The sequence below is a fragment of the Vulpes vulpes genome, chromosome 11 (assembly GCF_048418805.1).
Source record: "Vulpes vulpes isolate BD-2025 chromosome 11, VulVul3, whole genome shotgun sequence".
NCBI classification, from domain to species: domain Eukaryota; kingdom Metazoa; phylum Chordata; class Mammalia; order Carnivora; family Canidae; genus Vulpes; species Vulpes vulpes.
This window is the reverse complement of record NC_132790.1, coordinates 56,262,774-56,334,862: the sequence shown is the minus strand read 5'-3', so window position 1 is coordinate 56,334,862 and position 72,089 is coordinate 56,262,774.

Sequence of the window (72,089 nt, the reverse complement as noted above, 5' to 3'; positions counted from 1 at the left end):
GTATACTCCCTGCCCGCACCCTGTCTAGGTAGGAAGATGTTGGGGAATGTGAGATTTACCCTTTTTCATCAAAATTCCTCTGCAGGTGGCTAAAATTTCCTTTTCTAACTTTCTGGCAGCATGCCACTCTGTGTCATTGGGTTGCCTGTGTTATGCAGGAAGGCTTTTCCCCGTCAGCCCTGGGGACAAGGAAAAGTGTCAATTCTGCTATCAGTCTTAGTTTCCTTGTCCTGTTTGCCACGGTTTGAAGCAAGGCCCTTCATACCTGCTTTCTGTACCATCAAAAGAATCTGTCCAACAGGGCTCCTTCTCAGGATTGTTTAAAAAAAATAGAAAACTAAAAAAACCAAAAAGACAAAAAAAGCCTCTCCATCTGTCACTCACTTTTGTCTTTCTTTCTTTCTGCTCTTCTTAAGTTTTTTATTTTCTACCTCAGCATTCTACCTTTGAGAAAGGTATGCTCTATAATGCAGCTTGACTTAAATTATGACCCTGCTGCACTATTTCTTTGAGCTGCTATTTTCCCTGCCTGTTCCAGCTGCTGAGCACAATTGCTACAGCTCAATTATTAAAGAGATGCTAAAAATAGCCCAGTGCAAGGCTGTCGACAAAGAAAAATCATTCAAACACAGCAAGAGACGCAACCTGGGCAGCGAGCTCTCACTGTTATTAGATCCTTAATTCTCCCCACCCTCCCCCCTTTATGCTTTTCTTTTCTTTCTTTCAGCAATAATAAAGTAATAGGCAGCTTAAAAGGTCCCCTTTTTTTGTGCCCATAGGAATTTGCATAAGCTGATGACTGCTTTGCCACTGCAAAGTCTTCTTAATAAAAAAGGAACAGGCTGGTTTTAGGAACCAGGTTGCATAGCTGCATGCAGAGGAATTTACAAACAATTCTCTTGGTTGCAAGTATGTGTTTGTGGGTCCCATCCACAGGGGCCAGGCAGTCCTTCACAGTGCCCCTCCTGAGATGCATTCCTGTGAACTGTGGAAATCAAGACTTTGTCTTCTGTGGCTCATTTTTGAAAACTATTTTTAAATATTAGAAATTAGAAAAACTAGAAGTATTAGAAAAGATAGCCCCATATTTTATAGTTATAGTATTTAGTATTTTCCCCCTGGCAATGTATTATGTGACAGTGCTTAACACAAATTGTGTAGTCCCTTGAGCTTCACCTTTCCAATAGATATATTTTCCCCATATATATATATATATAAATATTTAAATATAAATATATATTTAATTTTTAAAAAAGATTTTATTTATTTATTTGAGAGGGAGAGCGCACAAGCATGTGGGGGGCAGGCAGAGGGAGAGGGAGAAGCAGGCTCCCCACTGAGCAGAGAGCCCAATGTGGGGCTAGATCCTAGGATCTGGGATCATGAGTCTGAGCTCAAGGCAGACTCTTCTTAACTGACTGAGCCACCCAGGTGCCCTCCCATAGATGTATTTTTAAAAGCACATTAACTGAATATATTCCTTTTCTCAAAGAAAAGAGAGAAGCACTGTAGTCTGATCAGCCTGGGAGAGTTGTAAAATCTTCTGTGCTTTAGTTCACCAATCTGTAAGTGGGGTATGATACCCACTTTTGAGGTCATTGTGAGCATGTAACAAAAGAAAAGAAGATAGAAAAAAATAAATATTCAAATAAATAATACCAGATGTTTCTGAGAATAAAGAAAATGTGTTTGTTAGTAGAAATTGCTGAAATTCAGGTAAAATGAAGGAAAAGAGACTAACACGGTAACAATTGAAAAGCTGTAATTGTTTTTGTCCACAAGTCTAGATAGGAACACACACACTCATACTTGATTATTGCCCTACAGTGAAAAAAATATTGTTGGCAACAGTTTTATGCAACACTAAGTACTAGTTTAAAAAATGGATAAATTCTTATCAATTTTGAGGAAAAAATAATTGCGTGTACAAATAAGTTACTGTATTTATGAACAAGAAAATAATCATTACAGTTATCTAGTTCAGATAATTTATCATTCTTGTTCTTTTCTTGAAAGTGTTACCTGAGGAAATAGAGTGGCCAATAAGACTAAATAAAATAAAGATATTACAAATGGGGAAGAAATAGCATTGAGGATAAAAAGGACCATGAACAACAAAAACTATAAAAGTAGAATTCCTGTTTTATTATTTGTTAATCATGTATGATACAATATAAATATCAGAAATAATTTCTTAAAGAAAACATATAAAAGACAAAAAAAGGAGAAAATATTCTTCTGTGAAGTCTTGTTTTCTTAGAATTAATGTGAGAAATTGGCATCAGAAAGTATAATGTGAACCATTACAATTTTAATTACTCTTGATATTTGTAGAAATGCATAGGTATATAGGTTTTGGTTTTTATATTACACATACTGTTACTAAAATAAAAATCATATTAATAATTTATAAATTAATGGAAAAAAGAACATATGTATCTTGAGCAATAGGAAACATGTAAGAATTTTACAAACCAAAGAGGCATGAATGAGAATATAAACATTTAAGATAAGGAGAATAAGATCATGTCCATTGGCTATCACAGTATTTGGGCTTGAGGTAGAGGGAAGGAGAAAATAAATGTCCTCTACCTTTCTAAATTCTTGGCTGAGACCCCTGTAACAAAAGACAAATTTATGAAAGAAAAGGAATCATGATTTATTAACATGTATACCTCATGTATACATGGGAGGTATACAGGGAAAAGTGAGTGTCTCTTCAAGGTGACTTAGGGTTCAGGTTTAACTATCAGCTTAATAGGAAAAGGCCAGGGATGTGTGCTCTTCCTAGGAGAGAGTAAATGATTTGTAGGAAAGATGAATGGGCCCTCAGAAGAACAGTTGGGAGGTGTCATAGTTTGTGACCAAGTGTGTCCAGGTGTGATGGCACTTCTAGTCCCCTCTACTGTGGCAAGTGTAATGTTCTCCAGTTGTTGAAACTCCTGGGGTGAGGGGAAGGGAAGGAGAAATCTATGACATCTGAGCTTCTTTTGGAGGCTCTGTCTTGAAGCAGTTAGGGAGAGTTCAGAGAAAGCCTCCACTATATTTGCTATTTCTGAAGGGCCTACAGCTCAAAATAATCAATATCTCAAAAAGGCACAAATTAGGTGCCATGTTCTAGACTCCTCTAGTCATCTTTTTTAAGTGACATATTCTGGCATCTATCAGAGCATAATTTCCAGATTAGAAACAAAGACTTTCAGATCTGTAAAATAAATAAATAAATAAATAAATAAATAAATAAATAAATACAAATAAGCAAGCTTTCAGTATCTAAGAAATATACCTAAAATAAGGTGATATAGAAGGGTTAAAAATCAAAGAATAAAAAAAACACAGATTGTAAAAATGATAGAATTTTTAAAAAACATTTTATTTATTTATTCATGAGAGACACAGAGAGAGGCAGAGACATAGGCAGAGGGAGAAGCAGGCTCCATGCAGGAAGCCTGATACGGGACTCGATCCTGGGATCCCAGGATCACACCCTGGGCTGAAGGCAGACATCCAACCACTGAGCCACCCAGGCATCCCCCTAAAATTTTATTTCCTCTGAACTATCCTTAGAACAATAAGAGAAATGGAGATTTGCCAAGTTAAGACTTAATATGTGCCCACTATCTGATCAGTGGAGAAGTTAGAACAATAATGCAGATGAGAATTGTTGGAGCAATACTGCACCAGAATAACTGAATTCATGACCCATAAATGATTGGGCTTCTGCTTTGGATAATGAAGTAGTAGTAGTAGTAGTAGTAGTAGTTTGTAGCTGACCATTGCCTTTTTGAAAGTACTGGAGAGCTGCTGAGGCAACCAGGACAGGAAGAGATGGAATCTCAGAATGAAATAAGACTAACTTTCTGCATACCACATTTCTCCTCAGGGAATGTGCCCATTCGTGGTTTATGGAGAGAGGCTGAGAAGTTGAGGAGAGGCAAACTACTAAGGGTCACAGAAGTCAGAGGACTACTAGCAATCCCAAATGACTGGGAAACAAAAGTTGTATTTGTGGTCTACCAACACATCCAGAACTTGAGAGGTCAATATCCTAGACAGAAGGGAAGTGAGAAGTAAGTTCAATATTTTTGGACTTTCTTCTCCAGAGAGTGACTTATATGTAAGTTTTCTGGGGTGAGAACCTTAAAGCTGTTGAGATGATGGCCAAAAAGAAAAACAAACAAACAAAAGCAAAACAAATCAAAACAAACAAACAAACAAAAAACCCAGCAAGACTTTCAGTAATCTCATTGTGTTGATAGCAAAGATGGAGTTCAGGTCTTGCCAAGGAGAAGGGGCCCTAATAAATTCCCTGGTTCTCAGTTGGAGTCCCTGGTGGATTCTGTGTGGTTAAATCAAAGTAGGTTGAGCCTTACCAGAATGGAACTATAGCCTAATATAGGTGATTTTCTCTTATTCTAGCTGCCTTCCAGTGGGCTGAAACTATCATTTAGAAGTTCTACAATTTTTCGTTTGATGCATTTTAATCCATAAATCTATTCTTACAGTTGACCTATCTCAGATTATAACCCCAAAATGCTCAGGTCAGGGATCTGGCAATCATTCTCCCTTCTCTCCTTTTTTCTTTCTACCCATCATCCAAATCCATCAGTAAATCCTGTAGATTGGGCCTATCAATTTCTGTCATCTCTTCACTTTTCTTTTTTCTTAAATTTCTTCTACCCTACTATTTTCTATCACTAGCCTAAGACAAACCTCATTTCTAGTTTAGATTGATGTTATCCAAACAAAATATAATATGAATGACATATGCAATGTTAAGTTTTCTGGTAGCCAATGTTGGGCTAAAAATAATATGTAATCCAATTTATAAAAGTACATTAATTTCAGAATATAATCAACATTTAAAAGCATTTATGAAATATTTTACATTTTTGTACTAACTCTAAAATTCCATGTATTTTAGCACACCTCAATTTGATTGTTAAATCTTCATCAAAAGTATATGATCTGTATTTACAATTTATAAAATCTATAGTTGAAAAAGTAGATGGGACACCTGGGTGGCTCAGTTGGGTAAGCAACTGACTCTTACTTTTGGCTCAGGTCATGATCTCAGGATCATAAGATTGAGGCCCGATTGGGCTCCATGCTCAACAGGGAATCTGCTTGAGTCTCTCTCTCTCTCTCTCTCTCTCTCTCTCTCTCTCTCTCCTCCTTCTTTTCCTCCTTTGCCTATTTTTTTAAAGTAGTTTTTCAAATCCAAGTTATTCCAAATATACTCAAATGTTTTGCAAAATCTGAATTAGTATCAAAAAATCCTTTTCAAAAAAAAAAAACAAAAAACAACAAAAAAAAATCCTTTTCCTCTAATATTGCAACCTTCTTAACAAAATACATTTATTGTTTTTAGAGTATTCAATTTGATTTAAAAGTAAGAATATCGGGCAGCCCTGATGGTGCAGCGGTTTAGCACCGCCTGCAGCCCAGGGCATGATCCTGGAGACCCTGTATCGAGTCCCATGTTGGGCTCTCTGCATGGAGCCTGCTACTCCCTCTGCCTGTGTCTCTGCCCCTCTCTCTCTCTCTCTCTGCATCTCTATGAATAAATAAATAAAATATTTTTTTAAAAAAGTAAGAATATCAGTTTTAACACTGTCCAATTCAAGTAAATTTTTAGTTTATATAGAAGCTCAGTTTTGTCAACATCAAATTAAAGACATATTCTATACAGGGAAAAGTAACTATAAAATTATCAATATCAATTATCAATATTTTTCAATGCCTCAATGTTTCTTATAGCTTTTTAGTCAATTACATGACAACTATAACTGAAATCTTCTGCATTTTTATTCATGTTACAAAATGTATAAAGCTATTATTATGAAAAAAGCTTCAATTTCAATACAAATTCACAAACTTGTATAGTTAAGTCATAAGTAATTTCTTTACTTAGAGCTCAAATTTAAGTCATTTATATGCAATGTAATTTAAGTGAGAAAACATAAATTACACTGCCACTTTCATTTCTGATTCCTTTTTGAATATGTAAACTCTACAACTATTCAATTTCTCAAATAATTAAAAGTTGAATGAACAAGCATCTCTTTGTTCCAAAAACTAGCATATTGGATTCAGTGGTAATACAAATCTCCAAATCTCTTCCACAACTCAACCAACAAGCATTGGCAGAGAATTGAAGGCCATGTCTTCTATTTCTATGAACATTTCCATAAAATATTGATTTCATGTCATTTGAGTTTTATATTGATAGATTTTAGTAACTATATCCATGATATTTTTCATAGAGTCAGCTGTACAAAACAGAGCACAAATGTTTTAATATGTACCATATTGTGCAATAAGGGAGACTTCCAGTTTCTGATCCAGCATGTAAGAAACTTAGAAGTTACCACTTTATCTTAGCCATAAGTAAATAGCTGAATGATCTGAAGAATCAACAACTCTTCTTAGATCAGGCAGAGAAGTAAGTCATGGGGAAAATGCTGTCTCTCAAATAGAGACACGTGACAAGTGTTTTAAGAAGGAAGACTAATTAACCAGAGCAGAAACCTCTGGTGGAACCAGGGTTGGGTAGTGAAGCTTGAACTGTAATTGACAAAGTGCTAGAGGCTCAGTGTGGACAACCCTGAGAATTAAAAACTATAAAAGGATCTTTTCACTGGAGACCCCACTTCTTCCTGAGTTTTACCACCTGGATCTCTAGAAGGTTCTCAAAGTAAACATCAGAAAAAATTATCCAGAGCTTCCAGCATGGGGTAGGGAAAAGGCATCATTTATAAAGACACCAGATTCATTTCTTCTTAACAAGGTCTATTCTCTTGAGAAACTACTCAACCAGACCATACCCTGCTGGGGTTTTATAAGACCCTAACTGGATAAAGGGAAATACTCAACTCCACCCCGCTCTAGGTACCCTGTCCAACCAAAGGATAAGATGAGGAGGGGAAGACCGAGAAGTTTGTGAAAAGGCCACAGTCCAGAGTCACAAGTTCACTAAAATACTGAGACTTAATCAAGAACTGTAGGATGTTTTCAAACCCTTCAGTTTCTCAGCAATTACTCAAAGCCTATTTACAGAAGATCTCTTTATTTATCATACATGGCTATTAAGAAACAATTATAAGCCATACCCAAAGTTATCAGAATCAGATTCAGATATGATAACAATGTTAGAATTATCAGAACAGGAATTTGAAACAATTATGGTTAATTTACTAACTCCAATGGATAGAGCTGACAGCACACAGGAGTAAGAAAGCAATGGTCAAATAAAGTGCTTCAGGAAAAATTTAATTTGAAACAAATGAAAACAAAAATACTACCTATCAAGATTTTGAGATGCAGTGAAAGCACTGCTTAGAGGAAAATGCATAGTATTGAGTTTATCAATTAAAAAAAGGAAGAAAGATCTATAATCAATAACCTAAGTTTTCAACTTATGAAAATAGAAGAAGAGCAATCTAAGCCTAAAGCAAGCAGAAGAAAGTAAATAATAAAAACTAGGGCAGGAATTGATGAAGCTGTAATCAGAAAAACAATAGAAAAATATCCATGAAACCAAAAGCTGGTTTTTTTGAAAAGGCCAAAGGTATCAATAAACTTCTGAATAGGCTACTAGAAAGGGGAGAAAGAAAACAAATTATGGATATTAGAAAAGCAATAGGGATTATTACTGCTGATTACATGGATATTAAGGGGATAATAAAGTTATGCTATAAATAACTTATGGCCCCATATATGATAAATCAAGTAAAATGGACTAATTATTTGAGAGACACAAACTATCAAAACTTATGCCAATAAATAGGTAGTCTGAATATGCCTATAGTTAATAAAGAAATCGATGTTATAATTTAAAAAACCCATCATGTCCAGATGGTAATTCATTGGTAGATTCTTCTTTATATTTAAGAAAGAAAATATAGTTACTTTCCACAATTTCTTCCAAAACAATAGAAGCAGAGGAAATAGTTACTAAACATTCTAGGAGATCAGTATTATTTTAATTCTAAATCCAGATAAAACTATTATTAGATAAGTTACAACTCAATATATTTCATTAACATAGGAGCAGAAATCCTCAACAAAATATTAACAAATACAATTCAAAAATGTATAAAAAATATATATCATGACTACTTGAGATTTATTCTAAGGTATATGAGTTTTGCCCAATAATTTAAAGACCAACTGATGTAATGCACCATATCAATAGGCTAAAGAAGAAAAATTATATGACCATGTAGATGAATGCAGAAAAAGTATTTGACAAAATCTAATACCTATTCATGATAAACGTGCTCAGTAAATTAGGAAATACTCATGAAAAACACTATTACTATCCCCTTAAAATTGGTAACAGATAGGCAAAGATAACCTCTCTTACCATTCCTATTTGACATCATACTCAAAGTCCTGGATAGTACAATAAGATTAAAAAAAATGAGACAAAAGGTAAACAGATGAGGAAGAGAGAAATAAAACTGTTTTTACGTGCAGATAACCTAACCGATTATGTAAAAAATTCTAAAGCATCAGACAAACTCCAGGAAATAAGGAGTGAGATTAGTAAAGTCACAGGAGAAAACCTCATATAAAAAGGCTGATTGTTTCTCAGTATATCGGCAATGTGAAGTTAAAAATCAATAACACATAGCAACCCCCCAAATTAAATACTTAGATATTAATCTAACAATATATGTGCAGATTCCAATTCCAGGCACTGATAATTATACAACTCTGATGAAATGAATCAGAGAAGACCTAAACATATGTAGATTGGAGTAGTTAATAATGTTAAGATGTCAATTCTCTCCAGTTCTGGTATATAGATTCAATACAAACTCTATCAAAACACCAACAGATTATTTTTACATCATGACAAATTGACATTAAAGTTTATTTGGAAAAGTAAAAGACTTGGAATAGAAAACATAATACTGAAATAGAAGAACAAATTTCAAAGGATCACAGTATCTAACTTTAAGATTTACCTTAAAGCTACAGTAGTCAAGAAAATATAGTATTGGTGAAAGAATGAATATATAAATCAATGAAACAGAATAAAGAGCTCAGAAATAGACATTCATAAATATGGTCAACTAGTCTTTGACAAAGGAACAAAAGTTATTCATGGGAGAAAACACTCTTTTCAATAAAGGGTACATCAACAATTGGATGTACATAAAGGAAAAATAAAAATGAATCTGGACACAAAGATTTTCACAAAAAAGTGAAACACAAAGCTATACATTTTTTTAGAAGAAAATATAGTAGGATCTAAGTAGCCTTCGATTTGGAGATCATTTTTAGCTACAGCATCAAAAGCATGATGAAAGAAAGAAAACAACTAATAAGGTGAACATTTTAAAAATGAGTATTTCTGCTCTGAGAAAGATAGTATTAAGAGAATGAAAAGATAAGCCACAGATAACCTGCAAAACATATATGTGATAAAGAATTTTGTCAATAATATTCAAAGAACTTTTAAAATCTAATAATAGAAAGCAATCTAATCAAAAAATGGGCAAAGAACTCAACAAACACAACAAAAGAGATACATGGATGGTAAATACTCACATCCATTGATACTCAAAACCATTTGGCATTAGAAAATAGCAAATGATAATGACCATCAGGGACCAATACAGACCCATTAGAAGACTCAAAATCCCAAAGTGGCAATCTCAATTGCTGGCAAGGAACAACAGGAACTCTCATTCTTTGCAGGTGGGAATGCAGAATGGTACAGCCACTTTGGAAGACAGTTTGGCAATTTCTTCTGTAGCTAAACTTAGTCTTTACCATATGATCCAGCAATCACACTTTTAGATACTTATCCAACTGATATGAAAACTTATGTGTGCACAAAATTTCCTATAATGTTTATGGAAGCTTTATTCATCATCCCCAAAACTGGAAGCAGCAAAGATGTCCTTCAATACATGAAAGGGTAAACAAACTCTGACATATCCATACAATGGGATATTATTCTGCATTGAAAATAGATGAGCCATCAAACAATGAAAAGCCATTAATGAGCCTTAAGAACATATTGCTAAATGAAGTAGTCAATCTGAAAAGGCTAAATAATTTCAAGATTCCAATTTTATGGCAATCTGGAAAAAATAAAACTATATAGGTGGTAAATAGAGCAGTGGTTGCCAGTGGATTAGGAAGAGGTGGGTAAAATTTAATAGATAAATCACAGGGTATATTTTAGGGTGTTGAAATTATTCTGTATGATATGATAATGCTCCATGTATTATACTATGTATTTGTTAAAACTCACAGAATTTTATAGCACCAAGAATGAATCTTAACTAAATTAATTTAAAATTTAAAATTTTAATTTAATTAAAAAAGTGATTTAGGATATTGGGAGAATCCCAGTATGGAGTACAGAATATGATGAAACAATCAACCAGTATTATAAATGTATAAAACAATCTCACTGAAAGGGATGGAGGAGAAATGTGTGAACCGACATGACTTTGGAAATGTCTAAAGTCTGTAAGACTAAAGGCAAAAGGAAATAATTCATAATCACTACACTGTAGTTGATAAAGTTGATTCTCATAGGTATATGAGTTAATTTTGACACTGATATATATATATATATATATATATATATATATATATATATATATATACTGGAATTGAACAATTAATTAAATGGATGGCAGATGATAGGAGCCAGGTTTCTCTCACTGTTGGAGTAGGAGTTTACAGATAAGCAAGAGGGAATAGATGTGGATAATCCTTGTGGTAATAGAGTTGGAGACATCAATATAAACTCAAATTTGGCTAAAATAGATATGGATGGTTACATATAGAAATACTTAGGTACGTGTAATACACAGGTTACTATATATACATATATTTCTTTGCTCTGTTTGCTGGGGAGGCCTTGAAGCAAAGGTATCCAGTAGCAATGAATACACCCAGCACTCAGGGTTGGTTTCTGATATCTTCATAATTAATTAAAAGGAACCATGGGGGCAGCCCCGATGGCTCAGCGGTTTAGCGCCGCCTTCAGCCCAGGGCCTGATCCTGGAGTCCTGGGATCGAGGCCCATGTCAGGCTCCCAGCATGGAGCCTGCCTCTTCCTCTGCCTGTGTCTCTGCCTCTCTCTCTCTCTCTCTCTCTCTCTGTGTGTGTGTGTCTCTCATGAATAAATAAATAAAATCTTAAAAAAAAAAGGGAACCATGACCCCTTGAAGAAATGTCTTATTCTAGGATTGGTGTAGGCAAAGTAAGTGTAAAAATAAGTCCATGGGTGTAACAAAATGGAAACAGAAACTAACTAAATGAACTTACAATAGCCAAAGCTAGAAAAATCTGAGCAACAAAATTAGGTAGTGCAGGATTACAATGCAAAGTACAAAACATACGTTCATGAGTACATACCGATATAAAAATAAATATGGAGAATAGACAAATCTCCCATGAAGAGGAATTTCAAACAAATTAGGTAGACACTTGACACTGAACAGGAGCTAAGGTATCATTCCTTAAGTGTCAGCTACCCTAAGTGACTTACCTGCAGAGAGTACACATAGTGTGGAAAAGGGAAGGAAAAGAACTTTATAATGAAGAGAACTGCCAGGTAATGAAAGTTAACATAAACTGTGATAAGTATGTACCCTTGATATGATGTGATATAATAGCATTTTTCTGCTGTTGTTTTTTTCCCCCAAACCTATCACTGCACTCTAATTATATTGACAGCATCACACAAATCCTACTTTAAGTAGGACATGCTACACAATATCTTCTAACCTATCAAGGTCATCAAAAATAAAGATCTAAGAAACTGCTACAGTCCATAAACACCTATGGAGACATGAAGACTGAATTTAATGTGGTAACCTGGACTAGATTCTGAAAACAGACAGTAGGGAAATACTAAGGCAGTCTGAAAAAGCGTGGACTTTAGTTCAAATAAAGCAACTAATCCACATATATGAAGAAATTACAAAATATTTTTCTAGGTAGAAATATAATATGATATATAGGAAATGTTTAAGAATAAAGTTAAGAAACTTGATTACAGATATATCAAATTTTCTGTTTTTGAAGGAATTCACATACTTTTTGAATGTTCATGGGATATTTAACAAAATTAATTGTATCCAAGTTCTTAAAGAAAAACTCAACACACTTTAACTTCACAGTCTATTTTCCAGACACAACTCAGCAAGTTGCAAAATTAATAACCAGGGATAAATAAATTAATTAAATGATTGGAAAATAAACATACATATAGTGACACAGAACTGTGATGTGGTTATCACTCCATTTCTCTTTCCTGGACATGAGGAAGACTACATTTCCCAGCCTCTCATGTTGTGAGGTTGGGACCACGTGGCTCAATTCCTGTCAATGGGATTGTGGAGAGAAGAAACATATTTCTTTATATTATGGGAATTTATAATGGTCTCAATTTCTACCCCTTTGAAGCTGGGAAGGAGGGACACTATGATAATAGATTTGCAGAATGGGGGGCACCTGGATGGCTCAGTTGGTTAGGTATCTGCCTTTAGCAGGTCATGATCCCAGGGTCCTGAGATTTAGCCTAAAATCTGGCTCTTTGCTCAGTGGGGAGTCTACTTCTCCCTCTCTTGCTATCTCCTGCTTGTGATCTCTCTCTCAAATAAATAAAAAAATGTAAGAACAAAAGAAAATTGTAGAATGGAAGTAGACCAGATGCCTGCACCACCTAACCTGAATTGAACGGTGATATGTCGGAGAAATAAGTAAGCCTTTGTCATTTGAATAAATTGAAGTATTGAGCCTTCTTAGTTACTGCAGCACTAAGTAGTCTATCATGAAATACCCCCTACACATCCACAGATTCACAAATTTCTAAGAAATTAAATTAAATTGAAAAGATAGCTTCAATACAGATTACTTAAATAGAAAAAGTTAATCATAAAACTGCACATCAAAACAAGTGCTTAAACAAATATTATTCTTCCCTAGAATTTCATATCTTTATTGATTTATTATTCAAGATAAATGAATATATGTCTATCAAGTATTTACTCCAATAAGCAAGAATAATATAATAATTCTGAGAAACAAGTAAAAGAGAATGAATAAAGATGAAAATAGTAATTTAAAAACAGAATAGTAAAGTTGGTAACAAAACAACGTTTATTCTTAAGAAAAACTAATAGAGCACCTAAGCTTTTAGCTAAGTTATCAAGTAAAATCAGGAGAAATAAGTAAACTATACCAATTAGAAAGATGGTATAACTGCAGGTGTGAGTGAATACTAAACATATATGAAACCCTAAATTACCAATTAGACTAAAACAAATATATATACACCTAAACAGAGCAATAATAATTAAATAAACTTAAAATGTTGTCCAAAATTACTAATCTAACTTCCTACATGATCCTATTCATATAATTTTATGAGTGAAATATGTCATATAATTTGTTAGATTATATGCTTTAAAACAAAATGATGTAATGTTTTCCAATTAATTTTGGTGAAAGTAAAATTTCTTGGTTAAATCCCATTACCAAGTAATATTTTTGGAGTAATAATTTTGTTTTTCTTTTCTTTTTTTTAAAGATTTATTTATTTATATTTTGAAAGAGAGAGTGAGCGAGAACACGTGTAGGTTGGGGAGTGGTAGAGGGAGAGAGAGGGAGACAGAATCTCAAGCAGACTTTCTGGGGAACCTGATGTGGACTTGATGCCCCAATCCTGAGCTGAAATCAAGAACTGATTGCTCAACAGACTAAGCCCACCCAGGTGCCCCTTGTTTGTCTTTTCTAATGTAATTTAGGTATACAATACCTTGTATACATTTACTGAAGGAAAATTTATTCAAACAGAATTCTTTAACCAAGGAATTAATATGACTTCTTAAATACTATATTATTTTAAGAAAAAAAGACTATCATAGTGTTTCTATTTAATTTCATTTTTAAAACTTTTAAAAAATATATTTTATTTATTTATTCATGAGAAACACAGAGAGAGAGAGGCAGAGACCTAGGGAGAAGGAAAAGCAGGCTCCATGCAGGGAGTCGGATGTGGGACTCGATTCCAGGACTCTAGGTTCATGCCCTGAGCTAAAGGCAGATGTTTAAGCACTGAGCCACCCAGGTGTCCATATCATAGTGTTTTTAAACTATGGTATAACCTCATTATACTGATATAGTAATAGGGTTACAATATATTGATATATCGCAATGAAAAATGCAATCTTTATGATAGATACTACTAAAAATGTTAAAATGCATTTGATAGTACTTACTATATGTATTTTATAATGAAAAATTTTTATAATAAGAGAAATCACATATTACTTGTGCATTCTATCTCAAACTAATAGTTGATTTTAACTTAGAAGTAAAATAATTGATGCATTTCCAATGAAGTCAGAGATAAAGATAGAACACTAGAACTGTGACTTGACATTGATCTAGCTCTTATTGGCTAGAATACTGCAATCAGACAAGATTATATAACAAATCATTTAAATTGTCATGTGATGTCATTAAACAAGTGCCAAATATTTAGTGTAAAACCTGGTATATAATATATGCATAATAAATAATAGTTATCAGCAGTAGTGTTTAAATTAAAAAGTAAAGATAATAAATTGCAAAGGTATTTTAACTAATAATATAATTCTTCAAGATGAAGTTTACATACAAACATGAAGAGCTTGTAAGAATATTAGATGTGGTTGGGATGGAGAAAGGTCCCATTATGGAAACAAAAACCAAAATGCTTAATGTAACAATAATTGTACCAGGCCTTTTTGGAAACAAGAGTTCATTATTTGATCAATGGAAATTTTCACATAAAAATACATGCTTCTCATGTCCTTGGATGCATAAATTCCATCCATCCATATTTAAGAAGAAATGGATTCTTCTTAAAATTTTATTTGGATTATATTAGAAACTTGACAAAATTATTCTATACTTCATTTTCAGAAAAATAAACCAATAAAAGAACAAATTGAAAACTTTGTGAATAATAAAAGAAGAACAAGGGCAGAATTTGGTACAGAAAAAGACAAACAGAGCAGTGAAAATGACTATGCAGTTGAAAAATAGGCCCAAGAACTTATTATAACAACTTATTACATAATACAATTGGAATTCCAACCAATGGTTAAAATAATTAATTCAATAAATTGTGTTTGGACAAGAGAGGAGGTATGTTAGAATTCTTTCTAACATCAAATTAAGTGTAGATGTATTAATATACACTTGCAATAAAATACATTTATAAAAATATGAAAGCAGAGATATAATTTTGGGTTGCTGAAGGTATTTCATATTATGACAGTAGGCTCTGAAGCTGTAATATAAAATACTGATGGATTTTATTACCTAAAAACTACCATATTTCTCTTAATATAAAATAGCTGTGAACAAAATTAAAAAGCAAGTGACAAAGAAGAGTCAATGTCAGAGTGAGATTATATTATATATATACACATATATAAACATATATACAATATATACATTTATTTGAAAAAAATGGAACTCTAGTGGAAAAAAATGGTGAAAGGATTTACAGGAGTATTCAATGAAAAATCATTGTAAATCACTATTAAACAGAGTGATATTTTCTCATTTACAGTAATTCAAAAAGTAAGACTTCAGGGAACAAAATTATCTCATTCAGTTTTTGACTTTTGGCTAAGTTATAACTATTGATTAACCATTAGTGCCTGGGACAGTGCAAGGTAATGCACAGCCTCACATAAATTACAGTTACAAGCCGGTGTAAATTTAGTAGAAAGTGGTTGTTGAAATGTAACAGAAGCTTTGAAAATTCATATTCTTTTAATCTGAAAATTCCTCTTCTGTGTTTACTTCATTAAATGCTGAATTGAAATATTCATTGAAAGATAGTATAAAACAACAAATAAGGGGGAAATCCCTAAGGTAGAAGTAAATACCAGATAAGGCAAATGTGTCGAAGAATGTAATGAACTATAAGGAGCTTTAAAACAAGTGCTCCATGATCTGAACCATGATTTAAAACCTTAAAGCTGGGAACCCTGGGTGGCGCAGCGGTTTAGCGCCTGCCTTTGGCCCAGGGCGTGATCCTGGAGACCCGGGATCGAATCCCATGTCAGGCTCCCGGTGCATGGAGACTGCTTCTCCCTCTGCCCGTGTCTCTGCCTCTCTCTCTCTCTCTCTGTGTGACTATCATAATTAAAAAAAATAAAATAATACCTTAAAGCTGCTAAAAATGCATTATTACATTTTTGTAAAAAAGCTGTATGATACTATAGAAAAAAATCTGTTATTCTCTATATAGTTACATGGAAAAAGAAAACAAAAGTAAAATTACATTTTCTCATGTGTATGTTCATATAAAATATGAAAGAATATATGTGCCAAATGAATGTGTTGATGCATGACACTGGGATTGTGCTGGACATATCTGTTCCCAAACTGTTGTTTTTGCTTATAGATTTTTTTTCAAATTTTTACCCCAGAGGTTAATTATAATATACAATGAATAGAAACAAAATTTACAGTAGCAAAGCATCACTTCAGAGAGATGAGAAATATGATCTGAACAAGCCCTCCATGTTAATAACTGTGCTATCATGTTTCATGTTTTTACTAAATAGCGCAAGTACACTTAAGCTGGCAATCATCTTGCAGTGACATCCTGACATTTGATTTAACTAACTGAAATGGCATACAAGAACAGTTAATGGTTAACGGTTAACTTTCAAAATCTTCAGTCGCCAATATTTAGTAGACTGAGGATTCTACTGTATGTGATGAGTGCCAGAGCAGCAAGCATAAGAGCTAAAATAACTCCAAACATAACATCACTGTGATAGCCAGTATCCATATTCATCTAGGAAGATACATTTTCACTATAGCATCCACACATTTCATGCTGGTATCCGGTGTGACGATTTTTAAGAATTTCACTTCGCCAGCTTACAGCTATAGTCTTCTGTGTGGATGCTCAGTCCCATCCTACCTTTATAATATATTGTGAAATCAATATAAATCAAGCAGAACATCATTCTCAGGAAGCAAACATATCAGTCACAGCTACAAATTTGAAGTTTTCTGACTTTTCTGTCTCTACAGTTTCCAATTGAAAATTCCCTCTGCTATAACTTTTCTTTATTCTCTGAGTCTGTGATTTAATCCTACTGGTCACCAAGGACAGGATGAATGCAAGAGTAGAGAATGGCAGATAATTGGAAGAGAAAGAAAAATAAACTGAAGACACATCATCTTTTTATGTATAATTCAGCCTCCTGGTTATGGGACAGTGACTGAAATACTTCCAGGTGAAGGATGAAGGGGACAAAGAAAATAGCCAGATCATAACACAAACTTCTGGTTGGGATTCCTCATGAGCCTCACAAACCATCCAGGCAGCATAACCCCAGAGGAAATGTGCCTTCAGAACAGGGCATGTGGGATCTGATGAGTGTTGGGCACAAATAGAATCTAGCTAGGTTCAGCCCTTCCTAGCTCATACCTTTCTTACATTCCCCACAATCCTTTCTAGCATGTAGCTAAACACCCTATTCAATATTTATAATTATCAATATGGTATTGGCTGAAGACCTGGTCATAGACATTGACATTGACAGAAATCAGAAGGAGAAAAAGAGGATGAACAAAATAAAAGAGAAAGCATCCCCCGGGAGAATTCTTACTCCAGGAGATGAAAGAGTCCAAATAGTTTTCCATAGTGCCAGGAAAGAGTAATGAAAATATGTTTTCTCTGAAATGGAGATCAGAGATGTTGATGAGTTAAAACAGGATGACAAAAACCACAGGTGATCAAAATGAACTCAACAAGATTGGGAAAGAAATGGAAGTGAAAAGTAAAGCCACTGGGGAGATGAAAGCCACGTGGGAAGAAAGGTAAGTGGGAAAGCAAACTGTCACATGTCACATACATGTTAGGAAACTTTTAAGTCACACAAAGTAAAAAAAAAAAAAAAAAAAAAAAAAAGAGGGAAAGGGAGAAGGGAGGCCGTGAGGGAGAGATAATGAACAGTTGAGAATAATAAGGCGAGAGACAAAGAAGAAGGAAAACAAGCATACATGACATTATTCCTGGAAATAAAAATCAAAGAAATGGAAACAAGAACGGAAACATTAAAATTAAAAAGACAGTACTTTCATGGTAAAGATCTACATCCACGCATCAAAGAGGAACACAGTTTCCTAACAATAACTAGCATCAAAACACAAAGTGCAACACAAGAGTTTTGTAAGGAGACAAGTCATGCTTCCATTTTGGCAATGATCTGACAAGGTCAAATACGGAGGATTGGGGAATATGCTCCTGGTGAGCCTTTCTTGAATAATAATGAAAAAAAAAACTGTAAAATGAGGTCGATACAATTGGAAGATGAATAAACATCAGGAATTCAAAAATGTCAAAGTCATGGTAAAACAATGAGCAGTGTGCAATAATCCATTTAAATACTAAACCAAAGCTAACTTACTCTGTGAATTTGGGTAGAAACCAAGTGGAAATTCTACAGATCGTGATACTGTTAAAGTGGTAATATCCCTAACCAAAACTGATAGGGACAGAGAGGATAGCAAGGGGCAAGGTAGGAGTGTTTAATTCCTTGTTATCATTATTAGTGGAATCAATAAACCTTTAAGCTTTGAGACAGAAAAAAATAAATAAAATGATCCTAAATTCCAGATTTTGCTTAAAGCTTTACTATTTAAACTAAAAGGTAAAATTAGGAAAAAGATATATATGAATTTCAGCAATACCTTTGGTTTCACTTTAAATCCTTAATTTTTGAAATTTAGATTTTGTTTTTATACAAAAATGCATTGCAGAATATGTAAAATTTGTTCTAAAAGCTATATATAATAAAAAAGATAGCATTCTTTCCTCCAGGTCAATTCCATAACTTCTTTCCACACTCTGGAAATTATTACTTTTAACTATTTTCTTAGCTGTTTTTAATTTCTGCAGTTGCATAAAATTTATTCTTTTTTTTCTGTTTCACATATTACATTTTTTCATCCTAATATAAAAAATGGGGATTTAGCTTTGTGGATTATGTTTTCATGAACATAATTCTCTCCTTTCAAATCCCCAATATTCCATAATGTAGATATTATCTTAGGTTTTATATTAAAGCATTGTACAAATTATATTCTATTATAAATATATTTACACTGGACCAAGTAGTAATGTTCTGAAACATTTCTATCTTCCCAAATTGCCCTGTGTATTTATTACTGATCAATTCCACGTAATCCACTTGCTTTGTATACCTACTGTACAACTCACCTTTGGGATTTCCTTTTACAAAAATTCCAGAAATTCCCTCTCCTATCTTACATTCTGAAAACAATATTTATAAGTTACATAAACTTCTGTTTCTTGATTCTTTCATTTTGGTGGGATAATCATGCTTTAACTTCTGGATAATGGGTGCATAAAAGGAATAAATCAAGACTTTTACTCTCGATTGACAGTTTGAACAGGTATACAATTCTAAGATACAAATCATTTCCTCTGATTTTAACATATTGCTTTATGGATTTTCAAATTTTAGTCATTGAGAATTTTAATAACTGATCATTTGTATCTGACACCCATCTTTTATCTCTACCATTCTGAAATTTTGTAATAATGAGAATTTGTGTGTGTGTTTCCATTCCTTGAGTTTGTTCTAGCCTTTTTTCCCCCTTTTTCTTGCAAGAGGCTTAGCTCTAGGCTTTCTAGATGTTGGAGGTTTAAGCTCTTGTATATCTACTTTCTAAACTCCAAAATTGCGCTGATAATCTCTCTTTCCCTATTGTTTTTGTTCTCGTTTTTTTTCCTACTTAAAAGTTTATGACCATTTTGTCTACATAGTGTTGTTTTAGTGATCTTTTAAGAGACAGTAGAGTTAAAAATATTTAATCTGCCACATTTGCTTTATATTGTCTTCAATTAATTTCTAGTAAAATTTACATATTCTTCAATTAATTTCTGGTGAAACTTAATGAGCATTTATAGAAATCTCATGTATGTGATTATATTTTTTAAAAGGCATCTATCTACCCATTTTTTCTGTATGCAAATTTTGATGTCTGCAATGATGTTCACCAAAAACAGAGAGTGAATGCCTATATGACGGAATTTTGTGTGATTTCATATCACAAATATGAAAACATTTTTCTTTTTAATGTATACATATCATTTTTAACATATACATATCATTTTTCCAGTAACAGGATAGATTTTTTTTAATTACACCATTAGAGAAAAGCATACATTTGTTTGAACCATTCAAGCAAGTAATTCAATTTACAAAGGAAAGATAATTTGTTTAGGTTGTTACCTTCTATTGGTTATCCAAGTTGTCCTAAATTCGAAAGATAGCCTTTGGTTTTTTAGTGCTGTAAGAAGCATAATTATATTATAAAACATAGAATTTCAATCTAGCGGTTCTCAATAAGTCTAAGACATAAGTTTTGTAAACTTTATTAAAAAATTTATCTAACTCTATTATCTTCTATTATCTATCTGTCTGTTCACCTATTTATCATCTATCTGAAGTGAGGGGAAAAGCAGTATGCATTCTATCCTGATGCCTGGAGGGGCTGGGACTGGGGATTCCCCTCGACCACCTGGATAAGGTATCAAACCTCTGCTCTCCTCAAGCTCTTTCCGGAGGGCAAGTCTTTATTATGAAGAAGGCTCTGGGTGGATCTCACAATGATTATTCTTCACCACTGCCAGGGCCATAGAAGACTTTTCTTTTCTCACCTGGAGAACCTGGTAGAATTCATGAAGAGAGAGTCCACAGATATGTAGAGGGACTCCTAACATTGCCACCCCAGGAGTTTCTCTCTCTCACTCTGTTCCATACTCAGCCTCCAGCAATTCATAAACATTACCATTGAAAAGCTCTTATTAGTTTGTGGCTAGAGTAGATCTTGGTGCTGTCTCTCTGGATGAACCTGTCTTTCCATAGATAAGAGTGACAATACAACTTTTGACCTTAGTTCCCTAATGGTTGCAAGAAAGATCTAAGGACAAGAGTGCCAACTTCCAAGCTCTTTACTTGTGGGTGCTCATGTAGCTATATATGGCTTTTTATATGCATATAAAAAGAATATAACTATTCTATCATCCTTCCTTCCTTCCTCCTTCCCTCCCTTTCTTCCCTCCTTCTTTCCTTTCTCTTTTATTGCTTCTAACTTTTATTTACTTTTTGAAAGTCAATGTTGAAATGTTTCTATATTTTTTTTGTTTTTTTAATAATAAATTTATTTTTTTATTGGTGTTCAATTTGCCAACATACAGAATAATAACACTTGCTCATCCCATCAAGTGCCCCCCTCAGTGCCCGTCACCCATTCACCCCCGCCCCCCACCTCCTCCCCTTCCACCACCCCTAGTTCGTTTCCCAGAGTTAGGAGTCTTCATGTTCTGTCTCCCTTTCTGATATTTCCTACCCATTTCTTCTCCCTTCCCTTATATTCCCTTTCACTATTATTTATATTCCCCAAATGAATGAGACCATATAATGTTTGTCCTTCTCCGATTGACTCATTTCACTCAGCATAATACCCTCCAGTTCCATCCACGTTGAAGCAAATGGTGGGTATTTGTCGTTTCTAATGGCTGAGGAATATTCCATTGTATACATAGACCACATCTTCTTTATCCATTCATCTTTCGATGGACACGAGGCTCCTTCCACAGTTTGGCTATTGTGGACATTGCTGCTATAAACATCGGGGTGCAGGTATCCCGGCGTTTCATTGCATCTGAATCTTTGGGGTAAATCCCCACCAGTGCAATTGCTGGGTCGTAGGGCAGGTCTATTTTTAACTCTTTGAGGAACCTCCACACAGTTTTCCAGAGGGGCTGCACCAGTTCACATTCCCACCAACAGTGTAAGAGGGTTCCCTTTTCTCCGCAGGAAACCAAAAACGTTGGAGAGGATGCGGAGAAAAGGGAATCCTCTTACACTGTTTCTATATTTTTTGAGCTTGTGATTCACTCTAATATCTAATGGAGCCATAATCCAAAATCAATAAAAAATAAACCAAAAAGACTGTACCTTATCATCTCTAGTAGATAAAATTAGGCCTATTATTTTGGTCTTTTGATCCAAGTAGATAGGGTTAAAAAAAAAAAAAAACCTTCAGAAAGAAATGTCTTATGGGCAAGGAAGATTTTAAATTAAGATAAATACATATACTTACCCATGTGAAACAAATCAAATCTGAGCCCCCTACATCCACTTAGCCAGTTCATAGTAGAATATTTGACTCTTGGATTTATGACTTTGTAGCACAAGGAAGAGTTGATTGAGTACTTTACACACTGGATAAACTTCAGGTTCATGCATAACCATGTGCTTTTCATTATGGATGAGCCTATATTTCTTTACAGTTGCATTAAATCTGCATTTCATCTCTTCTTAGTATTGTTTTTGCTTATCATTTTTTATTCTCTTACAACTTTCTTTTTACTTACATAACTTTATGCACCCAGTCTTTATTACTGAATCATTTTAAAATATCATCACTTTGTAGCCTACTAGGAAAATTAACTTTTCCTTTACTACATATTAAGAAATTGGCATGAGGATCATCAGATTTCTTGGTTTTATCCTTACTTGCTTCTTCTGTTAATCATCAACACATTTATGTCCAAATATTTATTGAGAATTTACTATGTATCAGGCATTGTGCTAAGCTTAGAAATATAGTGGTCAGTAAGACAAATGCTGTCTGTGACATTGTAGAGCCAAAGAGTTACTGTTAGATTTTACAATTTATTATAAATATAAAGGTGCTTACTAACTCATGTAAGTCTGTAGTTTAAATAAAGAATTATGTGGGGAGAACAGTGATATAAAATTAATGAAAAACCCAATTTTCAGCCTTACTGAAGCTAAGTTATTTGTAGGGACCTATTTCTCATTTTTGAATTCTGCTTCATACATGTTTTCTCCTTCAAGATTCTCTTGCTTTTGGGTCTATTTTCATTTCTATGTTAATATTTGAATAAGCCAGTCACTGTACTTACCAAAAACAAACAACAACTGGTATTTCAATTATAGTTGCAAGGAATGTAGAAATGATATTGGGGAGGGGACAATATTTATCTTAAAAATATTGAGATAGAATCTAGGAAGAGAATACATTTTTTCCATCCATTTTTTTCTCTTAATAGTGTTAGTTCTAAAATAAATTGTGGTACCATTTTTTTTTGTATCTGAAGATTAAATTTAAATTGACCTGTAATTTCCCTTTCTTATTATGCACTTAATATATTTTTATACCACGGTTTTAATGGCCCCATAAAACAAACTAGTCAGTATTTCCTTTTCTCTCTTCTCTAGAAGTGTTTGTGTGAGATTGATGAGTTAAATGTTTGATAAATTCACCAATGAAATTTTGGGAACCTGAAATTGGTGTTTTACTTTTTATGTCTGAGTGTCTTAAACATTTCTTTAACCTTGAAATTCAGTAGGTCTCTATATCATATTTCATTTTTGCAGATTCATTTTTGTCTCACTTAGGCTGATAATCTCTGTGATGCAGCATCCAGCAGAGTTTCAAAACAGTCATGTTCACTATCCAATAGATGAAATGTGAACAAAGTCAGCTGTCAAATGTCTTTCAATTAGGTGCTCTTCTGCAACCTTGCCGTATACTTTGAAACTTCAGAATTGAATTACAGTAGAGGATACCTTCACACATGCCCACAGAGGCACCACACACACTCACACAGGTACTGTACAAACAATGGTTCAAAAAAACAACTGAGAGGATAGGGTATTTACAGAAAACGGGATGAGAATCTGTTTTATTTTCCCTCAGGTTGAATGATTTAGGATAAAGGAAATGTCAGTGAGAGAAATTCTCTCTCTTTCACTTAAATTTAAGTCCTCTTTACTCTGATGGAAATACTGAAAAGATCTTCCTCACATACCAAAAGACAGGAAGTGACAAGAAAGCATCTATTTCTGAGCTTCTCACATCATACCTTTCCTCATCCTTCTAATAAAACTAATTTTCTGTACACACCTGCTCGTTTTTCTTTCAAATTCATCTTTTCTTAGGAAGAGGCATACACGGAAAGAGGGGAAGGACTCTTGATAAGGTGGCAATTTGAATGTTGGCAAAAATCCCAGTTGGAGTCAGTAATGGATTATACTAGCTGATCACAGTGCTAGAGTGGAAAGAGTTTTTTGTTTTTGTTTTTGTTTTTAATACAGGTGGCAATTTCAAAGTTCACTCTACTTGAATTGTCTGGTTACTCTTGCCAATTATTTTATTTATTCAAAAGATTTTGAAAAAAAATCAAAATTAGTTCTTAAAGCAGTATAAATTCTTCCATGCCAGCATTTTAATCCCTATGTGTGTTTGCTATGGATATTGAAAAAAAAAATAACAAGTTAACGTAATTCTCTTTCTTTCTCTTCTCTCTTGAAGGAATTAGAGACAGTCTTAAATCAATTACTACATCTAAAATCCAGACCCAGATTGTACTGGGACGTTTAATACTATGCCATACACTGTCAGAGAGTTAGATAAAGATTGATGAAGGAAAGTCTTAAGAGAGTCCTCCAGGTGTTGATTTATATAAATGTGTTTGCTTTGCAGCCTGGAGCATTTCCTGGCATGCAGGATACAGCCAGAGATGTACAAAGTTGTCTGTCTTTATGACAAGGAAGCTCTATATGTAGGAGAGGCCATCAATCAGTTGATTAACAGGTACTTGTTGAGTGCCTACTAAGGGCTAAAAAGACTATTCATTCCTATGTCAGTGACTATTTCACATATATCACACTTACTTTGTAAAATGGTGAACACCTTTTCTCCCCACAGAGGAAATTTTGGTTTGTTTTGCAATACTTTCTTCTGACTTTAAATATAGCTTATCCCAAGTATGGCTATTAAAATTATAACCTGAAATCTGTATAATATTATAATCTAAAACTCAAAAAACAGTAAAAATAAAATAAATCCTGTTAACTTTTTAAGATATTATTAAAACATAAGGAAATTTTTATCTTAAACCAGACTACATAGAAGAGTAGATAGAGCAAAACCCTTTTACCCTTTACTGACTTCAAAAGGAAATTAAAAAAAATAAGTTTATGGTAGACTTTTTGTGGGGTAAGAATGACATTTATTTGTAGATTTTATCTTAGTATCCAGTGCATGCATCTTTAAATGCTTTCCAAAATAAATCAATAAGAACATCTTTTTTTACTGAGGGATTATAACTTTATGTTTTAAAGTCTACATTTGTCACTATTTAAAGGTAGTTATAGTTATCTATTGCTGTGTTACAACCATGCCTACTCTCCAAATTTATTACAATTTCTTATAGTTCTATGGATTGGAGGGGTAAGATGGGGGGTGGTCCTTGCTTGGAGTTGTCATGCGGTTGTCTTCAGATAGTAGCAGGAGCTGGCATCATGTGAGACTCCATTGGACTAGGTGGTTTCTCCACAGGGTTGACAGTTGGTCCTCATTGTTGGCTGGTACCTTAGCTAGTCCATCACCTGAAGGACCTATATATGCCTTCTCTGTGTAGTTTGAGTTTCCCACAGTAGAATGGCTGGATTCCAGAGGCAGTAAACAAAAGGGAGATAGAAGTGGAAGATTTTGTTCCAGGAACAAGAAATTGTCATAAGGTCACTTCTATATGCTATTGATCAAAGTAGCCACAGTTCATATTCATGGGGGAAAGGACATAAAGTGCACTTCTTGATGGAAAGACTGTCAGACAATTTGTGGTCAACTTTAATTCAACATAAAGCTCATTTCAACACCAGCATGAAACTGGTACTTCCTAAGCCACTACATTGCAGATTGCCATGTTGAAAACATCCCTAATAAGAAGGTTAACTATGCACAGAGATCTGAAGCATAGAGAGGCCACAGAAGTAATGATCATTGCTCTTTTTCATGATTTAGCTAGTTTCTAATCCATGCTTCTGTGTTCTTTTGCAAGTCAATTTAAACCAATTTTCTGGGTCATATTTCATTTCATACATTGGCAGGCATTTTACTGATGTCAAAGTACAGAACTTCACTTTTGTTCCCTATTCTTTATATATAGCAAGAAGTGTTTTTAAGGAAACAACAGTAATTTGATTTTAATTTAGACAATTAAATGTAGTAATTCTACCTCTTCTCATTGTTGCTTTTGCATACAAGATACTGTTTTTTATTCTTTACTAACTGTTCAAAACTGTATTTATTTTTTCACAGTGAAACTTTTGTTGCATTAACCTTCATGAAAAGATAGGGCAAGGGATTTAAGTCAGTTTAGCAGATTCAGAGGAAACAAACAAATTAAACTTGACTTACAAATTCTACTGATTAGAATATTTTTTACCAGCATTACCAGAGTATCAGTAGCCTGAAGGATTTCATTCCCAGTTACAACTCAAAATTAAATGAAAATGTGTTGTGTTTATAGAAACATTGCTTTTAGTTTTTGTTATTTTCTTTTAAGCACAATAGGCCTGTCTTCCATGGAGAAACATGGGATCATGTTGCTGTATAAAATATTTGCTGTATAAAATGATGAGAAGGACTGTGGTTGTCTTATTTCAAGATACATGTTTGTAAGGGGTTTTGCTAACTATCAGCATATTTTTAGGGAAAGAATAAAGTAGTCTAGGAATAAAGGGTCTAGGAAACCCAATTTAGTGTATGGAGTGAGTCATTTTAAAATGAGGATATTTAATACAGAACAGAGAAACCTCACATCAGAAGTAATTACTGTCTTCATATGTTCTAAAGGCTCTTAGATGAACTTTTTGCATGATTTCATAAGACTGAATAATGACCAATGAATAAATATTTAAGGGAATCAAATTTTGACTCAAGTTAAAGATATATATATATATATATATATTTTTTTTTTTTTTCCTACCAAACCCTGGTTTGCAACCTGCTCTTTCCCCAAAGGTCTCAATTTTAGTAAATTGAACAGTTACTCAGATTAAAAATCTTAGGTTCTTTCATAACTGTGAAAGATCATTTCAAAAACAGAGCAAGAAAGCCTTGCTAAGAGATACTCTTAAAGCATGTTAAAATGGAAGAAGAAAAATATGCACATACTCATCAGAGGAAATATGAACTTGTTGTCAGCTGCAAGCCCTACTTAAACCTGGATATAACCCCCTCTTTACCATGACATCTGAATTGTTCACATTCTTCATTTGAGAGGAGCTAACTTGATTGGACATATTTTTTGGTGTTTTTTTTTTTTGAATTTTATGTATTTATTTATGAAAGACACACAGAGAGAGAGACAGAGACACAGGCAGAGAGAGAGAAGCAGGCTCCATACAGGGAACCTGATGTGGGACTCCATCCAGAGACTCCAAGATCACACCCTGGGAAGAAGGCAGATGCTCAAACGCTGAGCCACCCAGGTATCCCAGGCTTGTTTCAATCCCTATTTTAAATAACAGACTTGACTGAGAACTGCCCTTGTAACCTTTCTCTTTTATAACCCTGCCCCGGGATCCCTGGGTGGCGCAGCGGTTTGGCGCCTGCCTTTGGCCCAGGGCGCGATCCTGGAGACTCGGGATCGAATCCCACGTCGGGCTCCCGGTGCATGGAGCCTGCTTCTCCCTCTGTCTATGTCTCTGCCTCTCTCTCTCTCTCTCTCTCTCTGTGTGTGACTATCATAAATAAATAAAAATTAAAAAAAATATATATGTATAACCCTGCCCCATCTTCATCTTCCTGGGAACATGAGTCAGATTTTTAATTGCATCTCTATCTCCTGAATTGTAATTCTAATTGCCCAAATAAATGGTTGGTTGCTTCAAATTTCAGTGAATTACCTCTTGGTCAACAGAACATACATTAAACTTATCAGTAAATATATTCAGAATTTTACCATTTATGAAAATTCTACCCTGTCATTGTCCTTGAAGCCACCATTAGTTCTAACCTGGATTAAAACAAGAATGTGCCAAATAGTCACTCTCTACCTCTGTGGTTTATTAATTTCCCAGAAGCCTAGATGACCCCCTTCTGTAAATCATCTGATGGGTTCAATCCCAAAGCCTTTCCTTGTCCTGAAGGCTCCACTGGTGCTTGACTTTCTCTTCTGATTCCCATCTTCTTCTACTTCCCCTATTGTTCACTAGGCTTTAATCATATTGGCCTCTTTGCTGTCCACTACTCTACCAAGTAAACTTGTAGGGAAGGAAAAATAATTTTCCCTCTACGATTGTAGGTTGTTGGCTGAGATGCCCCTATAATAAAAGACAGACCGACAGAACAAAAACAAAGAGAGGTTGAATAACATGTATACCTCCTTATACCTGTGAGATTCCCAGAAAAATCAAGTAACTCCCCACAGTGGCCCAACCTATTTCCTTAAATACCACCTGCACCTAAAGACAAAAAATGTTGTTGGAGCGGGAGAGGGATGCCAGTTATGAAGAGGTCAGGAGAAGCACAAGAAACAAGGGTCAGGTTGTTATGCAGATGTAGGTCTTTTCCACTGATAGTGTTACACAAATGTAAGCCTTCTCTGTACAGAGAGGGACACCCTCACAAATGGAGATTTCCTTTATAGATGTAAATGCATCTTACAAAAAGGTAACTTTTACTCAGTTTTTAGAGCTACTGCTTTATCTGCTGGATTTGTTTGTTTGTTTTTAATAACCAGCTCAAGATAATCCTTATGCCAAAGAAGCATATTTTGGGTAGCAAACTCTGCTTTCCTTTGATGCTTCTACCTTAGGACTTTTGCACTGGCTGTCCACTCTGCTCAAATGCATTTACCTTTCTATCCCACTGACTATCATATTTATCCCACTGTCCACTCTGCTCAAATGCATTCACCTTTCTATCCCCTTTATAGTTGTTTTTCTTTATCCCATCACTACAGCTGCTTCTATGATTTCTTTCTTTTTTTTTTTTATGATTTATTTCTGTTAGAGTTTTCACCACTATCTGACCTAATATTTGTGTGGTGACTTATTTTTTTCTCTCCCAGTATAATCCAAGCTCCATAAATGCAAAAACCTTTTTATTCATTGTTATGTCAGCTATATTTAGAGCAGTGTCAGGCCCACAGAGTTGGTGGATTATACATATGTGTTACATTGCTTTTAAAATGAAACAATGAAGTCTATAATTAAGTGGCTGCCCAAGACGGCATGTCTTCTCAGTAATGACTAGGATCTGGTGCTTTCTGCAGTAATATTTATTAATACACGTGTCTTGCAAGATATTAAGTTTTGTAGAATTTTGGGGTTTTTTAAATAGATTTTATTTATTTATTTCGGAGAGAGAGAGATTGAGAGAGCAATGGGGTTAAAAGCAAAGGGAGAGAAGCAAAGGGCTTAGGTGGGGCTCTAGCCCATGACCTGAGATCATGACCTGAGCTGAAACCAAGTGTTGGATGCTCAACTGACTGAGCCACCCAGGTGTCCTCACAGAGTTGTTTTGAAGTAAATTTGGGAAGTATTGTCAACCCTAACTGAAGGGCTTCATAAATCTCCTTCTTGCAAAACCTTGGTGCACTCCTTGCCTGTCTTCTCTTTTAAAGACTGAAACACTTTAAGCATGAATAATGGCACTATTAATACATATTGTATAGTAGGACAACAGGTACTATCTATGTAGTATAAGGAAGCATTTGAAAGCAAGAGACAGTAAGAGACAGAGAAAAAGGTGATATGATCAGTAATGCAGGGTTCATGAGTCCTTTGGGGATTCACAGATATTTGGTATTGGGTTATGAATTAAGTGAACTGGAAAGACAGAAAGATGGTAGGCTAAGTTTGAGATTATGGAGGGTTTAAATCACTGGCAATGAAAAGGTTTAGGTATGACCATAGCTTAGACAGAGTAGAGGACAAAGTCACTTGAGGAGAGGAGGTCAAGGAAGTGAAAAACTACTAAATTGGAAGACTATGTGAATACTAGCATCACCAAGGATAATGGCGGGCAGAACATAATGAAGATGGCTATAAACCTGGAGCTAAAATCTTCAAGGGAAGTAAATGTCCTAAGTCTCGATAGTTTAAGAACTGAAGGTAGTAGAACATGAAGATTTCAAACTTAAAGATGGTTTTTCTGGAGGGAGACTATTCTAAAAAATGTTACGAGGGCCAAGGAACCCTGATCCTTAGAAATTTACAGCATTGGATGATCTCTCTACATACAGTTGCTGCTGACATTTCATAGAGTAAAATGCAAAACATTCTAGCAGTATTTAAAAAACCATTGGATTTCCCTTTGAATTTTATAATAATATGGAAAAAGTTCCCTCTTTCTGAACTAGTTTCCCTTCTCCCATATCTGCCCCAACAACCCAAGAAGAATCTAGAGGCAAATATTCCTGCGGGCTGGGCTCATTAGCTCTCATGCTTTCTCCATATCCTGGTTCTCCTTGCAATCAGCATGTGCAGCTTCAGACTTCATGCTAATGTCCTAAGTCACAACGTAGCAGTTAGCCTTCCACATTCAGAGCTCATTTGGTGGTATGGCTCATTATAAATAATATCCTTTTATCAGTAGAATTGAAATTCCCATTACTTATTATAGGTGCTTAAATAGCTACAATTTCATTAACTAATGATGTCTTTCTGAGGACATTCAAATGGCATCTTATAAATTGTATTTTCACAGGCAGTTACCAGGGCATCTCTGAGAACAAGAGACTGAGGTTGTGGCATGCTCAGATTCTTCCAAGCCTGCTTTTTGTCTCAGCAAGGAGGGATGCTCTGTGTACACGAGTAAACTCTCTGGATTCCTGTCTTACCTGAAAATGTTGAATTTTATCTTTATTTTATCAAGTTGTCATTTTGCGTTGTATTTGTGTGTTTCGTTATGACGTAAGGTTTTTATATTCTTCTTTGTGATTGAGGTATTATTAGTCCAGAATTCTTCTCGGGATGCTCTTAAAAAGATTTTTCTTGAATTGAGATGTTTCAAGTCACCAGCTTGTCTGAAAAAATTTTCTGTATCATTGGGATAGTGCCAAATTTCACCAAAAGATGCTCCAGAGAGATCTCCATACATAAATGCTGCTTTTTAAAACACCTTTTGGTAAGAGTCCCCATTGTGATAATAGAGAAGGACTGAAATGTAAGGGACCGAGAAAAGCCTAGTGCCATGTATACATCTCCATAAAATATTTCTCTTTGAGCTAGCTAGCCAGACTAGTCTTACCCTGGTTATGTTACCCTTGAAACTCCAGAGGGCCCATAATAAGTAAAGATGGCAATATAAATGAATATAAATATACATATACATTTCTGCATATAATTGCCTAAGTTAATGGTTACCTATATGTATATGATTTTGGCATACATCAGTCACAAGTGGTTTACTTAAATGGTTCTACCTCCTTGGCAAAAATAAGGACCAGGTCTGGGTATTAATTTCTTTATTTATCTATACTACTTTTATTTGGTTCTTACTGGAAAAAAAAAATGGAGACTCAGAACAGAGACCCATTGTTTTAGGACAGGGATCCATTTTCTCATCAATAGTACTTTTGTCTCAGCTTTTTAGGTTGTTGTGGTAGAATATATTTGAACAGTACTTCCTGATCCTTTTGTATATTTTCCTTGTATTAAGATGCAAACTCCCAATCTTGTGGCTCCTCTTTCTCATTGGCTACTTGCCTCTAGGGGCAAGCCTTGAGTAAGTCTGACTTTAAAGTACCCAAACTGTCAAAAATCCAGAGGTAGACAAAATTAAAACAGATCAGTAAAATAGTATTTAATGAGTTTATTGTTCACAAAAGAACAGCTCACAAGCTGTGGGTCTTCAAATCCAAAAATGAAAACTACCATGAGTTATCACTTCACACCTGTCAGAAGGGCTAAAATAAAAAAATACAAGAAATGTCAAGTGTTGGTGAGGTTGCAGAAAAAAAAGGAGCATTTATGCACTGTTGGTGGGAATGCAAACTGGTGCAGCCACTCTGGAAAACAGTATGGCGGTTCCTCAAAACATTGAAAATAGAACTACCCCATGATCCAGCAATCACACTAGTGGGTATATACCCAAAGAATACAAAACACTAATTCAAAGAGATACATGCACCCCTAGGTTTATAGCAGCATTATCTACAATAGTCAAATTATGGAAACAGCCCAAGTGTCCATTGATTGATGAATGGATAAAGAATTTTGATTTTCATTTCAAAATAAATGAAATCTTACCATTTGACATGACATGAATGGAGCTAGAGACTATAATACTAAGTGAAGTAAGCCAATCAGAGGAAGCAAAATACCATATAATATCACTCATATGTAGAATTTAAAAATCAAACAAATGAGCAAAGACAAAAAAAAGAGAGAGAAACCAAGAAATAGACTATAGAGAGAAGAAACAGCTACCAGAGATGAGGTGGGTGGGTGGATGAGTGAGATAGGTGATGGGGATTAGAGTATACTCCACATCATCTGTATCAAATAATGTATGGAATTGTTGAATCACTATATTGTACAGCTGAAACTAATATAACACTGCGTATTACTGAGGGGGGCACCTGGCAGGATGAGCACGGGGTGTTATGCTAAATGTTGACAAATTGAACTCCAATAAAAAAAATTAAAAAACACTGTATATTAACTATACTAAAATTAAAATATTTTTAAAAAATTAAAATTCCACCCTGCTGGATGAGATAGTTCCTAGGGAGCCACAGAAATGTGCATTTGATACACAAGGAATAACTCTCTCGGAGAGTAGAACTTATTTAGTTCACTCCAGGGAAGAAGTCAGGGAGGAAGTGAGAATCCCACCACTGGGACATGCACAAAACAAAAAAGACAAATCCAAAACTGATATGAAGCTGAGAGGCATGATATCACAGGATGGCTAAATAAGGTGAAAATGAGGAAGGTGTTTTAACCTTTATATCATTGGTTATTACAATGGGGGTATTCAGACAGCAGGAGATTGGTTAAAAGTTATTATCTTACACCATTTTAGAAAGATGTTTCTTTTATGATAATGAGAAGCATTTATAAGAAATAGCCTAAGTTAAGTTTTGTTTATGATCATGAAATAAAGTAGATTTTAGTTTTGTTTACATGTCTTAAGTGATAATATCTGTTGGAGGATTTTCAAGCCTGTTCTCCATTTGGTTTGATTTTAACAACACCTTGCCATATTGGCTACAGCATCAGTACCATCACTTCTATTTCTGGTCATTTAAGTACCATGTCTATCAGTTCTCCCTAATCTCAGAAACCTCTTGAGCTACATAGATTGTTCTCAACATTGATCATTGAATCCGTGTGGACTCCTGGCCAGGTCTGGCATGCACTGAGTGCCTTGCTTCTCTGCCTTTCTGGGATTCTACTCTTTCCTGCCTTGTACATACTGGTAAAGTTTACTTCCTCAATGCACCCCCTGGAAGGGGCTGTGTACCTACCCTCCTGGAATAGCTTGGGCTTCAGCAGAAATGTCCTTTCTAAGACTACCTCCTCAGGAGAAACCAGGACCCATTTGTCACTGGATATGACTCTTTTCCCGCTCATATTTTTGTCTGTTTATTAAAATTCATATGTATTAGTCCTAGAACCAGGTTCACTTGAACTTTACAGGAGGAGAACACATAAGCCAAAATCAGAACCCCTTAACCAAACGAAAGAACTTCTTGCATCATCATGAGATTTGGTTTCCAGCACCATCAATCTGAGAATCTTTTGGCCAGGAATATATTTACTGACGATCTCTGAGACACCCCAAAAAGAAGTAGAGAAGATTGTCTACAACTGCTATTTAACAGTTGGAATAAATACTGTGGTGGAATAATTCAAGCCAAAGGATAAAAAAACCCCATAAATATCTAGACACGTTGATTTTTAATCTCTCCTACTTGTTATGTTTCAAAAGTGCAGCTATTTTTATATGGAATTTAACTTCTCACACACTTTTTTCTTATTTCAACTCTCATGATCTCTCTCTCTTTTTTAAAAATGAATCACAGAACTTTACCATACTGTAAATGAATTCCAGTACCAGAAGCCCATCAAAAAAACCTGGACGCAAATTCAAGGAATAGATATAATTTATTCCTTATGCATTCAGAGTAAAATTTAGGCTCATTTGAAAACTACCCTGTGAATATTAAAATTATGCTGAAAGTAATTTTGAGGCAATGTAGGTAATGGAGGAGTCATAGCTGATGAGTGCCTCTGTTTGCTTTTTATAGTACCAATATTATCAAACCTGGTAAATGGTTGTACCTACTGAGGTTTGCTTACAGCAGAAAACTGAAATGAACAGAATCCCAGAATTCTGTATTAGCAGCATCATTTCCTCCACTGTTGTAAACGCTTTAGACATCAACTTTTTAAAATTCTAAACAGTAGGTAGTATCAGAATCTAAAGAAAATCTCTGGACTGGATTAATGATCCAACCATGTGTACCTATTTAAAACAAAAGAACTGGGCATCCAGGTTGAAAATAATGGCAAAAACGAGAATTTATCCCTTTTCTTTTGAGAAATGCTCTAAAAATATCAACGAGGATAAGAAATAAAAATGTAAATGTGTTTTGAGTGAAACATGGAGAAAGCTGAAAATATAGACAAAATAAGAGGAATGACTGCCCAGAGTAGTTGAAACTGAACAGAGGAATAGGAGGAAGAACTTTTGAATACACATCTATGGGGGATCCCTGGGTGGCTCAGCAGTTTAGCACTGGCCTTTAGCCCAGGGTGTGATCCTGGAGTCCTGGGATCGAGTTCCACATCAGGCTTCCTGCATGGAGCCTGCTTCTCCCTCTGCCTGTGTCTCTGCCTCTCTCTCTGTGTGTCTCTCATGAATAAATAAAATCTTAAAAAAATAATTTTAAAAAAAGAATACATATCTGTGGCTGTAGAGTTTAGGAAGAGCCAACAAATAACAATTCTAAAGGTGAGGGACATACTGACAGGTCAAAGATAAAACTCTCCTTCCCAAGGATGGAAAAGAGGTGTGTGAAGCCTGGGGAAGACCTTTCCTAGACCGAGTTCAATTTTTTAAATCAGAAGAGGGGGGCTGAGAGAAGTTTTGCACAGAAAAGCTAAATTTGAAGGAAGCCATCTTCTGTGTGTCAGAAGAGAGAGGCTTTGCCTAGAAAATAACCTTGCCACCATCTTCCTTGGCTGGGAAAAATGAAAGACTGAAATAACTCACTTGCATAAATATACATGAAAGACAAAATGTCTCCTAGGTTTGAATCCTGCCTCACTGCAATTTCCTACAGCTCCTCCCCCAAGTTGTTTTAAGTATCACTTCCTAAAAATATGAGAGGTAAAGGATTTAGTATAGGAAATCCCTCCACAGTTACACACACACACACACACACACACACACACACACACACACACACAGGAAAATAACACAAAAGACAGAACAAGGGAGAAAAAACTGTGAGTCTTGGACTTATTTTAGTAACTGTATCTGGGCTGCCTTAGCTTTTCTTCTGCTATAAAACCACAGCATAACCAATGACTCAAGAACTTTCTTATTCAGAATCTTCAAAATGTTTTTGGCATAGTCCTTCAATTCAGGAAATGATCTCACTTGGCAACTTTTGGAACACTTAAAAATTCTGTACATCTTTTTCATATTTCCCAAAATATTGCAATTTTTGGTATGTATGCCTAAAAGCATGAGGCTGTCCCATGGAATTGTAGATGCTTTCTTTTATTTTCAGCAGCACAAATGTGATGAGTTCCAGTGAAGTTCCTGGCCTATTATTGTAGAATTAAGTTTATGTTAGCATTTATAATTTGTTTCTATTTATATATAGAAAATCTGAATGTATAGATAGATGATATAGATACCAATACAGATTATATATATAACTGAAGCCTGGGTACCTCTAAATATATGTAGGATACAACTGTGGGCAAACCCAAGACCCAATAGATATGTTTTCTAGTGATGCTTAGGTGTGGGATTTTTGGCTGCTTAGGATAAAAATATCTCACTTGTGCCACTTCTATAAGCAGCAAAGATTCCCAGTTGTATATCAGAGTGCATTTGCCATATTGTGAATTATTGAAAAACTGGTCATTCTTTTGTCCCTAGGAACTCAACTCCTGAGATTTTCCTTCCAGAAAAAAAATCCAAAAGGAAATATGCTCTTTAAAAAGAAAATTTTACTTCATGATTTAATAATATGAGGGATGAATTGGGAAACATCTAAATCTTTGGGGTAATGTAGGAGTCCACCATATGAATGCCTGTGTGGAGAAATAGAATCTAAACAGGCAGAACTAAACTGAAGAAATACCAATTAGAGTTTAAATCTACTGGGGCAGATGGGATTTTAGGGGCAGGATACTACAGAAAAGTGAAATGGAGCAAAAAAGGTCATGAAAATCGGAGTAAAAATTGATCTTCAGCTGCTCATGGTCCAGGGTGAGACTGCACGGGAGGCCATGCAGAGCATGGCTGCTGGGAAGCTGATCAGAATTTCAGAGATCTGATAAGATTGGGCAGAGTGAACTAGATGGAGTACTCATTATGGATGTCTTCCTAAAGGGTTTACTTGTATGAAATTCTGACAATGCTACAAATCATAAGGATTTCATGTGTAAATTAAATTGTAACTTCCATACATTATTGAGTTAACCAGTAAATAATCTTTGGGTGCTCAGACAATTTAGAAGTAAAAATGGACACAAAACGCTAGTTACTAAACATACATTAATATATTTTTATCTCTTAAAAAGCTACAAATTATAAAAAATATGAAAAATAAGTGGTCATTTTATATAACAGCTGGACAGGTATTAGATTTCTGCCCTTTGACTAGAGAAAACAAAATCTGATTAAAGAAAATGATTATTGTGGACATTGCTGCTATAAATATCGGGGTGCAGGTGCCCCGCGTTTCATTGCATCTGTATCTTTGAGGTACAGTTTGAGCAGTGCAATTGCTGGTCGTAGGGCAGGTCTATTTTTAACTCTTTGAGGAACCTCCACACAGTTTTCCAGAGTGGCTGCACCAGTTCACATTCCCACCAGCAGTGTAAGAGGGTTCCCTTTTCTCCGCATCCTCTCCAACATTTGTGGTTTCCTGCTAGCAGCAATGTCCACAATAGCCAAACCGTGGAAGGAGCCTCGGTGTCCATCGAAAGATGAATGGATAAAGAAGATGTGGTCTATGCATACAATGGAATATTCCTCAGCCATTAGAGCTGGCAAATACCCACCATTTGCTTCAACGTGGATGGAACTGGAGGGTATTATGCTGAGTGAAGTAAGTCAATCGGAGAAGGACAAACATATGGTCTCATTCATTTGGGGAATATAAATAATAGTGAAAGGGAATATAAGGGAAGGGAGAAGAAATGGGTAGGAAATATCAGAAAGGGAGACAGAACACGAAAGACTCCTAACTCAGGGAAATGAACCAGGGGTGGTGGAAGGGGAGGAGGTGGGGGGCGGGGGTGAATGGGTGACGGGCACTGAGGGGGGCACTTGACGGGATGAGCACTGGGTGTTATTCTGTATGTTGGCAAATTGAACACCAATAAAAAATAAATTTATTATTAAAAAAAGATAATGATTATTATAAACTTTAACTATGCTAGTTTAATAGTTATAGAAAATTTTGAATATGTATACAAAATAATGAGTATTATTTTCTATTTGTTTGTAAAGCTGTTGTTTATAAAGATTGATCTAATATTATATATACATTGTTTTTTAACATACTGATATTATATTTTAAAGCTATAAATTTATCATCTACTTGTAAGTTATTTTTTGGTAATATTTATAAAGTTTCTTCCTTGGCTCCAAAATGTCCTTTAAAACAAAACAAAACAAAACAAAACAAAACAAAACAAACAAACAAACAAAAATGTCCTTTTATTTCTCTGTGCCTTTTTCATATCCTTAAATCACTGAAATACTATTTCTTGCTTTTTAAAAGCTTAGTTTTCAACAATCGTTTATTGTGTATGTTTTTTACAATGCTCATTATAAATATTACTTGTCTTCAGATATTTATGACTTAATCTGTATCTTTGGTAACAATCCTTAATTTGCCTGACCACCATTCCTCTCTCACCCTAAAAGGGACAACTCCATAATTTTTTACTTTTGTTAAGAAGAAACTACACATACCTTGCGTAGACCTTCCAGAGGCTTTCTTAGATAACTCTGATTTAATTTTGTATGTTGACTGTTCATACTTTAAGAGAAAAAAATAAGGATTGTCAAGGAGGCTATGTTATTTCATATCTAAATTCACATTTAAAATAATAAGCTTTTCCCTCAAATGAAATAGATTTGGACTGTAGAGTTGATTGTCCTTTGCCTGGACCTACTAACAAGCAAAATATAAAAAGAGAAGTATTTATACTAAGTGCGGGCATAATTTTGGGTTTGTCCACAACTTTGTAACATTTAGGAAAAGTTAGAGGTTTCCACAAACCCCTTTAAAATCAGACATCAAACTGAAGAATATTTAGATATTTTGCTGCTGTAGTAGTTATCAGTTCCTGGGATCAGCTTAACTGGCTGGTTCAAGGTCTTTCATGAGGTTGCTGTGAAGCTGTTGCTGGGACTACAGACATTTGAACACTTCCAAACTCATGTGGTTATTGGCAGGCCTCAGTTGCTCTCTGGCTGTAGACTGGAGACCTCATTTCCTTGCCACGTAAGCTCTCCATAGGCTGCCTGAGTGTCCTGAGGACATGGCAGCTGGCCTCCCCAGATTGAGTAATCCAAGAGACAAAAACCCAAGATGGAAGCTACAGCCTTTGATACCCTAATATTACAAGGACATGCCATTACTTCTGCCATACGCACAGTAAGTGACCATTATATAGTATACCATACAGACACAATATGCCTAAGAATATAAATAATAATGAAATGTAGTAAAAACAAAATTAGGAAGTGATACATTTTGAGTATTCATTACCTTTATTTTTACTATAATTTAATTAATTATGTTTATGAAATTTAACTTTTAATAATGGCTGTGTTTAACAACTGTCTAAAAAGATTCCCAAGGATTGGATAGTTTTGTCTCACAAGACAGTACAAACTACTCCAGCACACCACTGGTTCTACTCCAAAGTGAGCGTTCTCCATTCTACGTCCAGTTTTGGTAGATTCCTAATGGAGTCTTTTGTCTGCTCTTTTAAATATCTGTTATTTTGTAGCATAATGAGAGTCAATTTGGAATTTAAGCATATGGGTGTGTGGGTGTGTGGGTGTGTGCACACACACACACACACACACACACAGGCTCCAAATGAATAAACTGGCCAATCCTTCACCCACTGATGTTGTGTGAGCTGAACTGAAGTAATGCAGGTAGTTTCCCCTTCTAAGTAATGTGGCTTTTTCACATTCATTACCTCATGTAATCCTGACAACAGCTCTGTTTAGTATACATTAATAATTTCTTGATACCAAAAGTCAGAAGGGTTAAGTGACTTGCCCAAGGTCACAGACTAATAAGATTGCTCTGTAAATACAGGATAGAGATGACAGTGTTGGCTCAAGAACAGTAACCTTCCTCAAGAACTGAAACCAATGGATAGCCTATTCATTATATTATAGCAGGAATAAGTTCTATAGGACAACAAAGCTTTCCAGTACCCATCCCGTTATCAATGAGGTCCCTTGCGCAGATGTAAAATCAGATTTAATTAAATGAAAAATCCTACCAAAGTAAATCCTTACACACACTGCTCCTTATTTAGCCACCACAATGAATAATATGATTTCTTCTGTCTTTACTGTGCAAGTGACAGAAGGTTATAGGTCAAAGACTTAGGTCTCCCAATGCCACAACCTCCTCAATTACATGACAGATATATTCCTACTGATGCCTGATCAGGGGCAGGATCTGTTGTTATCTCAGGCTGAAGCGGAGGAAGGGGTGTTTCCTAGAAAACATGGACTTTTTGTGTTATGTGCTATGTGAGGGCCACTTAAGCAAAGAGGAGAGTCCTCTCAACTAACTGTTTGGTGGTTTCTAGTTGTGAATGATTATCCCCACATTAGTGACAAATCTGGGTGTGGGGGCATGACAAGGGTACCTCTTAGATGTAATTGCTAAGTCAATAAGCCAAAATAAAGAATTTTTCTTCCCATCACAGCCTAGAAATGGTTCTAGAATTCATAGAAAGGGAGGGCAAGTTACATAGCCAAATGAAACAGGTTTTTACTCCATAAAACACCTGAGGTTGCTTTTCTTGAACTTTCCATACCCAGATGCTCCTAGAATATTCAAAGGGATCACAATGGAGCAAGTTATTAATGGCATCTGGCATCCAAATATTCTTCATGGTGGTGTGTATTCAGATGAAATGAGTCTGGAGTCCTTCTTTTCTTTCAGAATCATATAGTTACTTAGAAACTCTGCTTCAAGGTAATATTTTGAATGCACATAAGCTTGTATGTCACAAATTATTCATTTATAGGCAGCTTATTTAGTACTTCTGTAAGCTTTCAGTTATTTGACCTTCAAAATTATTATATGAGAAAGACAAAGATATTATCTTAAGCCAAATTTATGGACAAAGAAATTGAAGCTTAGAGAATTTTTAAAAAAATTATTTAAGAACTTGCACTTTAAATGGTGAGCTAGGGTTTACACTGAGTCAGAATATACACGATAATGAAAAGCTTAAAGCTATGGGTTTTATTCTTGTGAAAAACATGTTTTTTTTCTCTCTTAAGGCCACAAACTGAACTTTTGACATTTAGTTTGGAATGGCTGACTGAGATGAACTGTAGATAGATAAGAACATGTCTGTTCCTGAAATCAGGTCCTTTGAAGTTCAGTATAAAAATAGATAATAGATTCTACCAAACATTTAAGGAGGAAATTATGCCAATTCTCTACAATTTCTTTTACAGGATAGTAGCAGAGGGCACACTTCCTGAACTCATTCTGAGTCCAGCATTACCTTAATATAAAAACTAGACTCTAACTTTATAAGAAAACTGACCAAAATCTCTCATGAAAATAGATACAAAATTCCTCAACAGAATATCAACAAAATGAATCCAAGAATACTTAAACAAAATTATGCACCATGCCATGACCAAGTAGAATTTATCCCAGATAGTAAGAGCTAGTCAATGCTTTAAAAAAGTTAATGTAATCATATCATTAGATTAAAAAAAAGTAAATAATATGAACATATAGATGCAGAAAAATTGGCAACATCCAATACATAATCATGATAAAAATTTCTCAGTAAACTAGAAATTGAGAGAAACTTTCTCAACTTGATAAAGGCAATGTACAAAAAACATACAGCTAACATCATACTTAAGGGTGAGAAACTTGAAGCTTTTCCACTAAGATTAGGTACAAAGCAAGGTGGTCCTCTCTCACCACTCCTTTTCTTTTTTTTTTTTTTTTTAAATTTATTTATTTATTTATTTATTTTTTTAATTAACTTTTATTGGTGTTCAATTTACCAACATACAGAAAAACACCCAGTGCTCATCCCGTCAAGTGTCCACCTCAGTGCCCGTCACCCATTCCCCTCCAACACCCGCCCTCCTCCCCTTCCACCACCCCTAGTTCATTTCTCCGAGTTAGGAGTCTTTATGTTCTGTCTCCCTTCCTGATATTTCCCAACATTTCTTTTCCCTTCCTTTATATTCCCTTTCACTATTATTCATATTCCCCAAATGAATGAGAACATACACTGTTTGTCCTTCTCCGATTGACTTATTTCACTCAGCATAATACCCTCCAGTTCCATCCACGTTGAAGCAAATGGTGGGTATTTGTCGTTTCTAATGGCTGAGGAATATTCCATTGTATACATAAACCACATCTTCTTTATCCATTCATCTTTCGATGGACACCGAGGCTCCTTCCACAGTTTGGCTATTGTGGCCATTGCTGATAGAAACATCGGGGTGCAGGTGTCCCGACGTTTCATTGCATCTGAATCTTTGGGGTAAATCCCCAATAGTGCAATTGCTGGGTCGTAGGGCAGGTCTATTTTTAACTCTTTGAGGAACCTCCACACAGTTTTCCAGAGTGGCTGCACCAGTTCACAGTCCCACCAACAGTGTAAGAGGGTTCCCTTTTCTCCGCATCCTCTCCAACATTTGTTGTTTCCTGCCTTGTTAATTTTCCCCATTCTCACTGGGGTGAGTCACCACTCCTTTTCAACACTGTACTAGAGTCCTTGCTAATGCAAGAAGGCAAGACATAGAAATAAAAGGTGTACAGAATGGGAAAGAAAACATAAAAGAGTCTTTGTTCACAGATGACATAATTGTCTATGTAAAAAATCAAAAGAATTGACAAAAAAAAAAAAAAAAAACTCCTGGAACTAATAATATGCAATTACAGCAAGGTTGCAGGATACAAAGTTAATATACAAAAGTTAATCATTTTCTTATATGCCAGCAAAGAACAAGTGGAATTTGAAACTAAAAACATAATCCTATTAGCACTTCCCACAATGAAATAAACAGGTTTCTCCCAAAGGATAACATAGGAGAAAACCTAAATGATTTTGTATATGGTGGTGATTTAGATTCAACAGAAAGGCATGATCCATGAAAGAAATAATTGATAAGCTGGACTTCATTAAAACTAAAAATTTCTCTGTGAAAAATAGTGGCAAGCAAATGAGAAGATAAGTGACAGACTGGAATAAAATATACAAATAATTCAAAATTTAACAATCTGATTTAAAAATTGGTCAAAAACCTTAACAGACTCCTCACCAAAGAATATAGACCAAGTAAGCATATGAAAAGACTCTCCGCATTATAGGTCATCATAGAAATACAAATTAAAACAACAATGAGATACCACCATACACTTGAGAATGGTACACATTAGAATAGACAACATTGAAAACACTGACAACACCAAATGCTGGTACAGATATAGAGCAACAGGTGGGCTCATGCATTGATGGTAGGAATGAAAAAATGGTACAGTCATTTTAGAAGCCAATCTAGTGATTTCTTACTACATTAACCATACTTTTACAACACAATTCAGTAATCATGCTTTTTGGTATTTGCCTATAGGAGTTGAAAACATATTCACACAAAAATATGCACATGGGTGTTTACGGCAGCTTTATTCATAATTGTCAAAATTTGGAAGCAGCCCACATTGTCTTTCAGTAGCTAAGTGAATAAATAAACTGTGGTACATCCAGAGAATGGAATATTATTCAACACTAAAAAGATATAAGCTATCAAGCCACGGAGAGACATAGAGGAGTCTTAAATGTATATTAGGAAGTGAAAGATAACAATGTGGAAAGGCTACTTAGTGTATTATTTCAACTCTGTGACATTTTGGAAAAGGCAAAACTAAGGGGATAGTAAAAAGATCAGTTATTGCCAGGGGTCCAGAAGAAAAGGAAAGATAAATAGGCAGAGCACAGAGGATTTTCAGGGCTGTGAAGCTATTCTATATTACCTGTGATGATGATTAAGTGTCATTATATATTATACAAACCCATAGAATGTACAATACTAAAGTAAACTATGGACTTTGGGTGATTGTGATGTGTCAACATGGATTCATCAGTTTTAGCAAGTATAACACCCTGATGGGGAATGTTGATATTAGGAGAAGCTGTGCGTGTGTGGGGGCAAGAGGCGTGTAAGAAATCTTCACACCTTCCCCTCAATTTTGCTGTGAACCTAAAACTGCTCTGCAAAAATGAAATCTTAACTAAAAAGATAAGTAACAAATAAGTAACAGAAAACAACAAAACACAGCCAACCAAATAAGCACACTACTCTGTAAAATGAAAGCTGTCCGGAAGAGGAATTTGCTTTTAGTTATCTGGGGGTTTAGTAAGCTGACACTGGAGGCTGCCATGTACATGTCAATCAGCGTGTGTCTGCTTCCTGAAAAGGGCACTTACCCAACTGGGAGAAACCTAGACTAAGTGACATTCAAATAGGTTCCAATACTCAAATTATGGGAACAAAAATGTCCATTTTGTAGGGAAATGTGGCAGGATGTGGGAAATTTAGTTATATAAAAGGACAGTACAATATGCTCAAAGTGTGACCATGTATACTGTGAAAGTCCTCACAGTACACTTCTAACATTTCTAAGTAAAGCAGTAATAAATAAGCAAATAAGTGAGAAAAATATGAAATTAGAAATGGCAAGTAAATAAATGCTGAAAGAAAGGTAGAAATAAGATTAAAAGGTAAGTTGGCATTTGGTTGCTTTGAAAGATGGTGGCATCTTCAAAAATAATAAAGCAAAAAAAAATAAAAAAAAACAAAAATAATAAAGCATTAAACTATTTACATGTATATGTCCAGTTTTGGTTACTGCCAAAGGTGCTTCTTTCTTGTTGTTTAGTACCCTCCCACAGAACCCAGCAAGGTTATCAATAACTGCTTTCTGAACCAATTAAAACACATTTTACCAAAATATTTAAAGTCGACATTAAATGAGCCATGGCTGTGTTGCCAAGGATTAAGAAGTCCTTTTCTCAGTTGGCCTTTTTGCTCTTTGGTTTGTTTTTGGATCCCCACTCCAGTTAAGACATTGCTTTTTTTGGGTGTTGGTACATTGCCTGATGGAGGTAGAGTTACAGGGAATGAAAACCTGTCAGCTGGGCTAATTTATGTACCTCACTATGATGCAGTAAACATATGTTCCTCTATTCAGGCATTAGGGACACTTGAAGAACCCACTCAGATTTCTCAGGAAATTAGAGAATCTTGAACATTTGAATTTGGTACTGGTGTATTGATTTCTATTACCTATACTACCCACATTAGGCCTTGGGTTTGTGGTATGATACTTGTGAGTGTTCCACATATATTTAACATTCATTTTCAGGATGCCTGGGTGGCTCAATGGTTGCGTGTCTGCCTTTGGCTCAGGCTGTGACCCCGGGGTCCTGGGATTGAGTCCTGCATCAGGCTCCTTACAGGGAGCCTGCTTCTCCCTCTGCCTGTGTCTCTGCCTCTCTCTGTGTGTCTCTCACGAATAAATAAAAACTTTAAAAAATTCATTTTCTGAGGCCACCAATGTGTCAAATAAGGCTGTTAAGATACCCTTCTACTGGGACATGAGTGAACTATGTTCACTCAACTTAAACACAAGACAAACAAGGTTGTTAGAGAGAATCAGATAAGATGCAGTGTTCTGTGAATTCAGAGGTACAACAGGTTTCTCCCAGCTGAAGAGGACCAGATAAACTACGTAAAGTAGGTGATATGTTATTGGAACCTTAAAGATAGGTAGAGTCTAGACAGAGATGGCAGTAAGAGCAGAGTGGAAGGAAAGAAGGCCGTCTGGGGAGGAAAGCATTTATGCGCGCACCAAGGGTGAGGGCATGCATGTTCATACACACAGATACACACATATACATCCCAAGGTAGTACTGAATCTTAGAATAACACAAAGTGCTCTTTGTCCTGACTCTTGAAGGGGTACATTATACATGTTTGTAACCTACACTACTCTTAGCCTGAACTGCTCAGGTTACAATATCAGAGAACAATTGCACTCTATTTTAGTGAGTTGTTTGCAGCTTCATTAAACCCAGTGTTAGGCCTGTGTCAAAAATTTTGTTTTTAAAATTTTAAAAGGTTATCTTTCCCTGAGCATTTCAAACAGACATTCAGCCTACTGCACACACAGAGCATCTATAATGCTGTTTCCATGGTCACTGCAAAGAAGGGAGACATGAGTCAGGTACCCTCGATTCGAATATCTTGGCCCAATTGGCATCAAAGGAACTTGAAGCTTACTCTTCCCACTCTTGAAGTGGACAGATTTTGCATCAGCCAAGTGGATAAAAGCCACTGTTCATAAAGCTGAATGTGGGGAGGGCAGCACCATGTTTCTCTTGCGATTATCAGCTGCGCACCAGGTGGGATCTACTAGCAAAAGCTGCTCAGAGCACCCAAATGTGTGAATGTATAAATCAAAGCACTCGGCGAAGAGAGCTCTGCCGTGTGGTCCATCAGCGTGTGACAATTAAGACTACCAGGAAATGCCCAGGGATGGCTGGAAACACCCGATCTCCTCTTTACTTGAATATGATTCCAGATAGTAGTTACCAGGATAGGAGAAAGAAGAGACTGAAAATAATAATGTTAAGGATAATCAGACCATTGTCTGCTATGTTCCAGACAGGCAGCATTTAAGTGGCAATATTGTCTCAACAACTAGAAGAAATTTAAATGTAAATAGATCTGTAGTATTGTTTTTTCTCTCTGAGGGCAAATGTAGCTATAAAGGGACACTGATGGGTTACTGCAAAGCTGCTCTCCGTTTATTTACAGTCTTTCTTGCTCATGTTATTTTTGGTGAGTTTGAAACACCAACAAAGATGGATATATTCTATTATTATTTTGACTTTATTGATTTCTCGCCATGAGCTTTGGGGATTAACATCCCTGCTTTGGCTGAACAGTTTGAATTCACATTTTTCTTTCTGCTCCTCTTGTTGCCCCACATTCTTCTCTCTCTGTGGGTCAGAGAAGGGCTAGGGCTGGCATGGCTTGTTTGCTTATTCTCATCAGTTGCAAAATCAGCAGGAAGATTCACCAGGGATGGTGGTTATTAAAGATACCTTTATAGGAACCAAGGAAAGGTGATTTAACACATATAGAGGTATTAAATGATTTCTACCTTATGCAGTCCTATTACTTTGCAATTATTTTCAGATACCTTCCAATAATCTTTAAAAAAAATCTTGGAAACAGTATCATTCATGTCGTAATACATTTTTATTGGACAAGAATGCTATATTAGTTAATTGTTGAGAATGAAATGTAATCTATATATGATTGTTTGCTTCATAGATTATAATGTCTTGAACTGTTATCATATATCACATGCTGATATGTCACAAATACCTATATGGTATGTTAAATATCCTAACACTAAGAATTCCCTGACCCTCCCCATTTTCCTTGACCAAATTCCAGATAGCTATAGGAGATTGGTAATCATAAATGAAAGAGAATTATAAGAAATTAATAGTAGTTACCAATCTCTGAGCTATTAAATCAACCCATCATATTTTCATGTAGATTGTGTTTGCCCTCTGCAACGGCCTCCACAAAAGGTGAGGTGTTAGTATCTATTTTACAAACAGGAGTCCAATGTCCAGAGCAGTGTAACTAAGCAAGGCCAAACTGTGGGGCGAGAACTCAAATCCAACTTGATCCGGCACCACAGCCCCTCCTCTTTTGCTACACCCTGCTGCTTTGTATGTGTGTGTATCGTTCCCATACACAGATTCTGTATCTCCATTCACCAATTCAATTAAACATCAAATATTGAAGCAGCATGCCTTCGAGAATGCAAATGTGGAAATGTCATGGTTGTCTGCCCTTGTGGACAGAACTAATTATACCCAAGGTAGGTATAAGTGTCTGAAGAGGAGACTCAATAAAGTCTTACATGGCTTCAGGAGGCAATCTGTCACATTTGGGCTGAGGATCTAGAAGTACTTTCTGGAGAAGCCTGTGTACTTATATGCTGGCCTATTATCCTGAAAGTTGTTAAAGATTAAATGAATTTTGACTGTTACCCAGTTTTATTTTTTTTCTTTTTAAATAAAGACAAAAATGAGGTCTTTATTTTTTTAATGTTGAATTTTCTTTGTGTCATTGTCAAAACTTTGTTCCAAGAGAGTGAGTAGAATGTTGGAAAGTGAGATGCAGAGCCAGAGACTGCTAAAAAGAGCCTCCCTTCTTGTCTGCATTTAGCTGTATCTTCTTCACAAAGGCCACCTAACCTCAGTCAGGTGCCTGCATTTTCCCCTCACAGAGCAGTGTGCTTTTCCTTATCGAATGAATGAAGAAAGGATTAGAGTTCTGATCTAACCTCTTAAAAGCCTAAGTGGAATTGTGGTATTTTACTAATTAAGTCAGTCTCAGTTGTCTTATTTGTAAAAAAGAAGGAAAAGTCATTTATGACACAGGTTTGTAAAGATCTATTGGAAAACATAATAATGAAAGCACCTTGTCAAGCACCTTAGTCAATATTTATTATTTTCATTACCATTGTAATTTGTCATGAGCATAGATCCAGGAGCATATGCTAAACCTGAAGGTAATGCCGAATGTAAAATATGCTGCCCAATTTCTGAGGTGACAATATAGATCTTTTTGAGAGGATTGGTGCTAGAAAGCACTATGGTGCCAAGCTGTCAGTGAAAAACCTTTAATAACCCTCTATTTATGTGCCATCATGGCTTTCCCCAAAATTATCTTCTGGAACCATGACTAGCCCTCATCTAAGGGTTTGGTAATTGCTTTTGCCCAATCTGAGTACAATCTGTTCCGCTACTTTTGAGTTATGCAAGGGTGAAATAAATACAGAACAAGCTTGCAAGTTACATTAAAGAAAGTCAAGATGTGCTTTGCAGACGGATAAAACTTAAAAATGCCTGAACTTTCAAAGTCAAAACTTCTACAAGGAAAAGTATCAGAAGTAAAATTTGGAAAACCCAGCAGAAACAGCCTGTGGTGCTTTGAATACAAGGAGCGATATTTAATCCTCCGACTTGACTTCTCAGTGTGAAGCTAGACCCCTTTCCTCCTTAACAAAATAGGGAAATAAAGGATAGCTTTAATCACTTCTGCTCCCTGAAAGATCTGCTTCTCAAGAGGAATATCTATATATATTTGTATTTTTCCCCTGTCAACGACAATGTAACTAATCACATTTCTTTTTTTTTTTTTTTTGCTCAAAGCAATATTAGTAATTTGCAAAAAGCCTCACTCTCTTGACCTACTTTAAACTGTCTTGTATTTTTATGTTATTTAAATTATCCATATTTGGCAACACATACTGTATTTTTAGTGGTATCATTTTTGTTCTAGTTTGATTCCATTGTGACCTTTTTGAAACAGTATGGAATACAGAATGTTTAAGAGCATACAGAAAATAATTTCAATCATAGACTGTTAAGCAAGTCAAACTCTGGTAAAACCTGAATTAAATTAGTAATCAGTTAAAAATGACCTATGCTCAGGAAGAGTCAAGAAATTTATGACTGAGAATGTGTGACATTGCTGGATCGGTTAAAACGCCCAGGGCAAAAACCTCAGGAAGATGAAATTTACCAACATACCTGATAAACCATAATTTAACCAATTACAATAAATGTATAAAATGGACATAGTCATCATCAATTCTAACAATGAGGCCTGAGTATACCCTTACTGGTGATAGCAATAATATTAATATATGAGAAAGCATTAACAATAGGAATGACAAAAACCAAAAACAATAGGTATAATAACTAGCTTCATCCAGTTTAAAATATATAGACCAACTATCACTTAACAGAGTTCCTAGTAATACTCTTAATTAATTTAAATTGTAAAGATAATTAACAATCATGTTCTTCTCAAATACCGAATTTACTGAGTGCATGATTAAACTCTTTTAAGAGTTAACACATAGTAATCTGTGGTTAGATACTGGAAGTAAATTAATCTTAGTGACTTTTCCTAAATTGCACTGTCTATAGATTTATTTCACAAGTAAACTGCGTGTCTCAGAATAGACCAAATATTAGATAGTAAGTGACTGAGTGAAAATCTTCCTTCTCAGGAAAAATAAGCACATGTATTTGCTGTTATTAACTTGTGCCCCCAATATCTAGCACTACATGGATCACAGATGTAATATATTTTGTTCATATTTTGTTTTTCATGTTGATTGTAACTTATTGACTATTTACATTGAGCATCCATCTTTGATTTGTCCTGCATTATTTCACTAGCTTTTATATTTCCAATTGTTCTTTTCCTTCTTTTACTGTTAGAAATTCTTCTACAGTTTCTCAAAGTTCTTACACATTTTTAGAAGTCTTAAAGTTTAAAAACATGTAATAAATTAAAGAAATGCTCACCTACCAATTTATATAATGTTATTTCAAAATTTAATCTCTATAAATTTTGAAATAGTTGATGTGTTAAAAAAAAAGTAACACTCAAATCCATGCAATTTTTAGAGTGGCTTCCTCCCTGCCACCTCTCAGTGATCAGTACTTGATTACCACAAGTTTTCATAGTTATTGGGTTGAATGGCCACATCAAAGCAATGTGTAGTTGAATCCAGGTACAAATATAGCGGAATGAGAGAGAGACAGAGAGAAAAGCATAAACAGAGAAAACAATCTCTATGTTTTGTTGTGTGTGTACTATGTGCTGAATGTAGGACTAGGTACATTATCTCTTCTACTCTCACAATATAACTGAAGATTAGGTATTGCTTTTCACATATTATGAAGTAGGCTAAGAAAGCAATCAAATTGTTTGAGTTGCTCAAAGTCATTCATAAGTAAATAAATAATACGTAAATAAATAAGTAAATGCTGGCCTGACTCCCAAACTTACTTGTATGGTGAATTGTATTTCATAAGTTGATGTGTTTTGGGCCACAAATGAAAATGGCAGCCTGAATGGTGCTCAAGGAAAGATGAGCAAAGATAAAGTAATTAGTAACCATAACAAGAATATCTATGAGAGATCCACTCCATTGAACAAGGCAAGGTACTTTCTACATCCAGGGAAAAAGCTCTGAGGTGAAGCAAAAACATTTCTGCTGGTTTTGAACTGATGAGTTATGCCTATAACCTTCCTTCCTACTGTCTATGCCCTGATATCATGTTTACCAGATGTCTTTTGGTCTTATATGGCTCTGATTACCCTAGAGAGGTGTATAATTCAGTGGACATGAAAAATTGGGTCAATTCAGAGCCATGGAAATTAAATTAGCTTCCTGGTTTGTTTATAATCCATTTGAGAGTTCAGTTAAGATAGTCACTTCCTGTGAGTCAGCTCCAGCACCAGGACAGCATCAGATTTCCTGACCAGTACAGTTGAGTTCCAGAACCAGGACTGCAGTGACCCAAATAAGGAGCTTCTTTTGAAATTACGTTTGCATTTAAAGTATGTCCGCAGGCAACATCTCTCTCGCTCTCTTTTGTTCTCCCTAAACACAAACTGAAGTCTAAACATGCGGACAAAGCAGAAAGGACTTTGAGTCATAACTTCTTTTGTTGAGGCTTTGTGCCTTACCTTATAAACATCTTTATCATACCAGAAGCTCCTAATAATGATCTGCAGAAAGGACTGACATTTCAGGGGACCTACTCTCTGAGTGTTTTAATCTGCAAAGTTGTATTACATCTATCATCCAATCAAATGTATCTACTGAGCTAATTCTAGGCACTCAATAATGTTCTAACTATAAACCCCCAAAATGTTATTTTTGTTTCCTCCTTAGTGTATTTTTCTTTGACTTTTAAAGGGAAGGACTCCTCCTTAACACTACCTTTATTTTGATAGCATCCTTTCCAGATTCTGCCTCTACTTTTCTGATATGACTCTAAATTCTTGGGACATTTTTCTTGTACTGTTTGACCCTAAATTTTGCTGTTCCCCAGCAGACTGTTTCACTACTGTCTATATTCTGTCATCTCTGAGGGGGTTCTGACACCTTGTATGAATTTAGTACAGCAGGTATACTGCTGACCGCCCCCCACCCCAGTCTATACCACTAGCACAGTGTATTCTTCCCACCTCTTATTGAGGATCCCTTCAAGTCATCCGTACAATCACCCAGAAATGACAGTATCTCAGGCCCAGTGTATTCCACCTGAATGCATTATTCTCATTCTAATGTATTTTTTTAACAGTTTATCTAATTTGGCATTTCGACTATAAACTTTATTTTAAAAATGTGCCCTCATCCTGTCTCAACAACAAATCACTTTAAAATCATGATCATCTTTACCATCCAGGTATGTCTCTTTTCCATCCAAACTTTCAGTGTGGCTCAGTCTCCCCTTATATCTCACCTACAGTACTGCACTAGTCTCAAAAAGCTCTCCATGCTCCAGTGTTCTTCCTCTCAAATCGCTCCTTCCGCAGTTAGGAGAATGATGGTTCCAAAATACAGATCTATTCATTGCAACCCTCCAAATAAAACACTTCGATGTCCTCACTATATACAATATAAAATGCAATCTCTTTAAAGAGATAGGGACTTCTTAGGATGTAAATAATAATAATGATGATGAAAATACTAATTATTATTATTATATCATTATTTTATATGCAACCATCTTTTTTTTTTAAAGATTATATTTACTTATCCATGAGAGACAGAGAGAGAGAGAGAGGCAGAGACACAGGCAGAGGGAGAAGCAGGCTCCATGCAGGGAGCCTGATGTGGGACTCGATCTCAGACTCCGGGATCACATCCTGAGTCAAAGGCAGACGCTCGACCGCTGAACCACCCAGAGGTCCCTATATGCAACGATCTTTAAGGCAAAAAAAAAAAAAATACTCTATAGACATGAGTTGTTCAGAAAACAAGCCAGCAAGCTTCTGGAAGGGCAATTACAGTAAGAGACTCAGGAACAAGCAGAAATGACATTTCTCTTTATCTCTCACTTCTGCTTCCTTCTGATGTATAGCATCATCCAGGCTCCTTGCTGTCATCTGGCTTTCATCCCATGATAAAAAGCATGGCAGGTCACAATGTTTCTATGCTTTATACCTTACTTCAACTACCTTGAAGAAATAAAAACAATAATATAAAATAAGTGAAATAAATGAAATATGTGTCAGTCCAAAGAGATGCTTGGTCCATTTCAGTTCAAGTGCCAGCTGCTTAACCATAACTATCAAAGCATTCAGGACAAGGTCCTAGCACAGGAATCCAGTAGCTATCAGGAGTCAAGCATCTCATCTCTGTTAGGCAAAGTATTAGGCATTTATATGCACATCTTTTCATTTAACACTTATGACAAAAGTATAAAACCAAGAGATGGAATTGTTTGTCCAGGCTTCCACAAGTGATGTAGCTGTGAATCCTAGATGTTGGACTCCAAATTCCACGTATATGAAAATATTTCTATTCCTTTCTTGCACAAAAGTTTATTTAAAAAGAATAGATGTTCTGTGTTGGGATGGGGGGGACCCAGTTAAACTTATTGGTATAATAGTTTACAAATTTCATAACAACAGTAAGTCCTGTTGGCTTTACATCTTAAATGTTTCAAGAATCTGATGTGCTTTTGGTATCTTTAAAATCACCACCTGGAACCAAGATATCACCTTTCATCTGTCTCATTGCTTCCTAATTGACCCACTAAAGCTGCTGATTGTTCACCCACTGCTTCTCTCCCCAACCTCTGCCCCACCAATCTAGTCTCAAGATAATAGCCAGAGAGATTTTGTTAATATGTAAGTCAAAATATGTTCTTACTTGGAGTAAAAGCCAAAGTCCTTACCATGGCCTTAAAAACACTGCAAGGTATACTGCTTCCTTCTGTCTACCTCTCTACACTTCTTTCAGGTGGTTGAAAATAACAAGCACACTTCTACCACAGTGTATTCATTATTCACTCTTCCCTCTGTCTAAAATGTTCTTCTCCCATACCTCCTCCTATTCCCCTCCTTCATTTGCTTATACTTGTGTGCTCCATTACCCTGTTGTCTAAAATAGCCACAGCTTGGACCAGCAGGGCCATCCTTTCTCTCACATCTAGAGGGGGGGCAACACATACACAGAATGCAATGTATGTCAACCTTGAAGTCTAATAAAGTGTTAGATCCTCTATATCCTCTGTACACTGCCTCATTTTTTCATAAACTCATGAAACTTGAGGTTTTTATATGCATTTGTCCATTTGTGTAAAAAGTAAATTCCACAAAAGAAGAATTTGTTGTTTTTTTTACTCTTCTAACCCAAAACCCAAATATTCTAGCATGCAGTAAATAGGTAATAAAAAGTGAATGAATTAATGAATAAATATGTAAAATCAAGTAATCAGGGTTCTTTGGATCATGCTAACTTAACTTTAGTCTGTGATTTACCCGTGGGAATGTCATAAACTCCCTTACCCTTTCACTTATCTATCAAAAATGCCAGCCTTGCATAAACCCAAATAGTCACTTTTTATATGCCTACAAGATGAGAATTTGAGCACTTCTAGAGAATCCTACCTAATAGCATAAACTAATTTCATTATAAGTTTGTGATAACCAATTCCAAGTGGGTATGCAACACTGCACACCTGTCCTACTATCTTTCTTAGTTAATTTAGTATCTAACTCTCTATGTAACATTGCACTATTTTTTATTAAAAATAGTAGATTTTTAGGATTAGTAAACAAATCTCTATATATCTATTCTACTTATCTTTTCCTTTTAGTTGATGTATTCCCATGCATTTAAGCCTGTTCGACACTCTCTCATTAAAAAGAAAAAGAAAAACTCTTTGTTCTTCTTTCTATTTTCTACTTTTTTCCTTTCTTTTTTTTTTTAATAGATTTTATTGTTAGAACAATTTTAGGTTTACTGCAAAGTTGAAAAGTAAGTATGGAGAGTTCATAGATACCACCCACCCCCATAGATGCACAGTTTCCTCCATTACCAACATCCTATACTACGATGGGACATTTGTTGTAGTCTGTGAATCTACATCATTGATACATCATTATTAACCAAAATCCTCATTTCATATCAGGTTTGCTCTTAATTTGTTTTCTATGGATTTTGAAAAGTATATAATGATATATATCCACTATTATAGTATCATAGACAATAGTTTCACTCCCCCCTTAAAATCCTCTTTGCCTTGTCCATTTATTGCTACTGCCCTCTAATCCTTGTTAACCACTGAATTTTTTATTGTCTCTACAGTTTTGCCTTTGCCAGAGGGTCATACAGTGGGAATAATACTATAGGTATCCTTTTCACAATGGTTTATTTCATAAATAATATGCAATTTACTTAGTAATATGCATACTCTAGGTCTTTTTGTGCCTTGATAATGTATTTCCTTTTTACTTACTTACTTTACTTTTATGTGAATATAGTTGACATGCAATGTTAGCATTAGTTTCAGATGTAAACCTTGGTGATTCAACTTCTCTGTATCTTACGCTATGCTCACCACAAGTGTAGTTCCCATCTGTCACCACACAGCACTATTATATCACTCATTATGTTTCCTATGCTTGCCTTTTTTTCCCGTGACTTATTCGTTTCACAGCTGGAAGCCTGTATCTTCTACTCCCCTTCACCATTTTGCCCATCCTTTTCTCACCTCTCCTCTGGCAACCATCAGTTTATTTTCTGTATTTTCAGGTTTGATTCTGATTTTTGTTATTCATCTATTTTGTTTTTTTAGATTCCACATATAAGTGAAATCATATGGTATTTGTGTTCACTTAGCATAACACCCTCTAGGCCCATCCTTATTGTTGCAAATGGCAAGAATCTCATCCTTTTATGACTATGTAATATTCTTCATGCATGTGTGTAAACACACACATCACATCTTCCTTATCTATTTGGCTACCTATAGATACTCAGTTTGCTTCCATATCTAGGCTATTGGAAATAATGCTGCAATAAATACAAATTAGTGTTTTCATTTTTGGGGGGTAAATACGTGGTAGTCGAATTACGAGATAGTATATTTCTATTTTAATTTTTTGAGAATTCTCCATACTGTTTTCCACATGGCTGCACCAATTTACATTCCCTCCAACGATGCACAAGTATTCCTTTTTTTTCCACATCCTTGTCAACACTTGTTATTTATCTTTTTTATTTTAGCCATTCTGATAGGTGTGAGGTGGTTTTTATTTGCACTTCACTGGTGATGAGTGTTCTTGAACAGAAAATACATTTCTTTTTAACACTGAATAATATTCCATTGTCTGTTTTTACCATAGTTAATCCATTCACTGAAGGACATCTTGGTTGATTGCAAGTTTGGATAATTATTAATAAAGCTGGTATAAATATCTTTGTGAGGCTCTTGTGTGGCCATAAGTTTCCAACTAATTTGGGCAGATACCAAGGAGTACAATTATTGGATTATGTGGTAAGAATATGTTTGGTTTATAAGAAACTGCCAAAGTGTCTTCCAAAAATATATGTGTCATTTGGCATTCTCACCAACAATGAATGAAAGTTCTTTTTTTTTTAATAAATTAATTTTTATTGGTGTTCAATTTACCAACTTACAGAATAACACCCAGTGCTCATCCCGTGAAGTGTCCCCCTCAGTGCCCGTCACCCATTAACCACCCCCCCGCCCTCCTCCCCTTCCACCACCCCTAGTTCATTTCCCAGAGTTAGGAGTCTTTATGTTCTGTCTCCCTTTCTGATATTTCCCACATATTTCTTCTCCCTTCCCTTATATTCCCTTTCACTATTATTTATATTCCCCAAATGAATGAGAACATACACTGTTTGTCCTTCTCCGATTGACTTACTTCACTAAGTATAATACCCTCCAGTTCCATCCACGTCAAAGCAAATGGTGGGTATTTGTCATTTCTAATGGCTGAGGAATATTCCATTGTATACATAAACCACATCTTCTTTATCCATTCATCTTTCAATGGACACTGAGGCTCCTTCCACAGTTTGGCTGCTGTGGACATTGCTGCTAGAAACATCAGGGTGCAGGTGTCCTGGCGTTTCATTGCATCTGAATCTTTGGGGTAAACCCCCAACAGTGCAATTGCTGGGTGGTAGGGCAGGTCTATTTTTAACTCTTTGAGGAACCTCTACACAGTTTTCCAGAGTGGCTGCACCAGGTCACATTCCCACCAACAGTGTAAGAGGGTTCCCCTTTCTCCGCATCCTCTCCAATATTTGTGGTTTCCTGCTTGGTTAACTTTCCCCATTCTCACTGGTATGAGGCGGTATTTCATTTTGGTTCTGATTTGTATTTCGCTGATGGCAAGTGATGCAGAGCATTTTCTCATGTGCGTGTTGGCAATGTCCATGTCTTCTTCTGTGAGATGTCTCTTCATGTCTTTTGCCCGTTTCATGATTGGATTGTTTGTTTCTTTGGTGTTGAGTTTAATAAGTTCTTTAAGATCTTGGAAACTAGCCCTTTATCTGATATGTCATTTGCAAATATCTTCTCCCATTCTGTAGGTTGTCTTTTAGGTTTGTTGACTGAATCCTTTGCTGTGCAAAAACTTCTTATCATGATGAAGTCCCAATAGTTCATTTTTGCTTTTGTTTCTTTTGCCTTCGTGGATGTATCTTGCAAGAAGTTACTGTGGCCAAGTTCAAAAAGGGTGTTGCCTGTGTTCTCCTCTAGGATTTTGATGGAATCTTGTCTCACATTTAGATCTTTCATCCATTTTGAGTTTATCTTTGTGTCTGGTGTAAGAGAGTGGTCTAGTTTCATTGTTCTGCATGTGGATGTCCAATTTTCCCAGCACCATTTATTGAAGAGACTGTCTTTCTTCCAATGGATAGTCTTTCCTCCTTTATCGAATATTAGTTGACCATAAAGGTCAGGGTCCACTTCTGGGTTCTCTATTCTGTTCCATTGAACTATGTGTCTGGTCTTGTGCCAGGACCACACTGTCTTGATGACCACAGCTTTGTAGTACAACCTGAAATCTGGCATTGTGATGCCCCCAGCTATGGTTTTCTTTTTTAAAACTCCCCTGGGTATTCGGGGTCTTTTCTGATTCCACACAAATCTTAAAATAATTTGTTCTAACTCTCTGAAGAAAGTCCATGGTGTTTTGATAGGAATATTTTTCCATCTCTTTGTGTCTTCCTCAATTTCTTTCAGAAGTGTTCTATAGTTTTTAGGGTATAGATCCTTTACCTCTTTGGTTAGGTTTATTCCTAGGTATCTTATGCTTTTGGGTGCAATTGCAAATGGGATTGACTCCTTAATTTCCCTTTCTTCAGTCTCATTGTTAGTGTATAGAAATGCCACTGACTTCTGGGCATTGATTTTGTATCCTGCCATGCTACCAAATTGCTGTATGAGTTCTAGCAATCTTGGGGTGGAGGCTTTTGGGTTTTCTATGTAGAGTATCATGTCATGGGCGAAGAGGGAGAGTTTGACTTCTTCTTTGCCAATTTGAATGCCTTTAATGTCTTTTTGTTGTCTGATTGCTGAGGCGAGGACTTCCAGTACTATGTTGAATACAGTGGTGAGAGTAGACATCCCTGTCTTGTTCCTGATCTTAGGGGAAAGGCTCCCAGTGCTTCCCCATTGAGATTGATAATTGCTGTGGGCTTTTCGTAGATGACTTTTAAGATGTCGAGGAAAGTTCCCTCTATCCCTACACTCTGAAGTGTTTTGATCAGCAATGGATGCTGTATTTTGTCAAATGCTTTCTCTGGATCTAATGAGAGGATCATATGGTTCTTGGTTTTTCTCTTGCTGATATGATGAATCACATTGATTGTTTTACGAGTGTTGAACCAGCCTTGTGTCCCAGGGATAAATCCTACTTGGTCATGGTGAATAATTTTCTTAATGTATTGTTGGATCCTATTGGCTAGTATCTTGTTGAGAATTTTTGCATCCATGTTCATCAGGGATATTGGTCTGTAATTCTCCTTTTTGGTGGGGTCTTTGTCTGGTTTTGGAATTAAGTTGATGCTGGCCACATAGAACGAATTTGGAAGTACTCCATCTCTTTCTATCTTTCCGAACAGCTTTAGTAGAATAGGTATGGTTTCTTCTTAAACGTTTGATAGAATTCCCCTGGGAAGCCATCTGGCCCTGGACTTTTGTGTCTTGGGAGGTTTTTGATGACTGCTTCAATTTCTTCCCTGGTTATTGGCCTGTTCAGGTTTTCTATTTCTTCCTGTTCCAGTTTTGGTAGTTTGTGGCTTTCCAGGAATGCGTCCATTTCTTCTAGATTGCCTAATTTATTGGTGTATAACTGTTCATAATATGTTTTTAAAATCGTTTGTATTTCTTTGGTGTTGGTAGTGATCTCTTCTTTCTCATTCATGATTTTATTAATTTGAGTCTTCTCTCTCTTCTTTTTAATAAGGCTGCCTAATGGTTTATCTATCTTATTAATTCTTTCAAAGAACCAACTCCTGGTTTTGCTGATCTGTTCCACAGTTCTTCTGGTCTTGATTTCATTGAGTTCTGCTCAAATCTTTATTAACTCTCTTCTTCTGCTGAGTGAAGGATCTATTTGCTGTTTTTTCTCTAGCTCCTTTATGTGTAAGGTTAGCTTTTTGTATTTGAGTTCTTTCCAGTTTTTGAATGGATGCTTGTATTGCCATGTATTTCCCCCTTAGGACTGCTTTTGCTGCATCCCAAAGATTTTGAATGGTTGTATCTTCATTCTCATTAGTTTCCATGAATCTTTTTAATTCTTCCTTAATTTCCTGGTTGACCCTTTCATCTTTTAGCAGGATGGTCCTTAACCTCCACGTGTTTGATGTCCTTACAAACTTCTTGTTATGAAGTATTTCTTCACTTTGGTTATTAATTGGTTTAAATATTTGGCAGCTCCCACATTCGAGGCATATATATTGAGGATTGTTAAGTCCTCTTGTTGGATAGATCCTTTTAGTGTGAGATAGTGTCCCTCTTCATCTCTCACTATAGTTTTTGGGGTAAATTTTAGTTTATCTGATATAAGAATGGCTACCCCTGCTTTCTTTTGAGGACCATTTGAATGGTAAATGGTTCTCCAACCTTTTATTTTCAGGCTGTAGGTATCCTTCTGTCTAAAATGAGTCTCTTGTAGACAGCAAATAGATGGGTTCTGCTTTTTTATCCAGTCTGAAACCCTGTGCCTTTTGATGGAGTCATTAAGCCCGTCACATTCAGAGTTACTATTGACAGATATGAGTTTAGTGTCATCATGATATCTATTCAGTCCTTGTTTTTGTGGATTGTTCCATTGAACTTCTTCTTAAAGGGGAATTTTAAGAGTCCCCCTTAAAATTTCTTGCAGAGCTGGTTTGGAGGTCACATATTCTTTCAGTTCCTGCCAGTCTTGGAAGCTCTTTATCTCTCCTTCCATTCTGAATGAGAGCCTTGCTGGATAAAGTATTCTTGGTTGCATGTTCTTCTCATTTAGGACCCTGAATATATCCTGCCAGCCCTTTCTGGCCTGCCAGGTCTCTGTGGAGAGGTCTGCTGTTACCCTAATACTCCTCCCCATAAAAGTCAGGGAATTCTTGTCTCTTGCTGGTTTAAGGATCTTCTCTTTATCTTTGGAATTTGCAAGCTTGACTATTAAATGTCAAGGTGTTGAGCATTTTTTATTGATTTTAAGGGGGGATCTCTCTCTTTCCTGGATCTGAATGCCTGTTTCCCTTCCCAGATTAGGAAAATTTTCAGCTATGATTTGTTCAAATACATATTCTGGCCCTCTGGCCCTTTCGGTGCCCTCGGGAACCCCAATTAAATGTAGGTTTTTCTTCCTCAGGCTGTCGTTTATTTCCCTTAATCTGTCTTCATGGTCTTTTAATTGTCTGTCTCTTTGTTCCTCAGTTTCCCTCTTTGCCATCAACTTGTCTTCTATGTCACTCACTGGTTCTTCCACCTCGTTAACCCTCGTCATTAGGACTTCTAGTTTGGATTGCATCTCATTCAATTGATTTTTAATTTCTGCCTGATTGTATCTAAATTCTGCAGTCATGAAGTCTCTTGAGTCCTTTATGCTTTTTTCTAGAGCCACCAGTAGCTGTATAATAGTGCTTCTGAATTGGCTTTCTGACATTCAATTCTAATCCAGATTTTGTAACTCTTTGGGAGAGAGGACTGTTTCTGATTCTTTCTTTTGAGGTGAGGTTTTCCTTCTAGTCATTTTGCTCAGTGCAGAGTGGCCAAAAACAAGTTGTATTGGGAAAAGGAGAAAAAGAGAGAGAGAGAAGGAAAGAAAAGAGAAAAAGAAAAAAGAAAAAGACAAAAAAAAAAAAGGAAAAAAGAGAAGAAAAAGAGAAAGAAAAAGAAAGAAAGGTGAAAAAAAGGGGGTGGGGGAAGCAATCAGAAATCAAAAAAAAAAAAAAGAAAGAAAACAAAAAAACAAAAACCACGGGGGAGTATCTTCTGATTCTTTATACTTTAGGTCCCTTGACTTCCCCTGGAACTGGTCCGTGTCGCTGGTATTCTGGGGGAGGGGCTTGTTGTGCTGATTCTCAGGTGTTAGCACTTGGGGGAGCTGCTCTGCCCCTGCCTGGTGCAGGGCTCAGTGGGGGTTGTTCACCCCGTGAGGCCCCAGGAGGACCAACCGCAGTGGCGGGGCCAGCTCTGCAGCCCTGGAGTCAGCCCCCGCAGTAACTCCGGGGCTCTCCGTCTGCAGGGCCTGGGGGCTCCGGGGTGGGGCTGCTGATCTGCTCAGCTCGGGGCAGGAGCGTCCTCGCTATCCTGGGCCCTCCTGGCCTCTGCCTATCCCGGGGGAGGCCAGATCCTGGGCTGTGTCCCGGCACCCTGTGCTCCGGGGCCTGCGCTGTTGGATTCGCGCTCCTGCCCCGCAGCCCCCTCTGCGGAGCCACCGCCCGAGCCCCTCCGAGCTGCTCCGGGTCCCGCCATGCGCGCTGCAGCCCTTAGGGAGCTCGGCGCACTCTCCCGGGGCGCAGGTGCCTGTTAGTGTCCCAGGGAGCCCGAGGGCATCCCTGCCCTCCTGGGTCCTGCTCCAACTCCCTGCGGGCCCCTTTCCGCCCAGGAAGGTTGGTGCAGCTCCTGCTTCTCCGGGACGGGGCTCTCCTGTCCTGGGGACACTCGCCCCGGCCTCAGCCAGGCTCCTCGCGCCCCCCCCCCCTCTTGGAAGCGTTTTGTTTCTTTATTTCTTTTTCCCTGTCTTCCTACTTGATAGAAGCTCGAAGTCTTCTCACTGCAGCATTCCAGCTGGTCTCTCTTTATTAAAATCTCAGGCCGAATTCGTAGATTTTCAGGATTATTTGAAGGTTATCTAGGTAATTTGGTGGGGACAGGTGACTTGGGGACCCTACTCTTCCGCCATCCTGCCCCTCCCCTCTGAATGAAAGTTCTTATTGATTCACAGCCTCACCAGCATTTGAAGTTCTCAGTGTTTTGGATTTTAGCCATTTTTATAGGTGCATCTAATAGTCACAGCTCATTGTTGTCTGATTTTCATTTCCCTGACTGTATATATAATGGAGCATCTTTTCATATACTTACTTGCCATCTATATATCTTTTTTTGGTGAGATCTTTGTTTAGATCTTTTGCTCATTTAAAAAATGGATTATTTTCTTATTGTTTAATAGTAGTTTTTGTTTTCAATTGTTTTGTTTTTTGAGGGGGCAGGGATATTTTGAATACCAGTCCTTTATCAGATATGTCTTTTGCAAAGATTTTCTCCTGGTCTGTGGCTTGTCTTCCCATTCTCTTGATCTTTACTGCTTTTTACACCAAAACTTCTCTTTCCCTGTACTCCATTCTCAGCCACTTTACTCTCTCCTTCATTTGCACTTCAAGCTGAATTCTGCTGCTATAATTCTACCAAAACCTAAGAGTAGTGATGGCTATTAAATTTAGTAATTATTTTATAGATCTTATTTTATTTGATAGTTGAACAGCACTTGGAACTTTGGGCTTCTTTAAATAGGCTTGTGTCTGGGTGTTCGTGGCATATTATTCTCTTGTTTTTTGTTTTTTGTTTTTTTTTCTTTGAATATCCTTCTTCTCTGACTCATTTACATGATTTTCTCTGGTAAAAGTTGGAATTTCTCAACATTGCGCCTGTGGTCAATGGGGTGTTTACTCTAAATGACTCCTTTTTTAAAATACCACCTTCTGAGATTTGTCCTTCAAATTCTAGCCTGATGTAATAGACAAATGACCTCACATATTCTCTGGGATGTTTGAGAGATGCAAACACAGTACCTCCATATTCCTTTTCCAGATCCACCATCACAGGAACTCCCATAAGCTTCTTCAGTTCTTCCCATCTTGGTGAAGGGTTCCACCACTCATGTGCTTCGATAAGCCAGAAATGTGGTTATTCTTATTTCTTCCCTTTTCCCAATCTTATCATTTAACGAAATCCATGTTCCTTCAATTTTTTTACTCCTTAACCTCTATCTCTCTACTTTTTGTTAGCTTAACTTATGTGCCCTTTAACAAGCTACCTGCCCCATAGCAGGACCCACCATCCTCATGCACCCTCCCCACTCTGAATGCCTTTCTACACTAAAACCACAGAGACTTTTTCAAAAATACATATCTTATTTACTATCTGTACCTATCTTTAATTAAGACACTACATTGCTTTTCGGATGAAGTTAAAAATCACTTAAGGAAATTAAACAAAATCCATGTCTGACTTTTGCTCAGTTTCATCTTACGCTACATTCTCCAGCCAGTTTTGTCTTCCAGTCATACTGCATATGCAGTGTTCTTTCTTGTCACTGGGACTCTAACAATGCTGTTCCTTCTGCCGGTAGGAGCTCTCTCTCTCTCTCTCTTTCTTTCTCCAGTTCACTTATAACTGCATGTAATGCCTCATTATGTTATCATGCTTCTCCTCCAGAGAAACAAAACCAAATAGATAGATGATAGATAGATAGATAGATAGATAGATGATAGATAGATAGATAAGAATAGAGTTATTACTGGAATTGGCTCACATGATTATGAAGGCTTTGCTATGCCATGATATGCTGTCCATAAGCTATGGAACCAGGAAAGCTGGTGGTATAACTCAGTCCAAGTCCCAAGGCCTGAGGACAAGTGGGGCCACTGGTATAAGTCCTGGAGTCCAAAGTCTATAGAACTAGTAGCTCCAATGTGCAAGAGTAGATGAAGATAGATATCCCTGCTCAAATAGAGAGTGTGAGAGATTTTGCTCTTCCTCCACCTTTTTGTTCTATTTGGGCCCTCAACAGATTGTATGATATCTGTAATCATTAGGGGGCATACTCTTCAGTCTACTGATTCAAATACTAATGTCATCGGGAAACACCCTCATTGACAAACCAGCTATCTGGGCATCTCTCAGCCCAGATGTGTTGACACATGAAATTAACCATCTTGTTCACCTTGAGCATTACATTCTTAGGCAATCTTCCCTCAGTATACCAGATCCCTATAACATTGTAGTTAAATTTTCAAATTTTTTTACTTGTTTAAATTTTTCATCAATCTCTTCACTTAGGAGAGTGTGTGCTCTATCAGGAATTTCGATGTTTATGTTCTTACTTATGTTCTGTATCTCTAGAACCTAACTCTGAACCTGGGTCATTGAATAAATGAATAAATCATCTTTATGGACTTGATGTCCATAAAGCCTCTTGGCTCTTTTATGTTCATATCCAAGTATAGTATTGAAATGGTGGTAAATTAATGTTATTTTTGTATCTTGACAGTTCTATTGCTTGAAATGTGTTAAAATCAGGTGAGAGTTATCATATTACTGGGCTTTTCTTACATTTGGCATTCCCCATTTTTCTAATTGTGAAGTGCACATCATACTGACTTAACTCCTGGGATTGCTATGCAAAATAATGTGTGACATAAGACATTTTACTCTTCCAAAGTGCCACACAGAAGCTCAATGATGGTGACCATCATCATCATCTTATACTATAAAATCTTCATGCTCTGAATCCTTAGGAATAAAAGCCAATAATTCCATCATAGGGGCGAACAGAAAAATATTCTAAGACCTATTTACTTTTGGTTTAATGATTATTTTATTCATATAATGTATATAGTAAATGCAAAATATAAGTTAACAAGAAAATAAGGAGTTAATAAAAGCTCCAAATTAATTTTTTTTCTACTGAGGATATTAACTACATTTTATCATAAGGATTCTGTGTTGAAAATATTTATTTAAGTAGCCTTCTGACACTTTTGCAATCAAACATGGCATTTACAAACTTATCAAGTGGTCATGTTCCCTTAAGCATCGAATATTGTGGATTGAGCCAAGAACATTGGAAAAAAGCTATCTTTGAGGACTTGCTCTGTTAGTGACTTCTTGCACAATCTTGGGGAAATCACTTCACTTTCTGAGACTTACTCATGAAGATGTGAAACCACAAGGCTTCCCCACTAAGTTTTCTGGGAAAACTACAAACCAGTATTTGAGATAATATTTATTACCTTACAGACTGTTGTGTGGTTATTCCCTTCACTATAGCCAAGCCTATCAGGTTAATTGTGAATCAGAAGAGGCAAGGAGAAATGTGGAAGTAGTTTTCCTTCTCATCTAAGGAGAGAGACTTGGGACCACCTCAGAGTTCTTTTGAACCCTTGTAACATAGATTTTCAAAAATGTTCTCTTAAACGGTGAGAAACTACCCACTCCCAACTGTATTGTCTATGAGGTACATGGCACTGACGTATTTGAAACATATTTCAATCTAAATATTCTATATTTTGGGATCCCTGGGTGGCGCAGCGGTTTGGCACCTGCCTTTGGCCCAGGGCGCGATCCTGGAGACCCGGGATCGAATCCCATATCAGGCTCCCGGTGCATGGAGCCTGCTTCTCCCTCCGCCTGTGTCTCTGCCTCTCTCTCTCTCTGTGACTATCATAAATAAATAAAAATTAAAAAAAATATTCTATATTTTAGACACAGAGCTGAACTGATCGCTTAGTCTCTTATTTCTTAAAGTGCCTTGATCAGTTTCTTTTCAGATCCTCTCTAGTCTTTCACAGCTCTATTTCCTATTTAACAGATGAATAATCAGATTCAGAGAGATTAAGTGGTTTGCCAAAAGTCACTCCTCTGTAAATTTATTGCTAAAATCACCTAATGATTATAATATAATCTGATTTCCAGAACAGGTATCCTACACATTCTCTCACCCATAAGCCAAGCTGCTCTCTGAAAACAGCCTGACTTTTCATGATGAATTATGATCCTTTCCAAAGAGGCTTCTTTGTTTTTGCAATTATTTTTCCTCCTTAGAAGCCTAATTGGTTCTAATTAGCCTAATTAGATAGACTAATTGCCAGAGTGCTCATCACCTTCTGACCCCATCTCTAGTATAGTAAGAACATTTTATCTCTTGTACCACCTCTAGTCATCAGATAGTAATTTTCTGGAGGTCTGTTCAAAAAAATTCTGAAAAAAAAATTTGCCAAAATCAATGAATTGCATCCGCCATGAAGTTAGAAGAAGATTAGAGTCATTTGCCATCCCAAGGTCAAGTATGTATGTGGTCAACAAATACAAAAATATTTTTTTAAGACAAAGGTGTTTGTGGGATTCAATGGAATTTATAAGGCCTTGAAAAATTACACATAAACCATAGTATATCTAAATGGAGAACCAGGCTAGAGCTCTAATAATAAAAATATGACAACACTCTAACAATAGCTCAAATATATTTTCTTACTATGTATCAGATACTGTGCTAAGTTCATAATATATGGGAATATAAATATATTCTTATTTTATCTTTAACAACTCTATATCACAGATATTATTTTTACCCCTATTTTACATTTAGAAACAGAACCAAAGAGAGTTAAAGAATGTGAACATTATTAGTCATTTGTGAAAGATGGGGTTTGTGATATTTTGACTCCAAACTCAAACTTCAGAGCTACACTGCACTACTCTATTTATTCTCTGTGGTAGATTACAAGAATGGTTGCAAGCTTTTGCCCACCCATTGAGAGTTGGAATCTATGTTGCTTTGCCCCTTCTAATATTTGATTTGAATTGTTTAATAAAATGCAACCAAATGTCATTTTGTAAGTTCTGAGGCAGTCTCAAGAGAACTTGTACATTTCCTGTCAGCACTGGATTATCCTGCCCTGGACTCAAGTGAGTAGGCCTGGTCTTGCCTGCTGAAGGATGAAAGAGCAAGTGAAACCAACCAACAACCTGGGCCACCTTTGACCAACTAATCCACAGCCAGCCTGGAAGCTGACTCCTGACAAATGGATGAGCCCAGTTGAGAACAACCAACCCTGGCCAGATAAGCAGAACTGTTCAGTTGAGCCCAGTGCAAACTGACAATGCATAGAATTGTGAGCTTAACAGATGGTTATTGTTTTAAGTCATTAATTTTGGCATGACTTGTTTTATAGCCTAACTGATAAATGTCTCAGGAGGGAATAAAAATATGTGTTATGATATCCAGGAAAAAAATAAAAGAAGAACAAACGTGTCCTTGAATCATAGGAAAGAAAGATGACTATAGGATAAGGAATGTAACAAAAGCTGCAGAGCTTCCTTTTTTATTTTTATCTGAGCTCCCCTCCCTTTCCATTCTTTGATAGTATTTATTGTGTGAAGGACCTGAAAGAATAAGCAAAATCATAGCAGTCAAGACTTATTACATTTAGGAAAAAAAATACAGAATTAAAGGATGGAAGAAGGAGTGAAAAATGGCAAAAGGAAAAGAGAGGAGAGCAAAAAGATTATATATGAAAAGAAGCAAATGTCAACTTCTCTATTATTTTTCAGCATTTCCACATCTTACAGTGTTCCCAGGTGGTTAAAAACAACAACAACAAAAGTTACTTCCTTGGATAGAAAAAAAAAAGTAGACAAGAAAAAGTTAGAACAAATGTGCTGATGTTAGGTATGCTCGCTTATGAAAGACCAAGAGCCAGATTTGAAAATATGGGCAAAGGCCAACTGCAGCTCTATGTCCTATATATAAATCCCCCGGGTGGAACTTTATTTGGGGATGACAGCACTTGCAGAAATGGCATCTCAGAATATAAAGAATAATTTTGGGTGTATAGAACAGGCTCTCTTTTAACCAGGGGATAGATAATCCTAAGGAACTTCTAGTCTTACTTGGGGTGAGTAACCTCAGTCCAGAATTCTTAGACACTATGACATACTGGACACAAATGTGCTGACTTCCCATTGTTTGTCTCTGGGATGCCTCTCTTAGTTCAACTAAAAGAATCTGGGGGTTTATGTTTAAGGCAAGAGGATGCACACCAAAGAAAAACCCTAGAAATGTAGTCAGTATGAAAGAAATTTTAGTCAGGATTGAACACTTACTTGACATTGGCTCATCCATAAAAAAGAAAAACGTTATCAACGTCTTGAATGTGGAGAAGCCTTCAGTTGGTATTTGACCCTTATTAGCTATCATCAAAGGCACAGCAAACAAAACCAATGCAATGAACATGGAGAATTCTTTAGTCAGTATGTATATCTCTTTCATTATCAAAGAACTCATACCAAGAAGGACTTCTTTGAATATATAGGATATGAAAAAGCCCTTTAGTTTTAAAGCTATTTCTTTGTGTCCTCTTCAATTTCTTTCATAATTGTTCTATAGTTTTGAGAGTATAGATCTTTTACTTCATTAGTTAGGTTTATTCCGAGGATGCAACTGTTTTTGGTACAATTGTAAGTGGGATTGATTCCTTAATTTCTTTTTATGCTGCTTTGTTATAGGTGTATAGAAATACAACAGATTTCTGCAGAATGACTTTACATCCTGTGACTTTGCTGAATTCTTATATGAGTTCTAGGAAGTTTTTGGTGGAGTCTTTCAGGTTTTCTACATGGAGTATCATGTCATCTGCAAATAGTGACTTCTTCCTTGCCAATTTGGATGCCTTTTATTTCTTTTCTTCTTCTTCTTCTTCTTCTTCTTCTTCTTCTTCTTCTTCTTCTTCTTCTTCTTCTTTTTTTTTTTTTTGTCTGATTGCTGAGGCTAAGCCTTCCAGTACTATGTTAAATAGTAGTGGTGAGAGTGGCCATCCTTGTCTTGGTTCCTGACCATAGAGGGAAGGCTCTCAGGTTTTCCCCATTGAGGAGGATATTAGCTGTGGGTCTTTTGTACATGGCCTTTATTATGTTGAGGTAGAGCAAACATTGTTAAAATGTCTATACTACCCAAAGCAATCTACACATTTAATGCAATCAAAATGCTACCAGTATTCTTCATAGAGTTAGAACAAACAACCCTAAAACTGTATGGAACCACAAAGACCAAATAGTCAAAGCAATTTTGAAAAAGAAAACAAAACTGGAGACACCATGATTCTAGATTTCAAGCTATATTACAAAGCTATAGTCATCAAGATAGAATGGTACTGACACAAAAACAGATATAGACATCAATGGAACAGACTAGAAAACCCATAAATGGACCCACAACTACATGGTCAACTAATCTTCCACAAAAAAGGAAAGAATGTTCAATGGAAAAAAGACACTCTTCAACGCATGATGTTGGGAAAACTGGACAGCAACATACAGAATAATGACTGGACCACTTTCTTACACCATACAAAAAAATTAATTCAAAATTGATGAAAGACCTTAATGTGAAATGGGAAACCATCAGAATCCTAGAGGAAAACACAGATAGAAGTCTCTTTGACATCAGCCATAGTAACTTCCTACTAGATACTTCACTCCAGGCAAGGGAAACAAAAGGCAAAATGAACCATTGTAACTTCATCAAGATAAAAAGCTTCTGCCACAGGGAAGTAAATAATCAACAAAACTAAAAGGCAATCTTATGAATGGGAGAAGATAATTGCAAACAATGTATGTAATAAAGAGTTAGTATCAAAAACCTTCAAAGAACTTATGAAGCTTAACACCCAAAATACAAATAGCCCAATTAAGAAATGGGCAGAAGACATGAATAGACACTTTTCCAAAAAACACATCCAGATGGCTAATAAACACATGAAAAGATGCTCCATATCACTCATCATCAGGGAAATACAACTCAAAACCATGATGAGATACCACCTCACACCTGTCTGAATGGCTAAAATTAACAACACAGGAAACAACAAATGTCGGTGAGGATGTGGAGAAAGGGGAACCCTCTTGCACTATTAGTGGGAATGCAAAGTGGTGCAGCCACTCTGGAAAACTGTGTGGAGTTCCTCAAAATGTTAACAAATAGAACTACCATATGATCCAGCAATTGCCCTGCTAGGTATTTACCCAAAGGATAGAAAAATACAGATTTGAAGGGATATGTGCACTCTGATGTTTATAGCAGCATAATCAACAATAGCCAAATTTTGGAGATAGCCCCCATTCACTATTGAAGGGCTAAAGATATGATATGTACAGGACAGGACAGTGGGGTTACAGGATGACCAAGGTAAATAATTTATAGGTTGGCTCAGTCATTCCAGCTCCTTCTCTGGTGAGTTTGTAATCCCTTGGATTTATGGAGCCTCCCTGTCTAGCAGATTTGCAGGATGAGAGTCACTCTGATTCCATATAATATACACTAACTCACTGGGAAGATAGTTTGATATTTTCACAGTTTAAGAACGAAAAACAAAATTGCTGATCCATCTTGTTCTCTCTAATAGTGGCCTAAATAATGTCAAGGATCTCAGTGATTCTATAGACACAAAACAAGCTTTTCTCAGAACAGACCCCTGTCTCCAAGATAGGTGTTGCAAGAATATTACATAGTACATAGAAATATTTCCAATTATATTCTTGGCCAAAATGACTAATTATAGAGTCCTCAGTCAATATAGACTGTTTTATTTTATGTAATCTGAAATCTTAGTTTATATAAACTGAAATTCAGAGCAACTTTCCTGAATTCATTCCAGAAAATGTTAAGTAAAATGTAGTGCTTTGTTTGAAAAGCACCAACTCTCACTTTAGAGACAATTGTTAACATACTAAAACAGATTCTACCCCTGCAAATGCCCAAACTGAGGATTTGTGCAGGAGTAAGAAAGTAAGAAAATTAGAGCAGCATCAGACCAGATAGCAACAGCAACAGCTATATCTTCTACGAGCTCTGGAGTCTTAAGCAGAAATGAATACTGTACTTAAATATTTCTCTATTTTAAGATCTTATTTATTTATTCATGAGAGACCCACAGAGAGAGTCAGAGACACAGGCAGAGAGAGAAGCAGGGTCCTGGCATGGAGCCCGATGTGGGACTCAATCCCGGGTCTCTAGGATCATGCCCTGAACTGAAGGCAGATGCTCAACCGCTGAGCCACCCAGGCGTATCCTGTACTTAAATATTTCTGAGCCAATAACACAGAGAAATATTTAGGAATAAAACCTGACTTATAATATGAAACTTCCATTGCAATGAACTTCAATCTCAGAGTTAACTTTACAGCTTCGTCAGCGTAAATGGTTGGACGAAAAATTTATCTTTCAAATTCTCTCCCCCCATGCCACAAACTGAGGTCAGTTACCTGTTCTGTGACTTCACGGTTTATTTTGTTCATCCTTTCTCATACAAAGTCCAGGGTTAAGCTGATAGTTACTGGAACTAACCAAAATAGCTTGGGTTTCCTGGTATCATTACACCCATTCCCTCCCTTTATAAGTCACCTACTTTAACTTTGGCAAATGTACTATTTAGTTAATTGTCCACAGATGAGTAATGGTAACTGATTTCTGTATTCTAACCTTAAAACTTGGTTATTGAATTGGTTGGTGATATCATGAAAGAATAGAGTGGTACTGTTTCTATAAAACTGTGTATTAGGTAGTTAGGCACATACAGATTTCTAGAGAAACCTGTGCTTTACCTCATGCTCAAATGATAAGTTATCATGTGGATGATACCATTGGATGGTGGAGATTTTTAAATGGTCTGTGTATTCAACATACATGTGCTTTTGCTGTTACCACAGGCACAGAAATTCATCCTAGATTATTAAGGTACATCCCATGGCTGTGTGTTTCAGTTGGCAGAAGGGCTCTGCATTTCTTCTCGGGACTCCCTCCATTACCTATCTCCCTCCTTGCAATGTCAGTGTCTAACTTTTTTTTTCCCCCACAAGGTCTTCAAGATAAGTCAGGGAGGAATGCAAGGACTGAGGCCTTCATAGAAGTCTGAAATCATACAGGAGTATCAAAAAATACAGTCAAACACTTTGCATTATGATTAATTTTCTTTAAAATTAATTTTAATTTAATGATTAATTTAATTTAATGATTAATTTAATGATTAATTTAATGATTAATTTTCTGTACCTATAATTTCTGTATCTTATTCTTTTAAAAGATTTTATTTATTTTTTCATGAGAGACACAGAGAGATAGAGAGAGGCAGAAACACAGGCAGAGGGAGAAGCAGGTTCCTCCCAGGAGCCTGATGTGGAACATGATCCTGAAACTCCAGGATCACGCCCTGAGCCAAAGACAGATGCTCAACCACTGAGCTACCGGGGAGTCCCTACTCCTTCATCTTATTATGCTGGAGGAGAGTCTAGATACTTCTCAGACTTGAAAAACATTAAAAACCATCCCATTATTTCCTTATTCTCAGTGAGGTCCAGAAAAGGTGAGGAGATGGGCAAGAACTAGAGAATCCATTTCAAGTGGCAAAGTAATAGAGAAGGTAGAGTGAATGGCAAACCTGGGAGTCAACCAGTGGCAGGCACCAATGCAGACCTGTCCATGAATTCCCTGTTAGGGTT